The 70,008-nt window shown below is 39.1% G+C and overlaps 8 protein-coding genes across 10 annotated transcripts; 5 read left to right on the top strand and 3 right to left on the bottom strand.

Moving 5' to 3' along the window:
• The first annotated feature begins 11,143 nt into the window (after positions 1–11,143).
• Positions 11,144–20,458, top strand: g (adaptor-related protein complex 3, delta 1 subunit-like garnet). Of its 3 annotated transcripts, none has more exons than XM_090179875.1 (30): positions 11,144–11,361; positions 11,542–11,637; positions 11,961–12,041; positions 12,109–12,189; positions 12,273–12,380; positions 12,440–12,569; positions 12,838–12,977; positions 14,142–14,215; positions 14,626–14,675; positions 15,010–15,038; positions 15,326–15,374; positions 15,446–15,591; positions 15,722–15,870; positions 15,945–16,071; positions 16,137–16,240; positions 16,312–16,537; positions 16,604–16,749; positions 16,819–17,041; positions 17,104–17,179; positions 17,238–17,514; positions 17,583–17,697; positions 17,754–18,119; positions 18,181–18,366; positions 18,439–18,486; positions 18,549–18,686; positions 18,768–18,911; positions 18,988–19,073; positions 19,141–19,265; positions 19,328–19,410; positions 19,483–20,458. In XM_090179875.1, the coding sequence occupies exons 1-30, from the start codon at positions 11,266–11,268 to the stop codon at positions 19,609–19,611; spliced, it is 3,828 nt and encodes a 1,275-aa protein (XP_090036001.1). In that variant the 5' UTR covers positions 11,144–11,265; the 3' UTR covers positions 19,612–20,458. The 3 variants fall into 3 exon arrangements, with proteins under 3 accessions (XP_090036001.1, XP_090036002.1, XP_090036000.1); XM_090179876.1 differs by having other exon boundaries at positions 14,989–15,038; positions 17,262–17,514; XM_090179874.1 differs by having other exon boundaries at positions 14,989–15,038.
• On the bottom strand, positions 20,447–21,604 carry LOC149941261 (uncharacterized; the record flags this gene model as incomplete). The annotated part of the gene is made up of 6 exons (XM_090179445.1): positions 20,447–20,625; positions 20,684–20,712; positions 20,777–21,044; positions 21,122–21,317; positions 21,381–21,455; positions 21,553–21,604. Coding segments are annotated over 6 exons (696 nt in total), but the record flags the coding sequence as incomplete, so codon positions are not given.
• Positions 21,605–24,957: 3,353 nt separating this feature from the next.
• On the bottom strand, positions 24,958–25,665 carry LOC149941260 (uncharacterized). Its single transcript, XM_090179443.1, has one exon. It carries the CDS (start codon positions 25,663–25,665, stop codon positions 24,958–24,960), a length of 708 nt encoding a protein of 235 aa, XP_090035569.1.
• Positions 25,666–39,431: 13,766 nt separating this feature from the next.
• LOC149941259 (protein maelstrom homolog) lies at positions 39,432–41,131 on the top strand. Its single transcript, XM_090177660.1, has 2 exons — positions 39,432–39,629; positions 39,923–41,131. The coding sequence occupies exons 1-2, from the start codon at positions 39,536–39,538 to the stop codon at positions 40,987–40,989; spliced, it is 1,161 nt and encodes a 386-aa protein (XP_090033786.1). The 5' UTR covers positions 39,432–39,535; the 3' UTR covers positions 40,990–41,131.
• Positions 41,132–51,278: 10,147 nt separating this feature from the next.
• LOC149941258 (WD repeat-containing protein 70) lies at positions 51,279–55,664 on the top strand. The gene is made up of 17 exons (XM_090177346.1): positions 51,279–51,327; positions 51,784–51,841; positions 51,987–52,118; positions 52,182–52,271; positions 52,336–52,496; positions 52,561–52,620; positions 52,683–52,816; positions 52,882–53,035; positions 53,104–53,180; positions 53,239–53,416; positions 53,484–53,583; positions 53,644–53,728; positions 53,806–53,944; positions 54,005–54,105; positions 54,164–54,243; positions 54,302–54,587; positions 54,648–55,664. Exons 2-17 carry the CDS (start codon positions 51,793–51,795, stop codon positions 54,727–54,729), a joined length of 1,908 nt encoding a protein of 635 aa, XP_090033472.1. The 5' UTR covers positions 51,279–51,327; positions 51,784–51,792; the 3' UTR covers positions 54,730–55,664.
• On the bottom strand, positions 54,744–56,419 carry Alg2 (alpha-1,3/1,6-mannosyltransferase Alg2). Its single transcript, XM_090177347.1, has 3 exons — positions 55,821–56,419; positions 55,556–55,756; positions 54,744–55,493 (listed from the first exon to the last, which is right to left on the bottom strand). The coding sequence occupies exons 1-3, from the start codon at positions 56,311–56,313 to the stop codon at positions 54,943–54,945; spliced, it is 1,245 nt and encodes a 414-aa protein (XP_090033473.1). The 5' UTR covers positions 56,314–56,419; the 3' UTR covers positions 54,744–54,942.
• A 6,307-nt stretch (positions 56,420–62,726) lies between these two features.
• Positions 62,727–63,624, top strand: LOC149941256 (uncharacterized). The gene is made up of 2 exons (XM_090179442.1): positions 62,727–63,094; positions 63,158–63,624. The coding sequence occupies exons 1-2, from the start codon at positions 63,073–63,075 to the stop codon at positions 63,622–63,624; spliced, it is 489 nt and encodes a 162-aa protein (XP_090035568.1). The 5' UTR covers positions 62,727–63,072.
• A 417-nt stretch (positions 63,625–64,041) lies between these two features.
• LOC149941255 (ATPase ASNA1 homolog) lies at positions 64,042–65,507 on the top strand. The gene has a single exon (XM_090178860.1). The coding sequence runs from the start codon at positions 64,157–64,159 to the stop codon at positions 65,162–65,164; it is 1,008 nt and encodes a 335-aa protein (XP_090034986.1). The 5' UTR covers positions 64,042–64,156; the 3' UTR covers positions 65,165–65,507.
• Positions 65,508–70,008: the final 4,501 nt, after the last annotated feature.

Genomic DNA, 70,008 nt, shown 5'->3' with positions numbered 1-70,008 from the left:
GTGTTGTGTTTGGTATTCTTGTCCCTATTACTCAGGGCACAGTTTCTGCAAGTTTTAAGATCACTCTTACAATCCTTGTAGCTGTGATCCTCTGAGCATAGGGAACAATACCTTCTATTTTCAATGCACCCACCTTCTATGTGTCCAATCTTCATGCACTTAAAGCATCTTGGAAGATACACATAACTTTTGACTCCAACCACAGAGTAGCCCAAATTGAGCTTCTTTTTCGCCTTCCACGAATTAAGCAGGGCTGGAGGCCCCTACAGCACCCAGTTAACACCACCCTTTCTGTTCCTCAGCGAGAACTTAGGGACAATATCCGTCTCCTTGCAGGAGAGCTTATTGTTGCTTATAAGCTTAGCAACAATTTCTTCCTTTACGATGTCCTCATCAACACCGAAAAGGATAACCCTAGGGTTATTGAGCTTTGGAGCTCTAACACTAACTTTGTCTGCCAAGGCAGCACAATCGCTGATTCCCCTCTTCAGCTTCTCCATATCCTCAGCGGTTTTAACCTGTACCACCAGACCCTCGTTCCTACAGGACCGGACACTCTGAACACTTATTTGCAGTTTGGAGGGATCAACCTCCTTCTCTAGTCTCTTCTTGAGAGAATTAGAAGTCTCACGTTGCTCTGTGGGATAAAGCAGTACCACATTTTTTCCCCTTGGCGGAACCTTCGGTCCCCCTTTCTTAACGGTGGACTTTTTCCTGCCCTTGGTAATTTCAGGAACCTTTGAACTTACATTACTGGCTGCAACAGTAGCGAAGCTCATTTTCTGCTTTCTGAGATCTTTCACAGTCTCATTAAGTTGTTCAAAAGCACCCTGCACCCTAGCAAGTTCCAGGTGACTGGTGTATACCATGGTCTCCACCGCTTTGAAGACCGTCCTGATCTTCTGTGCAACTGCCATATTGTCCTTGTTGCAAAGGACTCTATCTAGGGCGAGGAATTCCCTAGCGAGTGTAGCTTCGACACTCTCTTTAACCGCCTCTTCTACCTCTGGAAAGTCATTTCGAGGTCGCTTGGACCTCTGGAAGACAGTGTCTTCCGAATCGGAAATTTCTTGAAACTCGAGGAATCCAGTTTCAAGGTAGTTGTTTTCGGTAGCCATAAAGAAAAACAAAACATTTCATCAACCCCACTCACCGCCCACCACGGAGCCCAACATGGGTATCTTGCAAGCAAGATAAGTGATATGAGAGAGATATACCCAGGCACGGATAACTAGCAGTATCTCGATGCCCAGTTAGTCCTCCCTACCGGGGACTACAATCCCCGTATAGGAGCCGATTGATCTACGTCGGACTAGCGTAGACCTCCTGTCTAACTACACTCAAGGACCGAAGAGGCGTGTTGTCTGAAAACTAACCGCAGTATGTCAACAAACTCAACCTCCAGGACTCCCATCGCATGGCTTACAGGTCGCCGTCCACGGCAAACAGATGGGACTAGTTTTAAACAGGCCATAGTCAGGACCTGAAACCTCGACCGAGGGTGGTTACTATCGGTTAGGAATCTAAGCACGACCAATCTGGTATAGGAGACCTTAACCCAGCATAGCCCGCACGTCAAACAATTCCCTTAAGCCCCCCCACCATCAAGGTGTAACCGTTAGGGGATCAGTCACTTCGGTCGGGGTCTCTCCGCCGGGACGAGCTGGTCACAGGATAAATCAACTGCGCCAACGGCCCTTTGTATCAACAACCACCTTAAGCTCCCCACCATGCAAGGCGTGACCATTTGGGAAAACTGGGTCGCGTTTAGTCTGGAGTTGGGGAAACACATCCGGTTTCTGGCGTTCGAAGACCCACCAGTCCCCGTCAGCTTAGCCCCAACCCGCGCTAGCCCCCTTACCACGGCAAGGAACGACCCTCAAGGGGGAGTAGACACAGGTAGGCAAACTAATACCAAATCTGTTGAGGCTACGTGATTTCTTATCGTTTGGTATACAAATTGCCACCCTAAGTTAAAGAGTGGATGCCGCCCACCATCAGGAGACCGGGGTGGCGGCCAAACTAATATAAACCGGGGGGGGGGCTAAATATCTTCCTACAAATTACACAAGAAGTTCGCTAGACGACGTAAGTGCGAGGTTTAAACACGAAGTCAGAGAGGGACCGCTAGACGACGTCAGTGCGAGGGTCAAACGCGAAGTCAGAGAGAGGGTGTATAACGAAGTCAGAGCGAGGGTGAAACACGAAGTCAGAGAGAGACCGTTGGACGACGTCAATGCGAGGGTGTATAACGACGTCAGAGAGAGACCGCTAGACGAAGTCAGAGCGAGGGTGAAACACGAAGTCAGACTGTCAGAGAGAGACCGCTAGACGACGTCAGAGCGAGGGTGAAACACGAAGTCAGAGAGAGACCGCTGGACGACGTCAGTGCGAGGGTGTATAACGACGTCAGAGAGAAGGTAAACGATGTGATCGCAATCTAAGACGGAGAGAGGGTGAACCATGAATGTAATTTGGCGGAAAATAGGAAATCAGTTGAAGACACATCGGTGCGATGATTTCATCGCAATTTTTAGGGCGTATTACAATTTTCGTGGCGTACGATATCGTACCATTCGGTGACTCTCCCTTTAAGGGGGTTGGTCGGAAGGGGCGGAAATTAATGGCACTGCGTGCGCGTCAAAGAGTTCTATCGAATGAGACCAACTTGTTTTTTTCGATCACTCTCCCTTTAAGGGGGTTGGTCGGAGGGGGCGGAAATTAACGGCACGCGTGAGAGGGCGGAAAATCTCTGGACCAACTATACAAACTATAAAAGTGCTCAAGGCTAAAAGTTCCAGCATGAAATTCGAAGAGTACGGCGGTGATGCCAATAATATAAACATAAATTATTTTTCGCAGCTCCATCTACCATGTCGTCGCTTTCCACGCCAAACAACAACAAACACTTACCGACATTCTGTCCATAGCAATAGTCCCACTTCGATATATATATATCGATGTGGAACTATATGGCACGCCAAACAGGACAAAATTCGACTTTGCTCTCTCTCAGTCTCAGAATGCAAAAACATCGAAAAACAGCCCTCACTCGGACATCGTTCACCCTCTCTCCGTCTTAGATTGCGATCACATCGTTTACCTTCTCTCTGACGTCGTTATACACCCTCGCACTGACGTCGTCCAGCGGTCGCTCTCTGACGTCGTTATACACCCTCGCACTGACGTCGTCCAGCGGTCTCTCTCTGACTTCGTGTTTCACCCTCGCTCTGACGTCGTCTAGAGTTCTCTCTCTGACAGTCTGACTTCGTGTTTCACCCTCACTCTGACTTCGTCTAGTGGTCTCTCTCTGACGTCGTTATACACCCTCGCATTGACGTCGTCCAACGGTCTCTCTCTGACTTCGTGTTTCACCCTCGCTCTGACTTCGTTATACACCCTCTCTCTGACTTCACGTTTGACCTTCGCACTGACGTCGTCTAGCGGTCTCTCTCTGACTTCGTGTTTAAACCTCGCACTGACGTCGTCTAGCGAACTTCTTGTGTAATTTGTAGGAAGATATTTACCCCCCCCCCCCCCCTGTTTGCAGGGAGACGAGGGTCTTAGTACTATAGTAGCCCTTATCACAGATTTTGGTAGTATTCTACGGAAGTGTAGTATTATTCAACGAATTTATCACTAGGTTAGTGATGAAAAATCACTATGTTTAATTAAACTCTTCGGCATTTTATAACCCTAACTAAAATTTTAGATCTATTTTTTAATTAAACTGCTACACCTAAATATTGGTTTATTTTATTTCGGTATGTTGATGTAAAATATTTATAAGGTGGCTTAATTTATAGTTAATTTTGAGTAAGATTGTTTTAAAAACCAACAACATTTATTTATTCGAAGGGAAAAGTAGTGTAAATGTTAAGGATTTTTCTGAGGAAAACCGCGGAAAAATGGTCAACTTGTATTACAAACTGCGTAATTCTGATTTTCTAGTTCTGACATTATATTATGTCGGTGAAAAGTTGGAAGCTATTGAAATAATTAATAAATAATTATATATTAAACGTATCTAATATTTTTAAATATGGTTAATTTTTATTTACGCAAAGAAAACGAGAAAATTGCAGTAAGCAGTCGGCAAAACGAGCAGTCAGCCAAACGAGCAATCGGCCGAATCATAGCCGTCTGTAATTCAGGCCATATTATATACATTAATTTTTTTTAATCTGGCTCTTAGCTTCCGCATTTGATATCCGTCAGATGTCGGTAATATGGAGAAAAAACCACCCGTGTGACGTCAGCTTGCTGCATTTAAACGGGGGCGGGTGTGATTTTTCAAATGTTTTAATACATCAAGCTAAGGCTCATTTGTTTACTTTCTATGATAACGTTTCACATGTAATGCAATTGACATGAAAGAATTGTCTGCTTTTATTTAGTTCCACCACAGTTCATTATTGTTTGATCAAAAATTGCTTGTCGACTAAACAACAAACTAAAGTTAGTTTTCACAAATTTCCTCAAAATGAAAAAGTTAGACGGAAATGGGAACAGACAATTTTAGACTCAACCCATATATGCTTCATCTTTGTTGAAAGCTTTTTTCCCCCAAAGCTCATAGCTGAAAACTGGTAATACATGATTTAAAGGGAATAAAACCTCAGGTTTTTTGGTGTGGAACACCAACACTTCGACCATTTCCCGCTTCAGATATTTTTGGCACTGGTTAGTGATTTCCCGCCAAAATTGTTAACATAAAAAACAAAAACCTTAAAAAAGACTTGAGGTTATATTCCCTTTAAATTATTTATTTTACATTTTGTATTTAAACTACCTGGGCCAAATATTTCACAGAAATGCATAAATTAGTTTAGTATCATTCAAATGGTTGAACAGTAATAACTAAGAATTATGATTACTTCCGATTTTTTAAAGTAATGAATTGTTTTTAGGGAGGGGCAGATCATTTCCTTGATTGTCAGTATACCGGTGTATGATTAAATTAACTTGGCTGTATGAAGATTGAAAATAATTAAATCAGGATTGCAATTTGAACTATGATTATTAGGATTCCCTGTAACTGAATCATCTGCCCTTCTGATTTTGGCATGATGTAAGGCAAATAACAACTGAAGGGATTTGGTTCCTTTGGTAAGTTACACCTAAAATATATTTATGGAACAAAAAAAGACTTGGATGATTTTATCTAAAAGGGAGGTTTGGGTTGAAGTATGGCAGTTGACCAAAAATTAGTTGGTGGTTAAGAGACAATTCAGTATAACTAAATTTTGTGTTAAGAAAGGTGTAACTCAATATTTGGTTAAATTATTAACAACTCAATATTTAATTGGGTGTATATAGACCCAGAATTAGAATGCCAAATCTACTTAAATTTTCTTTAAGAGTGTAAATAGATAGATAGTGCGTAAACGATTTTACCAAACCTTGGATAGAAACATAATTCTAATTGCATTGATAATTTTTTTAAGGTCTTTAATGCCAGTGTTGATACTCAAAGTTTGCCTAAATTTTAGTGTAAATAGTGACTAGCCACTTTGAAAATAGTGACCAAAATGAGACGGAATAGTAATCAAAACGTCACTAAAGATAGTTCAGTAAAGTAAAAACCACAACAGTAACTTTCTAGCAGAGTAGAGATATAACGAGACTGCGAAGCAAAAATATTTCAAATTATAGGGATCGAACTTGAAAGGAAAATGTTCTAACTAAAAAGTTGTTATATTTTTGAGTTAATCTTACAAATAATGCTAGATTATTAGTAATGTTATCTATGAAAAGTAACTCTGAAAAATATTTTGTAAAGAAAACCTACCAAATTTGAAAAAAAAAGTGCTTTTACTGACCAAATTTGAAAAAAAAAAGGTAAATTTTAGTAAGATTTAAAAAATGGACTTCTAGTTAAAAATGTGACACAGTATCAATCAGCTCTGTAATGACAAAAGGTTTTTTTAACCTTTCCTTTAAAAAACACTAGAACTTCTCAAGACTTTCGTTTAATGTTTGTAAATGTTTTAGCATTTATACATAGAAGAAAGTCTGTTTAAAACGCACTAATTAGAAAAAGAGTCGACGAAACATTCTGTTCCGTCAAATAATTATTCCCCTGCCTTTGAAATCAACACCCTGTACTACAGCGTTAGAAAACGAAAACATTCACGAGATCCTTGAACCCAATTATTCCTTCCCCAAAAATGAGAGAGAAAAGTAGACTGTCACGTGGGAGAGGAGCCTTCACCCGGACAAAAATGTTTTTATTTTAGAGAGCTGTTTTTCGGAATGTAGTGGGCTGAACACAGCCATGTTTAATGATCGTATTTTGTCTAGAATATATTAAATAAAGTTATAAATTATTTCAACAGCTTCCAACTTTTCACCGACATAATATAATGTTAGAAGTTCCGAACTAGAGAATCAGAATTATGCAGTTTTTAATACGAGGTTGACCATTTTTCGGAATGTAGTGGGCTGAACACAGCCATTGTTTAATGATCGTATTTTGTCTAGAATATATTAAATAAAGTTATAAATTATTTCAACAGCTTCCAACTTTTCACCGACATAATATAATGTTAGAAGTTCCGAACTAGAGAATCAGAATTATGCAGTTTTTAATACGAGGTTGACCATTTTTCCGCGGTTTTCCTCAGAAAAATCCTTGACATTTACACTACTTTCACCCTTCGAATAAATAAATGTTGTTGGTTTTTAAAACAATCTTACTCAAAATGCACTACAAATCAAGCCACATACCTAAATAAAATAAACCAATATTTAGGTGTAGCAGTTTAATTAAAAAAGAGATCTAAAATTTTAGTTAGGGTTATAAAATGCCGAAGAGTTTAATTAAACATAGTGATTTTTCATCACGAACCTAGTGATAATTTCGTAAAATGGGTGGTCGTTGAAGAACTAATTTCGAGACGACTTCGGAATTCAGTATAACGACCAGTAGCGGCGCTAAGGTTTTTTCACGGGTGGGCTAAATATTTTGTGGCCCTTACCATTTTAGTTACCCCTTATAATTTGGTGGCAGCTGTGGCTTGCCCTCCAATATGTCTCTTATAGCTTCTACACATTTAAAAATTTGAAAATTTAACTCAAAGTATAAATTGCACTCTTCTCTTTTTTTTACTAAACTCGTCAACAACCAACAAAGGATTGTCTCTTAACCTATTAGATAAATCTCTATTTATAGAGAGCAAGGCTAAATTTGTTAATCGATTTTCTTAAAAATGATTCGAGTCTATTAAGTGTACTAAAACTACGCTCTGAAATAGTATTAGCAACAGGTATGCATAATACAATTTGGAAATATTTTACGAGATCTGGGAATGCCTGCTCGTATGTCAATAAATATTTATAGCAATCGGAAACATTTTGCAAATTTTGAGGTTTAAGATATTTATTGGTTTCAAGCTGCGTTTGCAAACTTTCTGTGTTTTTGTTTTCACCGCTTTTGGTACTAAATAACATTTTAGCAACGTTGACCTGATTTTTCAGAGACTCCTTTTCAAAATTAAATCTTTTGTAGTTTTGACAAAACGCAGTAATTTTTTCAACGTTCAAAAACTCGCTCGAATTTGGGTCTGATGCGCAAAGTTCTTCATAAATAGAACAATTTTCTAACAATCTTTTTTTCATTTCTAATGCGAATCTATCTAAAATTTCAAAATAAGTTGCTTTAAGTTGGTCGCCAATAGTTTTGAACTCCGTTTCCCGACTTCCTATAGTACCCGTTATTATGGTACCTTTTAACCTTTTGTTTTGAATAATTTTTCTTTTCATGGGTACTTTGACGGAACTATTCTTTTCTGGTACTGGAATTGAGGCTGAGAGAGCTAATTGTTTCGCAACATCCCAAATTTGATCGAATCTTTCAGAATTTCGGTCTGTTTCTAACTTTTTTATTGTGGCACCGCAAATTGCTACGGCTTGAGTTATAACTACTTTTGGATTTTGCAAATATTCAGACAACACATTTGTTACGCCTAAAATCTCATCTAATGCTACGACCATTAATAAAATGCTGAAATTTTGAAGCTGGGAATGGTACCCTCTACATTCGGCTGCTTCCTCAGATTTGCCACTTTCAATTAAGTTTTCTAAAGCTAAAACTACAGCATTATATCTAGTTATAGCTCCTCGTTTCTTAGACTGTAAAAAATGTATGTACTTCGTTTCCGCTAATTGGTGGGTCGATTTCTTGGAAGTAAAATGTTCGTGAAATTTCTCATTCATATTTTTCCAATTTTTAAAACCAGTTGTGAAATATGTTTTTTTACCACTGCTTGGAAAATGACGGCAGCACAAACAGTATACCATGTCATTTTCTACAGAATATTCCAAAAAGGGATATTTTACATAATAAATACTATTGAAACTTCGTTTTTGACCCCTAATAATCGTTTGGGGAAATGATAAGAGCCTTGGTTGAGCGAGTGGAGAATCCATGTCGATACTAATGTCAGGAATAATTTGAGTTGCATTTAAATCAGATAGAGCAGGAGTTAAATGGTGCACGATACTGCTATTCTCATGGAGTTCTAGGGAATTCCTGGAAGCGACAAATGAAAGTGCAATGTCATTTGAATTGTTTGATTCACTTTCACTAGGAGCTCCTATTAAGATATTATCAATAACTGATTCTTCAATGCCTTCTACAACTTTATCGAAAACATTTTGACTCGTTTGCAACATAGAATGTTTATTTATAACATCGTTCGATTTATTAGTTGAAATATTACTTTCAACATGAACCCCTATAGCGTCCTTCAATAAGCTTATTTTATTGTCAGTACTATTTTGTTTTGGTTCGGATTCTAGCGATTTGTTTTCGTTGTGGGAAAGTTGATTTTTTAAAGATTCAGTAGTGGTTGGTAAGTCAAGTTTGTTCGCAATTGCATTTAATTGAGTTTGTTCTAAGACTGGAATTGATGTTTTGAAGTACTTATTTAGAGCCCCTTTTTGAGAATTTAAAAATTCTTGACTGGCTTTTCGCTTTTTGCGACTTTGGCTTCCGGACGGAAATTTTCTCCCACATTTCTACAATTTTTTTTAATTTGTCGATACTTAAATAGTTAAATTTACCGGATATAATTATCTAAAATGTATCTCTAAAATCCTTCTAATTCTCGAGGAATATTTATCTTAGTAAATAATAAGACTAAGTTTCTAAGATATTAGAAAAATAACTTATAATAGTAATTTGCCTTGACAAAGGCGGTAAACAGTTACGACTGTGCTCCCATTGGACGAAAGTATTTGGTGGTTTTTTAAAGGTTGAAGTTCACTAGGTTTTTTTTAATTTTACATCATTTTTGTGTGAAAATATAGATTATAATGGCGGTACGTGGTGTCTTTAGGATGGAGTTTTTAAGGCAATTATTTGAAAATGAAAATAACAATGCATGGGACAAGGAATTCATACCACGAACTTGGAATGGTTATCCGGCCGTATCCCCTATGGTAAGATCTCGGGGACCGTTTTCAGTGACGTGTATGAGAAAAAAAATCGCCCCCTCGCAAGCGTCTCCCCTCTTTAGAAGTTTTTACCCCGCGCAACCTCCCGTTTTTACAACTGTAGTTTTTTGTTGTTCGACTCCCCGGCCATTTCGAAATTTAGGGTTTGAAACCCCACCATTGATAGCGACGGGTCAGCTCACTCTCCCGACCTCTCCATGTGGAAGGATTAAGTCCGGCATTGTTAGCGCTGTCAAATTGGCAGCAGTTACAATGCCCTTGAGAACCGCGAAGTCCGAATGACGAGGTGACCGTCGCTATCAATAGAGCGATAGCGAAGGGAAAAGCAAAAAGATGTTTGAACCCTTTTTCGACACAGGGGGATGAAATTATTTGAAACTAGGATTTAATCAAGGATTCTTTATAAAGAATCCTTGATTTAATACCATTGAAAATCGTATGAGAAAACACGTATGCTCTGACGTCAAAATGATGAAAAAAAAAGGTCCCCTAGATAGAGCATGGGCGGATTAACCCTTTCGGCGCCTTTAGGCACAAAAAAATTTGGCGCCCCTTGGCATTGGTCAGCTAAGGAAGGGCGTATCGGTTTTTAAGAAATAAATAAATATATTTTAGTTTCCCCAAACCTTTTCGGCGTTATTTTGAGTAGGGGCAAGCAAAGTACATGGACCGTGGGGCTTTATCAGAGTTTTGGCGCCGCTAGAAAAATGGCGCCCTAGGCACGTGCCTACTTTGCCTAATGGTTAATACGCCCCTGAGATAGAGACGGAAATCGGGCGAGATAACCATTCCAAGTTCGATATATGAATTCCTGATGGGACTTAAGTGAATATACGCTCAAAAAGCTGTTCAGACTTCCAAGAATTTTGGTTTTAGAACTTTGTCAAACTTTGGAAAATCGCCTTTCTGGCTCTCTGAGTACTGCTGTTCCAGTTGATAGCAAAGTATACGAAAACATGTTTAATATTTTAAAGAATTTATTAATATATTATTATTACCTAGATATTGATTGCATTACGCTTTTACGCTGTGGGTTGCTATCAGGTTCATATTATTGGCAGGAGAACTTAAAAAGAATGGGTTATGAAACAAATGATAAATTTGATAAATTTTAAATAATGTGAAAAAAGGCACCTTTGTAACACCATATTTCATTGGCTTATCAATCGGAACTACGTCATCACTCGTTACCAAAACGAATTCGGAAATAACGAGAAAAATTTAACGAGAGCTTAACGAAACTCGAGATAGAATACGTTTTTAACGAAAATTCGTTAAGCGCTCGTTAAAAGAAACTCGTTATATTTTACGAGTCTCGATTTTACGAAAAAGATAGAATAAGCCCCCAGAGCTGACGCAATAGCAAAATTAGCGCTGTTTAAATCTGTTAGTCCGTTCATTATGTTGTCTTTACGACGTTGCCCATTTGCCGGGAGTTGTGGCGTACTCCTGTAATCACAAGCGTCTGGGAGGCAGAGTTTGTGGATGGCCATTTGAGGAAGACCACCAATCCCCCAACGGGTGGTCGGAATACTTCCGCCACGGGTGTCCCCACCCCTGTCCAAACGTATCCCCCCGTTGGCGTGGCCGTTACACATATCTCGCCCTGATTAATCAAACGAACGAGAGGACTGAATTGTCCCACACGTCACAATCGACTAAAAAAAATAAAAAAAAAACGTTGGCCATTTATTGCACGTCACGTGATGAACGCCGCCATGTCCGCGATGAAGAGGCTCAGAAAAAGTCATTAAACCCTTACAATAATAAAATTTTGTCATTATTTTACTAAATATACTTTAAATTATGGCTCTGAGAAAGGTTAAAGGGAATATCGAACGTATGTTCGACAAAAATCTAACTGATCTAGTCCGTGGAATAAGGAATAATAAAGAAAATGAGGTGAGGTGGATCAAGATTCTTCTCAATGATGATTTTGATGTTTCGGAAAGGCCTATTTACTAGTATAAGCTGTAGGGTAATCTAATACTAAATGGACCCCTTACCATCTCCAAGACATGACGAATTTAAATTTTGTGGTGGATAAACTTTAATTTTTCTTATTTTTATTTCAAAATGCAGGCCAAATATGTGGCTCAATGTATTGAAGAAATTAAAGAAGAGTTACGACAAGAGAACATTGCTGTCAAATCTAATGCAGTAGCCAAGTTAACATATGTAATTAGTTTATTTGTTCATTTAATGTCAAATTGCATAAAGAACGGCTTAGAACTCCTATACCTATATTTTCTGATGAGAGGACCCATAGATTGGTTGTGGTGGTTTAAAATGGTTAGCTTAGGCTAGTTTTAACTTTGAGATCCTTTTAACTACCCTCATCTAATATTGTGTCATTAAAAGAGGCAATTTTTAGGTGTTATTAAAAAAAATAATAATATGGAGATATATGTATATAAGATTTTCTGACTTGGTCACTTGAACTAGGTATTGCGCCCTCATTCTAAAATTTTTGTTATATAATGTTGATTTTCCACACAAAGCTCCAAATGTTGGGGTACGATATTAGCTGGGCTGCATTCAATATCATTGAAGTCATGAGCTCTACCAAATATACTTACAAAGTATGAAATTTTGTAGAAATATTATCTTAGGGCTGATTAAAAGTCCAAAAAAAATTTCTTGTTTTAGAGGATAGGCTATTTGGCAGCTTCTCAAAGTTTTCATGAAAACACAGAAGTACTGATGTTAACCACTAATATGATTAGGAAAGTAAGTAAAAAACTATATTATTTAAATTCAAATATGAATGTTAATAAATTTGTTCCTTTAACTTAAATCTGTTTGTGGTTTAGGATTTGAATAGCCAAAACTTGTATGATGCTGGAACTGCAATGAGTGGCTTAGCTTGCTTTGTTACTCCAGATCTGTCTAGGGATTTGGCTAACGACGTTATGACCCTTGTATAAAGAACATTATATGTGTAGATTAATATATTCTTACGTAAACTTGTTTAATTTAGCTAACCTCAACTAAACCATATCTACGCAAAAAAGCTGTTCTTTTAATGTATAAAATATTCCTCAAATTTCCTGATGCACTTAGGCCAGCATTTCCCAGGCTAAAAGAAAAACTTGAAGATCCAGATCCTGGTAAATTTTTTTTTATTGAGTTACTTTTTAAATTATAGAGTTGAAAGTGGGAAAATTACCAAGGCCTTTTTTTTCGGGAAATATTCAGTATTTTTTAAAAAAAAAGGTTTTCATTCCATGATTAACCTAATATTATTTGGCGCCGTTTTTGCCATAGGCTAGAATAAAAACCCGTCAAAAAAAAATCTATTTCAATTATTAATTTTCCACAACTTGGAGAATTTCCCGCAAATTTTTCCGGAAAATTAACAACTCTATTAAATAATAGGTGTCCAGTCTGCTGCTGTCAATGTCATCTGCGAATTAGCTAGGAAGAATCCTAAAAATTATTTGTCATTGGCCCCGATATTCTTTAAGTTAATGACCAGTTCCACTAATAACTGGATGCTCATCAAGATTATCAAATTGGTAAGCTTCACACTTTTTTAATTTAAGTAACCTTTATTTTTTATTTTACTAATATGTTTTAAGCAATTTTTCTTAGTGTTATTTTACAAAATTGGCCTACAGAATATTTAAAAAAGCATAGCTTTTGACTGCATTTGGTTGAATGATCATGAGAAAATCACGAAACATAACATGCTTTACTTTTTAAAATTCTATGGTGTGGCGTTTCTAAGTATGGAAACACTCATCATTCAGCGGTATTATAAATACTACTCACGCTATGTCAGTCTTATTTTATTTAGCAATTGTTCTTTGTTTCTTGCATGAAATTTGTTATAATACATGGTGAATGATGTACCGTGATCAAACTCAAATTATGGAAAATATTTCATGCTCGGAAGATAAAGAACTATATTTATGATTGTTGACTCACACCTTTCTCCAAGTTTCCATGAATGTAACAATTATGTTACGTAAATTTTAAAGTGTGTCACTGAGTAGTCGGGAAAAACTTTCTTTGGGTGTGAATTGAAGTTGAAAAAAGTGCTGTTTGTAAATGTCTTTCTCTATCCCACATATTTTCTTCCCTTTCTGTCTCGTTCTCCTCTGCAGTTTGCCGTTATGACCATTATCGAACCCAGGCTGGGTCGAAAGCTGAGTCAACCACTAATTAACATAATTCGAAGGTAATCTGTGCCACTCGAGTTTTCTTAACTGAAATCCAAACAAGACGAGGAAAAATATAGATGCAAAAATTATCTAATTGAAATTTGGTTTATTTAGATATTTACTGGGTACCCATAATGATATATGTATATATATCGGCTTTCTGGACTGTTAGAATGAATGTTTGTGCGTGTGGCATTTGTCTCTTTTCAATAACAGCTGCATTGCAATGCTCAAAAATCTTCTTTCTGCTTTTTTCTTTCGCATTTTTGAAGAGATACACTTTGTTTTTCTCATTATTTCACTTTAAAAAAATAATGTTAAATATATTAAAACTGTCATTCAAATAAGATACCCAAAAAAGTATTTACTCCTAAAACTGTGATAGCTACGTCACGCTTTACCATGCTTCACACCCTTATTATTTTTTAAGTTTTTAGATTTAGTCTTATTTCTGGATTTATGTTCACTGACCTTAATTTTATTCTTTCTTTAATTTTTACGATCACCTCTTTGCAGTTTGGTGCCTTGACCCCGCTAGAGCCTAGGCTGGGTAAAAAACTGATTGAGCCTCTAACTAATTTAATTCACAGGTAAAACTTTTTATTATCATATAGGCAAGTACCCACTGCATTAAGGATTTCTTTGAGGGAAAAATTTATTTAAATGGATTATAAGACCAAAAATAACCCAATTTGTAACTATGTACTCTAGAACTATCCAAAAATTGTACCTATATTTTTGCTTATATTTTATTTTTGCATATTTTTATAATTTTTGAGTGTATGTGCTGAGTACATGATTACATTTATTTGGCCCAGATTATTTTTTTAATGTTGAATCTATGTTTACAATGATTCAAAGCCTTTAATTTAAATATTATTTTAAATTAATCTAAAAAGGTATTAGGTGATTATTTCTGGGTGCCATCTATCCTTTTACAATATTTTTGGCTCTTAATTATTTTGGATAAATTTTCTTCTAATTTTTTCAATTTATTTAGCACTTCTGCTATGTCTCTTCTCTACGAATGCATAAACACAGTCATTGCAGGTATATATCGTCATTTATAGAGCATGTATTATCAGGGCTGCCGAGAAAGGGCCGCTGAGAACAGGCCTCTAGTAAAACCATAATTCTGGTCCCCATTAAAAACGTTAATAACTGGAGATAACTATACATTTTCAGGGGGAAGGGTACCTTTCTTTTTTAAGCCTGAGCCTCTCAGTCTGTCCCCAGTGGTTTGTACAAGCTTCCTCCTTTCTCGTAGGGCCTTCCATTGTTGTTAGATAATTTAATATTTATAAAATATTGCTGAATAATTTAATAATTAAGCATCATTTTAAAATTTTTTCTGTGATTACAGTCTTAATTTCTATATCTTCAGGGATGCCCAACCACTCCGCCTCAATTCAGGTACCTGGTTTTATTTAGGAGAGAATAAAAAAGTGACAAACCCATTTTTCATCTAATCTCTGCATGCTGGGAAAGGATGTTCGACAAATTAACATTTTTTGGTTCATTTGTTGTATTATTTTTTTATACTAAAACCCTTTTTACATGCAATTCTAAAGAGGATTCTGACGTTTATTAATGATAAGCCACTCTTTGACATATACTTCAATTAATATTCAACAGTATCCCGCTTTAGAGGCCAATTTATTGAGAGTATTTTGCTTTAAAATGTTTTTCATTATTCACAGCTTTGCGTTCAGAAACTCCGAATTCTTATTGAAGATTCAGATCAGAACTGTAATTATTACTCTTGTTATTTATTTTTAAGGTGTCGTTAAGAATTGTTATACTTTTGTTATTGTTTTTAGTAAAGTATCTTGGTTTGTTGGCTATGTCTAAAATTCTAAAGACCCATCCAAAAAGCGTTCAAGCCCACAAAGATCTAGTTTTACAGTGTTTAGATGATAAAGATGAATCTATTCGTTTAAGAGCTTTGGATCTGCTTTACGGAATGGTACATACCTCTATAATTATCTCTTTCCTTAACTCCTTTAATTATTGGCTTTAAAAGTCTCTTGATGACTTAGGCCTAAGGTGGTGCCTAGGGATTATTAAAGTGAATTTTCTTTTTCTCCATATTATAGGTCTCAAAGAAAAATTTGATGGAGATAGTCAAAAAGCTGATGGTTCACATGGACAAAGCTGAAGGGACTGTCTATAGGGACGAACTTCTGTCAAAGATAATTGACATATGTTCTCAAAATAATTACCAATTCATAACAAATTTTGAATGGTATTTAAAATTACTTTTTTTTATGAAAGACTTGAATATTCGTTATTAATATTTAATGTCAAAACTCACTATAGGTATGTCAGCATATTAGTAGAATTAACTCGTATAGAAGGAACGAAACATGGAACTATTGTGGCTTCTCAAATGTTAGATGTTGCCATACGAGTACAAGCCATTAGAGCTTTTGCTGTTTCGCAAATGGTAACTATTACTGTTGCTATGTTGCTACCATTAATATTTTCCTCAAATTAACGGTTTTGTCACAGGCTATTCTTTTGGAAAATGCTTACATGTTAGTAGGCAATGCAGAGAAGAATAGCATTTGTGAAGTTCTTTACGCAGCAGCTTGGATTTGCGGGGAGTTTTCAGAGTAAGGATAGATTAATTTAAATAGTTAAATCTTCTTTGTATTGAATCATTATATTGAATTTGTTATCCCAGTTTACTTAATGATCCAAGATCAACTTTGGATGCGATGCTTCAAGCCAGAGTTACTGTCTTACCTCCTCATATTCAGAGTGTTTTTGTTCAGAACATTGCCAAACTTTATTGCAAATTGGTGAAAAAATCGGAGGAGTCTGAAGTGGATACTGTGGAATTGGGTCAATTGTTAATAGAAAAACTTCCTGTCTTCGTTCAAAGTGCTGATTTGGAAGTTCAAGAAAGGGTAATTTCTTGATAGATGTATAATTATGTTGATATGTATAATGTACATTTTATCATCACATTGTAGGCATCCTGTATCTTACATTTGGTGAAACAGGTAGTCAAGCTTCAAGGTAAAGGGGCAAAAGTTAGTGAGGGTCTGGAATCTTTGTTTGCTGGCGAACTTAATCCAGTTGCCCCAAAAGCTCAGAAGAAAGTTCCTGTTCCTGAAGGGTAGGTGAAACATTGCTTATAGGATCAGATTTTGTTTATACAGCTACTACACATCCCTTTTTTTTGCAGTCTTGATTTAGATCAATGGATTAATGAACCTTTATCAGAATCTTCTGAGGAAGAGGATGTAGGCTTAGATATATTTATCAAAACTGACCATAGGATAATTCAACAAAGTGAGCAATACAAGAAGTATGAGCCAACTGAGGATGATATGGTTCGAATGAAGGAGGCTCGTAAAAGGGAGCAAGACAATAACCCTCACTATCTAAAATCCAATGTTAATGATAAAGTAATAACCATTTTCCTCCAAACTGAATACATATTTGTCTACAATACTTGCATATATAACAGGTTTTACAAAATCATGCCGATGTGGATAACATTCCAGTTGCGGAAATTGACTTATCAGTGCCATTACACATTCCTGGTAATAAAGCAATTATAAGCGTTTATAGAGGATGGTCTTTAATTATATTTTCATTAAGCCATTAATGATGGTATATACTCAGGCTTGATATCATCAGACAAGTATTTGAGAATAAGTCGTGAAGAAGCCAAGAGAAACACTAAAAAGAAAATTAAAAAGAAGAAACGGAAAGGCAAAGAAAAGGTGGTGACGGAGAGTGAAGAAGAGGAAATTGAACCTGCTCCTGTTACTATTTTGGTACCAGAGATGCCAGAAGGAGCTAAAATGTCGGACGAAGACAATGATGAAAGAAATCCTGATGATCCGCATAAAGCCTTAGATATTAATCTTGAAGAGTAAGAATAGTTCTCAATGACTTATTTCTGATATGAAGTTTCACACTATGCTTATTTTTCGTTTGTAGGCCATTAAGAGATGAAGAAATATTGCCCGTCAGGTTACATAGAGTTCCAGAACCAGCTGCTCCTTCAAATCAAAAGAAGAAATCTAATAAGGAAAATAAGGAGAGCAAAGAAAAGGTAATATTTGGTTTTTGGTTAGCCATTTCATTTGAAATACAATCCTTATTGTGTAGAAGGATAAAAGGCACAAGAAAAAAGAGTCTAGCAAACGTTCCAAGCACAGGGGTGTGAAAGATCTTTTAGGAAATAACACTTCAGAGCCAGTAGATGATGAGAATATCCAATCTGATATATTGTCATCGGAAACACCCAATGGTCCCAAAGCTAAAGAAGAGGATAATAAACTTGATGACATCGATTTCTGGCTGTCAAAAGATGTTAACAACAAAAAAGCTTCGGAAAATTTGTCGTTTCCTGTTGAGAATGATGCCAAAATCAAAAGTTCCGCTTCTAATCATAAACCACCGAGTCAATTAGAATTCGATGGTAAAATCAAGAGGCCCTCTTCAAGAAGTAGCAATGACGCAGCAAAATCTGATGTAAGGAATATGATTTTTAAATTTAAATGTGTATTTTAATATTAAAACGGTTTTCATACAGAAAAGCAAAAGTAAAAAGAAGGATAAAGATAAAAGGGAAAGGAGAAAGAAAGATCGTCAAAATTCTTTGCTTCTTGAAGAACCAGCCCGAGACAAGAATGATTATGAAGAGGCAGCCGGAATAACTACTCCTTCCAAAGAGCCCGGAACTAGCGTGACCCAAACACCCATGACTCCATCACTGCCCGTAAGTATTTAAATTTTATTGATTATATGGCCTCTGTTTTACAATTGAATCCTTAATGTTTTATTTTTAAAGCCTGCATCAAAATATCAACTATTAGCTGATGATGAATCAATCAGATTGGTAAATAATGATTTTTTTAACTTATAGGTGCTTTTAATCTGGCAATATTTTTCATTTTATAGACATATGAAACTCGGGTTCTACCAGGGCAGAGGCATCAAATTGTAGTTTCCATAGTTTTTAGCAACAAAAGCCCATCTCAGTTGAAAGAATTAGAATTAAATGTTCTAGATACACTCAATACCAAGTTAGTTAGAGGGGTATGACCAATTATAACTATTGTCTTGTTTGTGCAATATTCCTTTAAAAAATTGTTAATCTTGAAAACCATTTGCTTTTAGCAATCTAATTCTAATTCAATGGATGCTGTCAGGGTGCCATTCCAGTTACCTCCAGGGACGATAAACGAAGGCCAATTTGCATTCTCAACTCAAAGTATCATTATGCCTCAAAAACTAAGGGGTACTCTCACTTATATGAAAGAGGTAATATTTTATTAAAACCATACATATCTCCTTTTTATTTTATATTGTATTATGTATTTTTTTATACATTTGTCAGACTGAGAGTGGTTTAACTCATGAAAAGTTAGACTTTAAACTGAACCTTCCAGTGTCTTCCTATATGTTAGGAACTATGTACAAAAGGTAAACCTCAGATTTTTTTATACATTTGATTTAGGGAAATTGACAAGTTGATTCTCTTATTATGTAGGGATACATTTACAGAACTATTGAGTAGTGGTGAATTGTCCGCTAAAGATTTCTTCATATTAAATAATGTAGATCTTGAATTTTCACAAATCTTATCGAAAATATGTTTTCACTGCCACTTTACCGGTATGGTTTTTTTACTTTCTTTATCCCCTTAAAATATATATATATATATTTTTTTTTTTTAGTGGTAGAACAAGTAGGTCAGAGTGCCTCAATGTATAGTAGATCAATTCAAGAGGATCAAGTTTGTATATTAGTGAAACATGTTGTGAGTAGTATTTTAATTATGGTTGATGGTGGGCTTTTTATACCCAAGTACCAAGAATTATTGTGCTCTTAGGATGGTAATCGGTTAAGTGTGGATGGCAAGAGCACCAATTCTCAACTTCTCCCCAATTTATTGGATGAAATTAAAACATTATTCAACTCAACAACACCTACTACCCAGGAACAGAATTGGAACCCTTAGTCCACAATTTATATCATATTTAATTATAGTAAAATATAAAATGAACATAAACTTTTTTTATAATGAAAAATAGGCCAAGCAATTGCTTTAAATTATAGCTTTTTTGTTTCATGGAGATGGGAATAGAAAAAACAAGGTTATGGTTTAAGAGTTACAACTTTGAACAAAAACCAAGCTAAGAAAAATTTTTCTGTATAATTTAAATTTTTTAATATTAAAAAGTTAGTTAATATCTTTTTCAGATAGGGCAGTACAAAGTTACTGACCACCCAAACATCTGTAATTAAAATGGACTACCTGCTTTATTTTCCCTACATTCATACAAGCTTAATATATTAGAAACGTTTTTCTCAATTTTACTTTTTTTTGTTACTTCCAACTACAATTGGGGGAGGGGATAAAAATTGGGTCAAAGCTCATTATCAGGTGTGCAGATAATTTAAAATTCAGTGCTGAATTAGGTTTCTCTTGTTCAGTTATATACATACATGTTTATTAATTTTAGTTGTATAATTTTTTTTAACTTGATTGTTCCTTTGATATATAACGTTGCAAATGATATATTTTTAGTTTTAAATGACACATTTGATTGTGTGACTTAAAATTCTAAATTTACTGCCCGCCTAAATATAAGGACGGGTGTAGGGATTTTTTTTTCAGTTATACTGGTTACTTTGTTAATGTCTTTAAATGCATCCCAATTCTTGCCTAAGAATTAGTGAAAAGATAACAAAAACCTCCAATTTAAATGAATTAATGTGTCCAAGAAATTTATTCTTGTTAAATATGGGGGTATTAAAACTGTAAATATGTGAGAATAATTATTACAATTAAATGTAAAATGAAATTGTTTCCTTTTAATTTCAAATCCTACATTTCGATGCGTAAGGAATGTAAGTGGGTTATTTACAGTTTTGGTTATCAAATTAACTTTGATTTCATTTAACAAGAGGCCTGGTTTTTTCATCTTCACTACAAGATTGCTTTTGGTACGCTCTCACCTCTGACATGTACCTAAAATATGAAGGATTACAATAGGTTACCATAATAAACATAAGGCCAATGGTTATACCTCGACCAAGCGTCTTTGGGATCTTCTTCCTAAAGTTTTAAAATAAATTATCTTTCATATGGTGGAAAATGCTTAACATCTTTTAACACTTACAGGTTCCTGAGTTTTCTGTTTTTTAACCATGCCAGTCTTAAGAATTTTTCCTCCCCTTCTCTTACCCACCTGAGAAGAAAAGAAGTACCTAGACTGTTTAATATCGGGTCTCTGAGATAGTTTTGAACCACTGATCACTGAGATGGAGCCCGTAACGTTAAGGGCACTGGGTTTAGCTATAAAAAAATGGGAAAGTATAAGGGGGTGGTATCGTAATGATACCATGTGATTCTCATTTTCTGAGGAAGATCCCAATTGGGGTTTACACCTAAATTGAAATCAAAGCTAATACAATATTAATACATAAAAGTGTTAGAACTCATAAATCTGGGAAATATGACACACCAACTTACGAGGGAGTAAAAAGGTTTCTTTTGCTCTTCGTCGGTCTTTTCTACTTTAATACTGCTTGATGGTAACTCATTATGGTTAGTCTCATCAGTGTTACTTGGAGAATAGGTTTGACCTTGTTTGTTAGCTTCCTCCATACGCCTCTTAAATTGTTCCATAAAACTTCCATCATTCGCATACACATTTACACCTATTAAGTATTTAGATTAGTTAATTAATTAGATGATTAGAATTTTGTATAGACTATTGTGACCTAGACTAGCGTTGCTATTACTATCTTGATCGTTGTAAGACTCGTTTGGGGAATTTTGGGCTGAGGACTCACTACCTGACATATTAATAATAATAAGATAATAAGAGTTACTCCTCTTATATATGTGAATTTTTTCGTTATATTACTATTTTAATTATTTACAAATAACTACGTAAATATTGCAGGATCTTCACGTTAGCAGTCGAACTCAGTGTTGCCAATGTTCAAGATTCTAAAATACCACAGTTTCCGGCAAAAAAAGCACCCAATAGCCACACCCCCTCCCAAGGTTCCTAGAAATTAATTTACGCTAATATGCCCCCCTCCATTCCTGAATACTTTTCCATTTGATTGCTCAAGATTCGCTCCGAATCTGTCTCTGACGTCATAGATCTCGCCCCAATCGACTAGAGTAAAACAGCAAATAGAACATTCCATTATCATATTCCCGCGCTTTGTGGTTTTTCGTCTGCTGGTAATTTGAATTTTTTCGTCTTGTCGGTCATTTTGCCAAAAAATCTAAAAGGAACACGCAAAAATTTGCTCCGATCTCGATCTCGATCCGCTGATCTGTCGAAATCGGCAGATCGGTTTTGGGCATAGAAATCTCATAGGTAACTAGAATGCTGCCGTGTAACTGGCAAATGGACCAAACGCCGTGGCAGTCGATGGCCTATTATACGCAGTATTTTACGAACATTGGTCGATAGCCAGATCTCAGCCAATCAGAGCTCAAAGAGTGGTTCTGCCAAGAATTTAATGTCACCAGAGAGAATGACGTCACCTATCTCCCGCTATAGTAGCGGATCTAAGGAGGATTAATATCCTCCTTGGCGGAACCACTCTACGGCCTCTCATTGGCTGAAGGTTGAAGGCGAACTGGCGTCAAGCTCGGCCGTAGGCGGCAGCATTCTAGTTACCTATGAGATTTCTATGGTTTTGGGCGATCTCGGAGCACCCGAGAGCTGGAAATGGAACACGTGAAACTTGATCGGAGCTAATCCAAGCACGCAAATGGAACATAATATGCATTGAGTTGGGAATAATACTATCTAGAGCCCCAGTTCAAATTTTCCCCATAGGCTTTAACACAGCATTAGTGAAGATAGGAACGAAAATCATGGGAGGGTTATCAACTACGACAAAAGCCACCTATGAGCGAAAAATGCAACTATTTAAATGAAAATTTTTCGATGGCCCCTGCCGCCACCTATTAGCGACTTTGTGAATTATTATAATTTTAACTTTTGAATTGAAGAGGGAAAGCGATGCGTTTTTAAGAAAAATTTTGAAAACGCATTTTTTTAAATTAAAGTCATGTATATCTGAAAATTCTTTATTAACACAATAAAGGTTTCTTTTGTGAGTTCTTTACTATTTTGTAATAGATTTTGAGTGAAATTTTAAGCATAATGGGTAGGAAATGCGCAGTTTCGTCTTGCGAAAATAATGGAAGAAACAAAAACGTTTCTTGGCATAAGTAGGAGCAGCACTAATATTCGAAAAAAAAGAAGACATTTTTATTCTAAATTATTCAAAATTACAATAAGGTTTCCAGGTAAAGTGAATCCTTTGTTGCAAAAATGGCTCAAAGCCATTGGAAGATCAGACTGCGTTCCAAACGCAACAGATGCAGTTTGCGGTGATCATTTTACAGAGGAAGACTTCAGGAAAAGCACCACTTTTAAAATGCTTACAAACACCGCAACATCTTCACTTTTCTTAAATAGAAATTTTAGAGCTGGCATGGTACTATTTAAGAAGAAAATAAATTATTAGACCATTACTTAGATAACTTTTTACAGAAAACGTACAGTAGAAAGTTGGGCAGCGGAGTGGTTAGCTCTTTCACCTCGCAACAAGAGGAGCCGGGTCCGATCCCAGCTAGTGACACTGGGTGATAATCCGGAACCACTCCTTGTGCGTAAAGTTTGTAAGTTTTCTCCCCATTGGTTGAAGGGGTTTTCCCTCGAGATCTTCGGTTTCCCCTTCCCATATAAACTTGCTGAGGTTAACAGTAATAGTTAGTGTATATTCTTTATTATTTATATTCATTATTTATTTATTTATATTCATTATTATTTATTTATATTCATTATTTATTTATTTATATTCATTATTATTTATTTATATTCATTATTTATTTATTTAACCTCCTTATAAATGAGAACAAAAGTATATCCATCACTTTTACGAGAAAGGCCAACCCTGTAATGCACAATTACGTGATAAATGGGGCGAACGTTCCACGTACCACCAAGTTGAAAGATCTGGGAACAATTCTGGACTCGGGTCTCTACTTTAAGGAACAGGTGGCCAATGTAGTTGGAATTCTACGACTGGCGAAAGCTCTGCATTCTGTAAATTCGTTTAAAACTCTTTATATAAGCCTAGTCTAGTCTAAGCTTACCTACGACATTATTTCTTGGGGAGGCTGTGCTGTCTATCTTTTTACCAAAATCGAAAATGTACAAAAAAAGTTCATAGAACTGGCGCACACCCACTTCCTCAAGAAAGAACCTTACATTTATGATTATTTACTGAGGGGCTTGGGCATTGATACCATCCGTTTATACTGCGCTAAGAGAGAGATTGCCTTTTTATGGAACCTCCTTCGTACCTCTTGTCACTCTGACTTGTTGTCTTGCCTAAATTTTTATGTACCAAATTATAAAACCCGCCATATGTACACGTTCAGCGGTAAATCTAATAATTCACCACTTCGACGTATGCAAATCACATTTAATACCTATTGTTACCAAATTGATTTATTTTCCTGTAAATATACCGCTATTATGAAAATTACTTAAACATGTTCGACTGTCAATTTGTCTAAATGTTCCTTATTTGTTGTAAGTTGTAGTGTTCTACCTTGTTGGTCCTTTTGTACTGTTGTAGTTCACTGTAAATAAATTAATTTCATTTCATTCATTTCATATTCATTATTTATTTATTTATATTCATTATTTATTTATTTATATTCATTATTTATTTATTTATATTCATTATTTATTTATTTATATTCATTATTTATTTATTTATAATCATTATTTATTTATATTCATTGTTTATTTATAATCATTATTTATTTATTTATATTTATTATTTATTTATAATCATTATTTATTTATTTATAATCATTATTTATTTATTTATATTCATTATTTATTTATAATCATTATTTATATATTTATATTCGTTATTTAGTTATTTATATTCATTATTATTTATTTGTATTCATTTTTTACATACTTTATTTTGTTTTAGTGCAATTTAATCTTTTAAAATACTCTAAATTATTTCAAAATGAAATATGATTTACCAAGAAACTTCGTTGTTTTGTTTTTTAGCTTTAAATTATAATAGTTCACAAAGTCGCTAATATGTGGCGGCAGGGGCCAGGGGGGGGGGGGGGGCAGAATAACAATAGTAGCGGGGATTGGTGTATATAGCAACGAGGCCTTCACACCAGGCGCACAGGGAGAAAAGTCCGCGAACAAACGTTATTTAGAAAGAACAAACGCGCTGAAAGTTATACACATCAGAAAAATAAATACAAAAAGAACAATAATCATAATCATCGCGGAAAAGCTTTCCGAAGAAGTTTACAAGTGTCCAAAATCACATCTTGCCAACCGGCGTGAACGGCGGTGAGAACACCCACCACGGAGTCCGGGAGACCCCGCGCCTGGAGCGAAAGGTAGAGATTCCGCCGAGGGGTCGCGAAGGAGGCACACGCGAACAGGACGTGTTCGGCGTCCTCTCGTACCGCACACCGAGGGCAGGAGTCCGAGTTCCGAAGCCCGAAACGATGAAGAACCGCCTTTGTGGGAAGTCTACCACAACCAAGCCGCGCGAGAAGAGTGTCCTCCAGTCTAGGAAGTTGAACGGCCAGAATGGCTCGAGAGTCAGGGTTAGGCTTCGCAGCCAGGAGAGGCCACTGGGCTGCGAGAGACCGCCAGGTGCGAGTACACGAAGAGGTGATCGCTTTCCCACAGACACTCTTTAGCTCCGAGAGTGTCGAGGGAAGGAAGAAGTGCACCCCCTGAGGACGTTGAAGCTGGGTGACCCCGGCCAGTTTGTCCGCCGTTTCGTTGCCTGGCACTCCCACGTGAGCTGGGCACCAAAGGAAAGTGACGGAGCGGGGATAATTGTCACATAGATCATGGATTATTGAAACAACCGGATCAGAAGAGCGCGTCAGCAGTTGGGTGAGGGCACTCTGAGAGTCGGAGCAAATAACCAGCTCACCAGGCACATTTGTCACCGCGTATGAAAGAGCCATCTAGATAGCGAGGAGCTCAACCCGGTTGATAGGATGCCCGGAGTCCACGAAGGACCTCTCGCCGACGCCGAGGGCCGGAATCGCGAAAGCCTCGGACACAGCTCGGGAATGTCGTCGAGCATGACGCAGAATAAGATTGGGCTGATTGCACTGCCCTGCGGCACGCCGCGGGTAACTGAGTACGGCTTTGAGAGTTTGCCATTAACTCGGACTCGGAAAGTACGGCCGTCCAAAAAGCTCTCCACCCAGCGGAGGAGGTTTCCCTCAAGGCCCCGGCGTTGTAGCTTATAGAGTAGCGCCTGATGGTGGACACTTACAAAGGCGTCTTTTAAGTCGAGGAAAACTGCCAAACAGTGTTGATTAGTCGCCAGGGCCCCTTGAGCAGCGGTAACAAGCCGGAGGGCGTTATCGGTTGCCTGGCGCCCTTTGCGGAAGCCGGATTGCTCCGGCGGAAGCACGCGATTCACCTGCAGAAACCAAGTAAGACGGCCAAGAACAAGCCGCTCGTAAATTTTGCCAAGGTTCGGAAGGAGCGAGATGTCCCTGTAGGAAGTGGGGTCTCTGCATGGTTTGCCCAGCTTGAGTATGGGATGAAGAATCGCATGTTTCCACCGCGAGGGCATGATGCCATCGGCCCAGAGATGGTTGTAGAGCCTGAGAAGAGCTGCGCGAAACGCTGGGGTGGTGTTTTTAATGATTAGGTTCGAGATGTTATCGGCGCCAGGGGCCGTGTTGTGAAGGCCGGAGATGACGCCGTTGAGTTCCGGCGCCGAGAAGGGCGCGTTGTACCTGGCCGGTGGACGTGCAAGAGAAGTCTCTGGGACGTACGCTTGAGCCGGCGAGAGTTCTGGGGGAGGGTGAATATTCTCCGCTAGGCACTTTGCAACTTCCCTATGGTCTGTGAAAAGAACCGCCCCCTTCTGCAGCGTGAGAAGCTTCGGTGCGAGTACGCCAGTCTTGAACCATCTGACCTGGGACCAGATTTTCGGCAGTGGCGTATGAGCATGGAGCCGATCGCAGAATGCCCGCCAGCTGGTCTTCTTCGTCTCCCTGACCAGTTTCTTGAAGATCGCCCTTTCCCGCTTATAAAGAACCATGTCCGCAGAGAGGCCCGAGCGTTGGGCTCTGCGCCGCGCCGCAGTGACGACAGTAGCCTTCGCCGAGCAGTGGGTATCCCACCAAGGCGGCTAGCGAGGCGTATACCTCCTGTGGCCACTGGTGAGAGGAATCGACGCCTTCGCCGAGTTGAAGAGAAGGTATTCCGCGGAGGAGACTGTAAGGTGTTCTTCGCCTAGAGCATTATCAAGGACAATGCGAAAATGCTTCCAGTCCGCTTCCGCGTAACGCCAGTGAGGGGTACTCTCTTCCTTGTGGGCATCGTGAGACGCTTCCCCTATGAGAATAGGTAGGTGATCGCTTGTTCCTCTCTGCAAGACACGCCACGGGAGACCTGCGGCCAGGTCAACGCTAGCGAAGGCGAGGTCAAGCACGGTCTCCGAGCCGTGGGTAGGGGGACGGGTTGCTTCCCCCGTATTGAGGAGTACCATGTTGTCGTGGTCCTCCAGCCAAGTCTGAATGAGGCGTCCTTGTGCGTCGGTGTGGCGGCCACCCCAGAGGAAATTGTGTGCGTTGAAGTCACCAAGGATGATGAACGGCGGAACAAGTCCGGTAATGAGTTGGTCGAAAAATTCTTTGGGGGCGGTGCCCCGAGGGTCGTAGATGTTGAAAAGCGTGAGCCAGCCCAGCGGGAGATGAATCTTCACCACCAACGTCTCGACGCCCGCACAAACTGGGGAAGGGAAACGGATCGCTGGGATAGTTTTGGCTATCAAAGTGGCCAGACCTCCTCGCGCCCCGGAGTTCGAGTTGGGGGGGGGGGCAATTGCGATCGGCGCGAAATATTTCATAAAGAGCAAAGTGAAAGTTACATACGTCCGTTGGAGAGAGAAAAGTTTCCTGAAGAGCTAAAATAGATGGGCTGAAGTCGCCGAGAATGTCGATAATATCTGCGAGCCGAGTACGAATACCGTGAACGTTCCATTGAATGATGCTAGCGAGAGGTCCGGTCATCACTGGGGGGATAGATACTGGGAGCCGAAGCTGTAAAATCGACGGTCTTCTGGAGGGTGGCTTGGGCCGCTACAAGATTTTCCATGAAAGAATCCGTGAGTCTCTTTAGGGCGTCCTGTTTGGCAGGCTTACCGTGAAAGGCTTCACATATCTCCACCACTTTCGGAATCAGGGCGGCAATCAAGGCCGAGAGATCACCGGCAGTGAGGTAAACTGGCGCCCCGGCTCCGGTTGGAGGGGGGGGGGAAACTGGCGCACCAGGGGCGAGCTCAGAAGGCGGCGGGGGGCGCCTTGGGGGAGGACTCCGTTTTCTAGTCACCGCTTGAGCGTAGGAATTATGGCGTACGATTGCCCGAGCTTCCCGAAAGGAAACGTCTTCCTGGCGACGAACCCGGAGGACTGTCTTCTCCCTGCGCATGGCCGGACAGTCGGTCGACTTCGAGCTGTGGGAGCCCTTGCAGTTGACGCAGAAAGCCGGAGCGGCGCATTTCTGGGTCGGATCAAAGGTGTGGTCCTTCCCACAGTTGGCGCAAATTTCGTTCGCTACGGTCGAGCGACAGGCGGATGCGATATGCCCGTAGTGTGTACACTTGTAGCACTGGAGGGGACGCTCGGTGTAGTCCAAAACCGCGAAGCTCATGCTGTACAAGAAAACCTTCTTCGAAATTTTATCCTTGACGAAACCGATGAGGTAGGTGTTCGTACGGCCTCCTAGGCGCCTTACAGACCTATAAGGCACGTCCCGCTCCTTTAGTGCGTGTTCGATATCTTGTTTACTCAGGTCCGTCGGAACATGAATAATGCGCCGAAGGGCAACATCCTGTGCTGCCGAAGTGTCTTCGACCGTGAATTGAAAATCGCCAAAAGCGGTGGCAGCTTTTATGCGCCCGACTTGTTCCTACGAATCAGGGTGAATCAAAAGGCCGCCTTGGGGAAGCGTTTTAAAATTGGCGCCAACGCCAAATACACTAGTGACGTACACGTGTATTCGTTTTGTTCCCAGATCCGAGAATTTCGTTCCTCCGTGAACCGGTTTTAGGCGAAGGGGCTGGAGCCGCGGGACGGTCCCACCCCCAACAGCTTCTACTCCGCGGTCGCCCGGGGGGGAGGACGAACGTAGGAATGTTCCCGTTCATGGGTCGACTTCTGCCTCTTACTCTTTCGCCCCCTTCCTTCCACTATTGTGAAAGAGGAGTCTTTTTCTTCGCTTTGAGCGTCCATCGGGGGAAACATTTCGCCGTACGAATCGCCGGCCGTTCCCGAAGAAGCGGCCATTGAAAGTGAAGGGAAGCCGTCCACGATGGCCAGAAAAACCAAAGGACGAAACGGGGCAGAAAAAAAAAACAGGATGGGAACTAGGGAGAGACAAAGCAGCAGCGACTGACTTAAGGTCAGTTAAAAAATAAAAAGGGCCCAAAGATAGGCAGCACGGAAAGAAAAAGACAAAGACAAAGCCACGAACACGTCCTTACCGTACCGAAACCATCAGGGGCGGCAGGGGCCATCGAAATTTTTTTCAATTAAATAGCTGCATTTTTCGCTCATAGGTGGCTTTTGCCGTAGTTGATAACACTCCCATGATTTTCGTTCCTATCTTCACTAATGCTGTGTTAAAGCCTATGGGGAAAATTTGAACTGGGTCTCTAGATAGTATTATTCCCAACTCAATGATAATATGTTGATCAGAGCGATCTAGAGCACTCTAGAGCATTAGAAAATAGTTACAGTAGGAAAACGAGATGGTCTTCAAGTCTCTTTTTCGGTGTTAAATTTTTGGCTCCCAAATGATGAAATCAAATCGGTTCAAAGTTATTTGAACATAAAATTTGATGATGAGCAGCTAATTGAAACCAAGTTTGTATCTCCAGCCGGGTGGTTGGACAAATGATACTTCACCCTCCAGCCGTTCTGGAGATTATTTTTGAATGACCTTGAAGACATGGTTCAAGGTCAATCGAATTTTTCTTATTTAAATTGCCAAAGAAAAATACCCTTTAGTTTAAAATTACGTGAACATAACATAAGTTTTGTCCGATTCATAATAACTTTCGTGTAGCCAGTTTAACATGATGAAAAACCTGTATTTAGCATGAAATTTTTAGTCTTCCAGGGTATAAAATTAAGTCAGTTCAAAGTTATTTACACATAAAATTTGATGAGGAACAACCTTCTAATTGGAACCAAGTTTCTAAATCTAACGGTTCTCGCGATGATTTTTGAATGACCTTGAAGACATGGTTCCAGGTCATCGAGGTTATCATTCTTCCTTGGCCCCCTGTACGAGCTGCGTCACATACAAAAAAAAATTTAATTCCTAGAGAAAACAGTTTCTGAGATATTCGCCCTGAATCATTTTTTAGTGGACACCCTGTATAGGGAATATACTCTAGATACAAGATTTTCGAGGGCTTAACGGGGACGTGACAGCTAGCAGACAGGGTTTTTTTTCGACTAACGAAGTTATGGAAATTATTCCCCACACGGGCCACACATGTTTAAGTTAGAAGAGGTTTTTCCCTGGTAGGCCCAAGCATGCCCAAGTTTTCCAAATTGTTCATTGGTCATTGTCAATTTCTATAGGCCTCAGTGAGGCCGCCTCACAGATAAGTAGATAGGGGAGCTCTAGCTCCGTGGGGAGTCCGACTAATATTCGGAGAGCTGAAATAGTGGCGGTCAGTATACACAGGGAGTGTATATTCTATGGTATACACTATACAGATGCCTTAAAGAGAAAAATAATTCAACTTTTTATTTAATTCTCGAAATTTTCCTTCTTTTTACTTAGCTAACGATATAATTTGAGGGAGTCGCGTGGACTCTTTACTAGGGCTGTGCGAGTACTCGAAAACTGCGAGTATTCGGTCTCGAGTCCGAGTCCAGTACTCGGACTCGGACTCGAATATTTTAATTTTTATTACTCGAATGGACTTGCGAGCCGTTCACCGAGTCCTAAAAATTACTCGCAAGTCCAATTTTTTTAAGACGAGTCCGTTATTTTCCACCGAGTCCGTCATTTTTATTTGTTTATTTTTTTTTGTAAAAGTCCCGTATTGGCGCTGCGGCAGCGTTAACGCAGTTTGTTTAGTCAGAGGTCACATGACTCACATGGTGAAGAGTTCTTGTAGTAAGTTTTAGTAACCAAAAAAATCCAGATTCCAGATATTAAAACATTTTTTAAGAAAATTTTAATTACTTAAATTAGTAAATTAGTAAAATTACTTCTTATTATAAAAATTGTAGATAAGTAAATTAAGTATTTTAAATATTAATTACTGATTTAATTTTTAGGATGATTCTGACTTTTTAGCAATATAAGGCTTAGATAGGGCTCAACTGCAAATTGGGGACTCTGAATTAATTTATGACTCGAATTGGACTCGCGAATAAATTTAAGACTCGAATTGGATTCGGAATAAATTTAATGCTCATACTGGACTCGTTCGGAAATTTAAGACTCGAATATTGCTCGAGGCTAATTCTTAGGGACTCGAAGACTCGAATGAGTACTCGAAAGTGGGACTCGCAAATTGGTGAGTCCAATTTTTTGGGACTCGGACTCGACTCGAAATCCAAAAAAGAGGACTCGCACAGCCCTACTCTTTACCCCCTTCTAAAGACATTTTTTTAGGAGTCCCGTGATTTTTTTCAGGGGTTTTTGACGCGTGGACTGCCGCTATTTACAAGTCTGCCCTGCGCAACAGCTGAAAGTTCAACCGAAACACAATGAAATTAAAAAATCTTCTGCTATTTCTTCACATATTTAGTTGACTGATATTAAGGCAGATGGCCGCGTATGGCAAAAAGTAATAAATAAGTGTGGCACTTACTTATCGAAGCCGCGTATGGCCAGAAGTAATAAATAAGTGTGACACTTACTTATCGAAGCCGCGTATGGCCAGAAGTAATATATAAGTGTGACACTTACTTATCGAGGCTGCGTATGGCCAGAAGAAATATATAAGTGTGACACTTACTTATCGAGGCTGCGTATGGCCAGAAGAAATAAATAAGTGTGACACTTACTTATCGAAGCCGCGTATGGCCAGAAGTAATATATAAGTGTGACACTTACTTATCGAAGCTGCGTATGGCCAGAAGAAATAAATAAGTGTGACACTTACTTATAGAAGCCGCGTATGGCCAGAAGTAATAAATAAGTGTGAAACTTACTTATAGAAGCCGCGTATGGCCAGAAGTAATATATAAGTGTGACACTTACTTATCGAAGCTGCGTATGGCCAGAAGAAATAAATAAGTGTGACACTTACTTATCGAAGCCGCGTATGGCCAGAAGTAATAAATAAGTGTGAAACTTACTTATGGAAGCCGCGTATGGCCAGAAGTAATAAATAAGTGTGACACTTACTTATCGAAGCCGCGTATGGCCAGAAGTAATATATAAGTGTGACACTTACTTATCGAAGCTGCGTATGGCCAGAAGAAATAAATAAGTGTGACACTTACTTATCGAAGCCGCGTATGGCCAGAAGTAATAAATAAGTGTGAAACTTACTTATAGAAGCCGCGTATGGCCAGAAGTAATATATAAGTGTGACACTTACTTATCGAAGCTGCGTATGGCCAGAAGAAATAAATAAGTGTGACACTTACTTATCGAAGCCGCGTATGGCCAGAAGTAATAAATAAGTGTGAAACTTACTTATAGAAGCCGCGTATGGCCAGAAGTAATAAATAAGTGTGACACTTACTTATCGAAGCCGCGTATGGCCAGAAGTAATAAATAAGTGTGACACTGACTTAAAATACAAGAGAAGCCTTTGCTCTCATTTCAAATTCATCCGTCAAATAAAAATTACACTGTGTAGATTCAACTTTCGGGGCGTTTAAAACTGCAATCGGCGGCAAAGGTTGCTTACGTGGAATTTTTTTCACTGTATTAAACTAATCACTTAATTAAAATCTTTAAACGAGGTCCAAACAAAACCGAGCGCGAAGTAAAATACTAGGCTAGCGTTTCTGTAACAGAAGCGGACGATTCGAGACGTCGAAAGCGAGGACCGAAACAATGTATCCCAAAATTCCGCGTAATGCACTACTTTTCGCGGGAAAATATGTCGAATAAAGTGCTTTTCTATTGGTGGAAAAAAACATGTGATCGATAGCTCTTTAATGGCGTTTTCCATTGGGACTGCTCTGAGCGTGATCCGGATTTGCCTTGTACGTCATCGCTCTACCACGGAGAACTCCGCTAGGTGCTCGGAGGACTAGACTTCCAGCCCTCCCAATGGAATACGAATTTTTCTCGGAGTCACTTTGCTTAAAAATTGCTCATTTTTGGTTGCCCCGTTCCTCGAGTTGGGGCAGCTCGGATCAATCCGCGAGGGAGCAACAGTGCCTATGGAAGACGTGCCTCATTTTTGGAGTTGCCCTTTTTGTCCCAATGGAACACGTTTTATATTTAGGAGCGCCCCAGGAGCGCTCAGAGGACTCCAATGGAAAACGCCATAAAAAGGATGTCAAGCATGGTGGAAGGTAAAATCTGAAGGCACTATTTTAGACTTTATCTCAATATTTACTTTTGGTGGTACCCCAGCGACGTAATAAGTATGGTTAAGATTTTTGGACCCAAGATGGAGCACCGAACACTTAGAACTGTTAAAGAATAGCCCGTGTTTAGTGGCCCAGACTGTAACCGAATCAAGGTCCGCCTGCAAACGCAAACAATCAGAGAGCGACTTTTATTTGGCCGATAGTTTGGAGTTGTCCGCAAATAACAATAAGAGCCCGAAGACGACTGCCTCTGGCATTGAGTTTATTAGGACGTTGAAAAGGAGGGGCGCCAGGATCGCTCCTTGGGGGACACCCTGGCCAATAGGACACCAGGAGGATGCTTTGTCCTGAAGGACAACCCGTTGACGGCGGTCATGCAAGTAGTTCTCAATCCACGCTAATGCGATAGGGTAGGAAGAGTGGAGCAAGTCCTGGACTGAATGGGGGGTGCAGGAGTTAGTGTAGATCCCTGATTGTTTACGGTGGAGGCAAAAAAAAAGTTTAAAATATTTGCGGCTTCGGATGCCGATGAGGTAAAGGTTCCATCAGGTTTTTTTGAGCTCGGTAAGATTTAATCTCGAGGAGCGAAAGCGATTGATGTGTGCCCAAAAGGACTCTTTATTAGGGCGGTAAGGTTATTTTCGTATTTCCTACGGATATTTCTACAATGTGAGCGTGGTGAGCCCGACGGTACTTTTCAGTCAAAGCTGTTAGAACAATAGCGGAAACATCACGTTTTTTCGCACGTACGAGATTAGACCAAGAAGCGGATTTGTAATTTCTGCTACGGATTGTCCTTTGGGGGGGAATAGGGGCCGCAGGGGGTTCCCGTATTGGGACAAAATGATCTATACTGGCATTTAATAGAAATGGAAAGGCAGACCAAAGAGAAGTGACCAATCAACAGTGGAGAGAAAAGCGCTGAAAGAATCGTAGTCTCCCTTAAAGAAATTAGGCTTGGGTAGAAACACTTGGAGGGAACCTTGCAATTGGACATTAAAAGAAAGCACATCGTGCTCACTTTTGCTCAAGGCAGCTAATATACAATCAAAGAATAACTTAGTATATTGACAAGCAGTGGGAGCCAGGGAAAAAATTTGCCAATCAATGTGGGGATAATTAAAGTCGCCTAAAATCAGTAAGTGATACTTGTGGTGTATACAATAAACATTAATAGATTTTAAAAAATACAAAGAAGAGAGTGATTAGTGTACGTACGGTTGTTGGATCCATAAATTACTGCAACAATGGTGGAAATGGATGGGTTTACATTATGAGAAATTGAGATTATTAAGATGTCTAGGCCTTGAGAACTAGGAGAAAAGTCGCGTAAACTGATGTCTTTAAAGTGTAAGAGTCTTTTCGATAGAGAGTTCGCGACATATATGGCAACATCGCTGTAGTTACTAGCCCGGTGCGCCCTAAGGGTAAAAAAGGGCTCGGCGCCCCTAAAGTGCCAAACATAGTTCCCCCGATCGCGGATCGCCCTATGGTCAAAAAGGTTCGGGCAGTGAAAATATTTCACTAAAACTCGAAAATAATAAAACATAAATATCAATACATCCGTATTAGTTTCCCTCAAACGTGACATATTTTAAATGATGTAGTAGGGTGCACGACCACACAAGACGAAATAATAATTTGTTTAGGTAATACTAATATACCGTGTTACCGTTATACAAGGTGTTTTGAATTGCTCTGACTGGGCATTTTTTGAAAAAACAAGCCATCCATAGGGACAAAGATTAAATTCCTTAAATAAAGTACATGTAATTTACCAAAACGCCAATTTAGGCCATAGATATAGGAAACGTATATAAAGGTCTAGATAAAATATTTCAAAGGAAGTGAATACGGAGGTGACAGAGAGCAGAAACGCGTAATTTCTGCAGGCTATCCTTATAAGGCGCTGTCTATCGGTAAGAAAGCTCGTGCTATCGTCGCGAGAGACATTGTCTCCTGCTTAAAAATTATACTAAAAGTCACCAACAGATGGTGTCTAAAGACTACAGCCTGCGGAAAGGTCAAGCACTTAGTACTAAAATGCTCTAGCTCTTGGTCACGTGCCTTCCTCGGTGTCTGCTAGATGTCAATTCCGTATTTTATGTTAGGCTTAGACACCCCGAAATTTATCTAGACCTTTATATACATTTCTTATATCTATGATTTAGGCTTACAGTAGGTCTAAAACGTATCAGTAGGCCAACTACGCACAAAGGTCAAGTTTTCAATTACTATTTAATGCGAAATCTTTTTGTTTTCAACCATTCTCTAACTTTATTGAGTCTAATCAATATGCCACTTAATTATTATCGTAATCCGCGTGCCAATCGTAACGCGCATAGGGTTAGTGAATTGTTCACTGTTCGATATCCTGATAGAAGACCAAGCCACAACACCGTTCTTGTAGCTGTTCGTGACTTTCAGACTTACGGAAACGTCAATCCCAGATTTCGTGGACCAGGTCATAAAACATCAACATGGAAGACACCGTTCTAGCCTACTTTGTTGCGTATCCTCGAGCAAGCGTCAGAGGTGCAAGCGATTATCGACGAACTACGTGTGGACCACTCTTCACAATCACAACTTCCATCCGTATCGAGCGACAATCCACCAAACTCTGCACGCAGGAGATATGGAACGTAGATTTGATTTCTGTAACTGGCTATTAACCATGTCTGATGATAACCCAAATTTCATCAATCAAATGCTGGTGACCGACGAGTGTTCCTTTGGGAAAGATGGGCCTTTCAACCATCAAAACACCCACATGTGGTGTGACAAAAATCCTCACTGGGGTTTTCTTCACCATCATCATCAACAACAACTACGACTGAATGTTTGGGCAGGTTTGCTCGGCGATCGAGTTATTGGCCCATTTTTCCTCACATCTCACCTTAATGGACATTGGAAAACGCTACTTGGCGCTTTTGCAGAACGAAATAGCAGACGATGGATTTTATCTTGTGGGGGTTGAGAACATCGAAGATTTGCGTCACCGAATCATTGCAGCCTTCGAGCTTGTCACTCCTGATATGATCAGACGCTCGTTTCAAAACATGCTTCATCGTGCCCAAACATGTATCGCGGCAAACGGAGGTATCATAGAACCTAACTTGTAAAATTCTTATGTTTATTCGAATAAAATGATCAATTAAATCTTTCAGACATTTCTTTCATTTATGTACTAAATGCGAAGGCTATTGGCCCCTATGGACAGCTTGTTTTTTCATCAGCTCATATCTTCGTGAAAAAGTGTTCTTTTCCAATGAAACTAATTTCCTTGAACATTTTCGACAGCACTCTACAACTTTATCATTGAAACGTTTTTTCTAGCACCTACCGGTGAAAAATAGTTTTTACAAAAACCCGAAATTATTTCCGTTTTTCTGAAATTTAGGATTTAAAGCGATCCCCATAGAAATCGGATAACAAACTAGCACGATTTTTGAAATTTTGTCGCGGGTTCCGATTAGAACTTTTAAAAAACCCTGCCTTTGGCCCATGCTTTTCATTTGGCTGGCAACGAAAGTTACGCCATCGGTGCCAAACTGGTGAACTAACACTCTATTTCGCCTAAAATTAAATGGCCGACTTTAGCTCGACGCTAACGCGGTTTTTTTACATCTTTAAAGTAACTTATGTTTAATTAAAGTAATCAAATCGTGTAAGAGTACATACTCAAAAGAAAACATATCTTTTCACAGGTTAGTGTTAGAAATAGTTTTCTTTTTACCATAATTTCCAATCGCTAATAACGCACTAGAAAACGCGTTTCTTTCAAATTATAGAAAGATAGTTTTTTTAAATAAAAAATGAAGAATGGTTCAAAATTCCGTAATTAAATATTTTAGGAGTAATTACTCAAACAAAAACATATCTTCTCACAGGTTACTGTTAGAAATAGTTGTTTTACGAGCAATGGTTATGGGGAAAACCGGTGCACAGTAATGGTTTATAGCGAATATCTACGTTAGTATTGTATGTACGGCTATAAACCCAAGTATGAACATTAGGGTCCGGCTATTTCCTACAAAAAATGTTCTATGAACATTTTACATACCTAGGCCTTGGCTTTAATGTTTGGAATTTAAAAATCATTGCGCAATACCGAGGCCTAGCACAAATACAGGTCCCAAAGGCTGGGAATTCATTTCCTCGCCTTAAAATTTTCGTCGATTTTAAAAGTAGATTACGAGCGAAATAATTAAGGGAAAATTATGAAAGTAGTTTTAAATAAAACCTGGAAACTTACAAAAAATCATATGAAAAATTCAAAGTTGAGTACAAACACTAATATTATTAAAAAGTCTCCGGATTGCAACACAGTTAGGAAAACAAATTCCCGTAGGAATAGCATTAGCAAGAAAAAACAATTTTCACGAAATTCGTCCGCTTAGACTCAGTTCGTGTCTCCGCCGTTCGGCAGAGCCACTTGATTTTTGAACCCCTCCTCTTCTATGGAGATGTCCGCTCCTATTGACTGAACGCAGTATGAGTCACGTGCTTCCTCCATGGTATTTCGTTATTTGTTTCTTATTACAAGGAGCGTTCGCCATCATTTAACCAAGATCTAACGATAGTAATCGGGTTTTTCCGTTTCAAAATACGCAGTAGATTAAACCGAGGCTTAAGACTGGGCAAGATTCCGCGCCTTAAAATTTTCGTCTACTTTAAAGATACATTCTGAACGAACCAATGGATGAAAGTTATGAAACTAGCTTTTAAATAAACCTTGGAACTTATTTCAAGTCATATTTATAATTCACCGATGACAAAATTCGTGAAAAGTATTAATATCGTTCCGAATTACAACCTACTTTCTAAAATCTCATTTTTCTTTCTAATACGCGCGTTGACAACACAAACTTTACCTAGACGAGCAGATGCTCGGTTATCTACATGGTGCGGGAAAAATATTATTTTTGAATGTTATAAAGCGATAAACGATTTTTCAAGACGATTTTATATTACATTTAAGTTGATATAAACGGGAAACATTGTCAGTGGAATATTTCTTATATCATTTGGTAGGTTAATTAACGTTTAATTATCGCCAACTTTACATTAATTTCAATGGGGTGGGGGAAAACTTTTAACCAAGTTACGCGCGAGCGCGCCTCTTTAGGCAGCGCAGATGGCGTTACTGTCGTTTTAGCCAAGAATCTAATTGGTACCTTGTCAGCCATTCGATTAAGCGTTCTAGTTTGTTATCCGATTTCTATGGCGATCCCACACTAGAAATAATACCCTGAAAATTGCGCAACTCTATCTTTTGCAGTTTCTGACAGAAATTCCCAGTCAGAGCTTTCAAAACACCCTGTATTTATAACCAGTTTAATAAGAATTAAAAAATATATATATTCAAAAAGACTGAAAATCATTTAGACCCGTAACAGCATAAGTCTATAATAATTTAATAATAAACACCTTTGGGGGGGGGGGGGGTATAATAGAGTTCTGATCAAAGATATTGGCGCCCGGTGCGCCTTTTGACACCCAGTCCGGGCCTGGTTTTAAGTGTTTATTTTTTTCACGGTCGGGTTTAACCCCCAAATCCCACCGAAAACTATGCCTAAGACCTCTTTCGAACGTAGACTAAATCAGTAAGACGTAGCGCATTAGCAGACAGTCACGTAGATAGCCCAAATAATATGGTAAATCCCGGCTAAAACCCAGAAAAGACTTTCTCGGGGGGTTAGCAGACGTTACTGACAAATTAAGATTTAAAACCGACGCATACATTTATGAAAATGTATTGTTTTCCTTTGGATTACACGCATTATCATTTCAATGTACAACAAAACGCAAACGACTCCAAAATTAACCCATTTTTCGCACTGGTTGATGCTACATATTATACAATGAGTGGCTAAAAAGATCAGCACCACAACGCCACCTATAACCATTTCGGTCGCGAATATAAATATATTTTTTTAATGATTATTAGTCAATTTGAGCCCACTCTTTTTTTATAAAACACAGTGACCTGTATAAAACAAAATTTTCACGCTTAATTTACGTTTCTGCTTTCAAATTTCGCGCTTGGCATTTTTTCGAGCTCGATCTTGGCATTTTGTAAATCATAGAGTGGCAACACTGGATAATCCCCTTATTGTACAGTTCTAGCGTAGTGTATTTTTCTCTACGAGCCTTGTTCCAGATTATCTTTGGCTCTAGTTTTTCAAGTCCTAGCGATCTTTTTGTCCTTCTCCAATCTCTTTGCAGATTTAATATCATTTGAGAAATTTTAACTTACCGAATTAAATCAATTCAAATAAGTTTAACAATGCCTAAGAAGCCACCCCAAAACGCGTTTTACTTCTTTATGAAAGATCTTCAAGAAGAATACAGGGAAGGAGGAAGAATTCCTTCCATGAAAGGTAGATAACACAAATAGCGAAGTTAGCGCCCTTCTGTGTTTGTAACACTGCCTTCTATAATAGTCGAGGGGCTGATCACTCCCCGTAATCGGTGTACAAGCCTGTAGCTTTGACTGCACTAAAATGATTACGTAAGTGAGTACAGATTTAGCACTACCAAAGGCTGTACTCATTTTTGTACTCCCGTAATCGGTGTACAGGTTTTCAGAGAGTGGTTAGCCCCTCAATAATAGTATTATAGAAGGCAGTGTTTGTAATATATTTGTAAATTGTATTTTACATTTCTTTGATAGAAATGGCCTTAATAGCCCATCCTCTTTTTAAAAAACTGGATCACCAAAAAAAGCTTACTTATGAATTAAAAGCCAAACAAGCCAAAACTCAGAGGAGTGAGACAAATGATGGGAAAATTAGTTCAGATGGTATTCCTATTAAACAATTGGAAGCTGAAGAAGCAGAATTGGAATTTCATAGAAAGAAAATAGTCACTGGTGTTGTCAACTTCGTGAATGATAACATTCATCAAATTGCTGATACACCGATTTACATTATTACATTTAACAGTCTGGTTGCCACTACTGACCTAGTTTATTTACCCAATGAAGTCGGGATTGTAAAATATACCATGAATGACGGAATTTTGGATAGCTATCATAAATTCATCAATCCTGGAACCATTCCTAGTGGTTATACGGCCGATGCCAAAGAACACTGTGAAAAGACTCATCAGATTCCTTTCCTTATGTCAGACTTTGAATACGCTTCCACTGACTACACTACAATTTTCAAGAACATACTGAAATTTGTCAATGCGCACGAAGGAAAACAAATTATTTTCTGTAGAGAAGACCACATGGAACAAACAATAGCTTGTTTTGATTGGTTCAAGTGTGTAGTTGAGGACAATCGCTTTGTGAACAATGTTTCATTTGCTGATTTGGGTCTACTTGTGACTGAGTTACTTAGAGTAGTTGGATATGTATTCCCAACCCAAACACTTGTTGATGATATGTTAGCTACGAATACCTTTGATTACGAACCAAGAACCCGTTGCGATTACCATGAAGACCTTGATAATCCGTACTGCGCAGTTGGATTTAGTCGTAAAATGTGCTTTATAATTTCTGATAATGTCATTAAACATTATCGAATTCAGTTAACACATCGGCATTTACCAGAAAGAATAACTGAAGAAGTTATTGAAAAAGATGAAAAAAAAATGAAGAATAGTCCACCTCTGCGTAATAAGTTACCAAATTCACAACCTCATAAACTATGCCTCTACAGCCGCGAAGAAGACGAGGAAGTATTATGGGGTCAAGGTAGTGGAATTGGTCGTGGTAGAGGATGCTTTAATTAATAGACAATTTTAAAAGAACCAAGGACAAAATTTTATTTTACTTTATTTGCTTCATCAAATTCTATCTTTACTCTCTATTTTTATGGAATTTTATCATGATTTTATCATACAAATTTATTGTGGCTTTAGTAATAAATGAATGAAATTATTTAAGTTTTATTCTTCATTCAATATTCTCAGACAAGAACGCGGGGGGGGGGGGGGGTAAAATGTAACTTTTCAGATTATATGATTAATTTATCATTGAGGAGTCAGTGTCAAATGGGAAAACCTTTTGCTTTACATGATTTAAGAAAAGGGCTAATTTAAAAGAGCCCACAAACTCAAGAAGAAACACCTTAATTTGAGGAATTTCCCATGATGAGAGTGGCTTGCAGCCCAAGTTTTTTCAAGGTCAGTCGCCACTATGGCCCTTAGTTTCCGCCCAATAGAGTAATGGCAGTGCTACGTCATACGACGTCACCCATGCTTTTTCCTATTCATAAAAAATTCGCGCCCACAATGGCGGCCATGGCCAAAGCTACGGAGTGCTACTACTCTATAGATGATCGATTTGACATTCTGGGCGAATAAGGCCGAAGCACCCCTTGCGCCCAACGAGTTCTCTTAAAAGAAAAGATGAGAGGGTCAATATGGGGTGGTTTCCAAGAGAGGCTATAGTCTACATAGAAATCTTATACTCCTACCTAGAATGCTCCAGTCTACGGGATTATATGGTCTTTGCTTAAGCTTCAGCCAATCAGCGGCCATTCATTGACTACGGCAGGCCGCTAGCGCCATAAGATGGCGGTTAAAAATAGTAGAAGCTCAGACGATTTTTACAGGATCCATGCGGATTATTCATGTCCCGACGAACATTACCAAAGCGGATATTGAGGAGGTCTTACACTCCAGTCGGTCCGCCGTCTAGGTGGCCGTTCCAATACGTTTCTCATCGGCTTTCCCAAGGAATCCGTTCCGAGGAAAATCTTCGATTATGGCATGGCTTTTGGGGTTCTGGATTACACCCCTTGTCCACTACAGTGTTACAAGTGCCGGCACTACGGGCACATTGCTTCAGCTTGCAGAACTCAGGTGGCTCACGAGATCTGCGCCACATGCGGAAAGGATCACGTCTATGATCCTACTCAGAGGTGTGAAGCGATGGCATATTCTGTCAACTGTAAAGGCGCCCACAGCTCTAAGTCTTCAGAGTGTCCTTCTCTGAAACGGGAGCAGAAAGTACTACACGTCCGCCGCACAGAGGATGTCTCCTTCAGAGAGGCACGAGCAATCGTCCATCAAAAGTCATACGCCCACGTAGTGTCACGCCCCAGGAGTAAAACCCCACGCAGGCCACCACCGTCGGCTGCGTCCGCTCCAGTGCCACAGAAGCCCGCGCCTCTGGGTCTTTTTTCGGCTGCTGATATTTCTCTGATGGTGGCGCACATCGTGGCCGCCGTTGTGGAAACCTACGAAAAGATCCAGGGCACCCAGGACAAACGGTCGGTCTTGAAATCCCTTGCGGCTTCTCTTACCGCCGGATTTGTGGACAAGTTCAACAGCAAATTGCCCCCTCATGGTCAGGGCACTACCACTCAGGATGCCTTCACTTCACATCCTACTGGAGATGATTAGCGTCCTCCAGTGGAATGTCAACGGCGTTCGTTCTCGATTACCGGATCTCATTGACCTTCTCGGTGACTTACACCCCACTATTATCGCGCTTCAAGAAACTTTTCTCTCTCCAACGGATACAGTCAATCTTCATTTCGGCTGTTATGAACCCTTTCGTGCGGACAGGGTTGTCCATCGCCCTTCGCCTTCCGGAGTTCGTGGTGGTGTTGCGACTCTCATCGACAAGTCTCTTCCGGTAGTCCGTCTACCCTCTCCAGCCTGTGTCGGTGTGGAATCTCTAGCCTTGAAGACTCACTCCTCCGTTGGATGGTTCACCCTCTTCAACATCTATGATCCTCATATTAAAGCCACTAAGGCGTTTTTCGACCTTCTCCTTCGGGATGTAACCACTCCCGTATTAATCTTAGGCGATTTCAATGCCCATAACATTCTCTGGTGCAGCTACAAGACAGACGCACAGGGCCGCCTCGTCCAGATTTGGCTGGAAGACCACGACAATCTGGTCCTCCTCAACAGCAGTGAGTCGACTCGTCGCCCAACTAAGGGTCCTGATGGTGCACTAGATCTTGCTTTTGCGAGTACTGACCTGGCTATCCATCTCCCTTGGTCAGTCATACTTGCAGGCACCAGTGACCACCTTCCGATTCACATGGGCGCTCCATCTCAAGCAGATAGTGGTCATACTGGCCCAGCTCACTGGCACTACCCTTCGGCTGACTGGAAACGCTTTCGCATTCTTTTGGATGACTCCCTATCAACTGACCCCTTGACAGTTCTGAAAGACGCTTTTGGCAGTGTTCACCACCAGGCGCTGCTCTACAAACTCCAACACCGGGGCCTTACCGGCAATCTTCTTCGTTGGGTGGAAGACTTCCTCAAGGATAGAACCTATCAGGTCAGGGTCAATGGTACGCTCTCAGCCACTTATCTCGTCACGAGAGGCGTTCCTCGGGGCAGCTCGATCAGCCCCATCCTCTTCACTGTAATGTTGGACGGGATTCCCCAACTATGCCAGAGACATGTTTCCCAAGGGGAACACGCCGACGATATTGCGGCCTGGGTCTGTGGCCAAGCCCTTCGCTCCTTATACGGCTCCATGCAGCAATCGCTTGATCACATCGCGGAGTACGGTGCACTCTGGGGGCTCAACTTTCAGCGACTCAAGTGCCAGTTTATGCTTTTCTCAAAGGAGACTACCATCCCAGGCGATCTCACTCTCAGTCTCGATGGCACTCCCTTAACCAAAGTCCACTCGTATAGGTACCTCGGTGGTATTTTCGACGACCGACTTACATGGAAGCCTCACGTCGAGGCTCTAGCCTCCTCTTCTCTCAAGCGCCTCAATCTTCTGCGTACTGTCTCAGCGACCGGTTGGGGTGCCAGTAGAGGCGTGCTAAGGCTTTTGTACACCCACCTCATTCGCTCCAGGCAGGATTATTCCAGCCCCCTCTATGCGTCCGCAGCCGCTCCTCTGCTCGCCTCTTTGGACAAAGTCCAAAACGCTGCTCTACGGGTCATCCTTGGTGTGCGACGGTCTACACCCATTGTCCTAATGGAAGCCGAGGCCGCAATTCCACCGCTAAGTTTTCGTCGCACTCTTTTGGACCTCCATACACTTGCTCCATGTGGCGCAGCGGATACCCCGACGTTTTATCCCGCTCTTCTTCGGGACAACCTGGCTCAACTGGAGGTCATTGAGCATCGCTTCGCCCCGGATCGGCTTCCTTTTCTGCTCCGGGCGTGGAACTTGGCTAGGGAACACAATCTCTCCTGGCTCTTTCATTCCTCCAGGGGTCATCTTCCTCCCACGTCCACTCCTCCCTGGGAACCTCCCAAGGTGACGGTCATCTCCCGTTGGCTAACTACTCGCAAAGGTGACCTCTGCTCGGACGCGCTACGACAGTTGTTCCTCGCGACGCTCGACATCTACGCCAAAGACGCGACGTTATTTACACTGACGGGTCTCTCGCCCCGGACTCGGGAGTCGGGGGTGCCGCCTGCGCCATTCCTTCTCTCGGGGTCGGTGCTCGGTCTTTGGTGGATCCCGGTCATCCCATCAACAGGATAGAGCTGTTGGCCATTCAATTGGCACTTTCATACGCTTCCGCTCATCTTGAAAGTTCAATAGTCCTCTGCTCCGACTCCAAAAGCGCGCTTACGATGTTACATTCGCGTTCAAATGATCCGGTAATCACCGCTATTCATGACTTATGCGACGGGTACTCCTACTCAGTGACTCTTTTGTGGTGTCTGGCTCACGTCGGCGTAGTGGGCAATGAAATGGCGGACGGTCTCGCGGACGTCACCAGTCTTCCGCGTCCCTCCAAGGTGGACTTTTTCCTCCCGGCTACGCTCTCCGAATTGAAATCCACGTGTAGTAAAGTGGTTACCAGTGCTTGGTGGGACTCCTGGCAGACCCGCGCCACCTCGTACGCGCTCAGGGAAGCGAAGCCTAATCCGGGCTCTCGCGAGATTATGCGGCGGCAGCTCCCCAGGCGGGATGACACTCTTTTGGCGCGTCTCGGCTGCGAACGCCTTCCCACGAAAGCAACTCTCTTCCGTTTAATTTGAGTAGCTCGGATTCTTGCTCGAAGTGCGGGGCGGTAGATACCGCGGAGCACATTCTCTTCGCCTGTCCATCCCAAGTTGCAGCACGGCGAGGTCCACGCCGGATTTTTAGACGTTATTTCCGCCACTTGCGCTATACTTCGCAACGCTGTTCGGACTTGATAAATTTCTGCGGACTATTATTATATCGTTTCTTTTTTTGTTTTGTTATTCGATTTGTCGCATATTTTAATTTTTTGCTTTGTGTGTTCATTTTATTGCATTGTTCGCTTTTAGTGTTTGTTAATTTTTCCATTTGTTTTATTTTGAATCTGGTGCGCTTGGTGTGAAGGATCATTGCTATATACACCAATATTCATTCTCGTTATTTTGCCCCCCCCCCCCTCCATCCGATCTAAGCTCGCAGAATTCCCATAGGTTTTTGCTGGAATTTTTCACATGAACCACTTCAACTTTTTTGCGCGAGAGAGTGATTTCGAATCTAGGGTACGAGTTTAAATTATCTTTGCTCTACCTTAGAGAACAAATCTAGATAAAGATTTTTTCTCTATGGCTGTCCCCCTATCGGTACGCGTCTGAACGCTATTACGTCGATAGTGGGGTAAGTTTTAATAATTTATATTTGTTTCTACTATTGCCGCCACACTTTAAATTGATTAAAATTAAATTAAAGTTCAGATTGTTATATTTTTTTACCGTTTTCGCGGGAAAAATTCCAAATTTTCGCTCTTTAGAAACTTATTTCATAAGGCCACTATAGTACCATCTGTTATAGTTGCCATTGCATTTGTTCATTCAGACATAATGCAAAAAAAATGTTTGCTAAAGGTGTTAAATAATGTTATGAGTCAAGAAGATATACCGTGTACGTGGAAAGCTTTAAGGGTAACTATGTCTTTCAAAGGCAACAGTAAAAAGGAGGCAGATTTAGACGCTTATCGCCTTATAGCTGTTACTTCGATTTTATACAAATTATACGTGATTTTATGGAAGGAAAGAATTAGTGGCTACTTTGAGCTCAATGACTTGCTACACGAGTCTCAATATGGGTTTCGCAGAAACCGTCGAATGTTGGACAATCTCTTTATCCTGTCCCAACTCATAGAACTCTACCAAAGCAAAGAAGACATTACTTTATACGGCTTTTCTTGAACTACATAAAGCCATTAGTTAGTTCCATGATAAAGCATATGATAGTGTTCGACAGCCAAAGTTGTGGGAGACGTTGGAAGGATTTGGACTAATGCGAAGTGTTATAACTCAGCTACAAAAACTGATAGCTCGTGCGTCTATAAAGCCGAGGGAATAGAGAGATAGCCTATATCAATGGACTTTCTGAGAGCTTGACTGATTCTGCGGTGGGAGCTGATGTAAATAAGTCCAGAGCAACAAGGAATGAACCAACTATGAAGATACGTATACCTTGTTTGTTATTCGCGGATGATATTCTGCTCTTGGCAAATTCCCCAAGTGATTTACAAATTCTGCGGGATAGGTGCTCTTCATTTTACGATTCTAAGGGGTTAAAGTTCAGTGCAGCCAAGTCGAATGTCATGATCTTTGGTAAGCATTCTGGATCTACAGTGCCAAAATTCACACTACAAGGTGTTGGTCTGGATTTAGGGAAAAATCACACCTACTTAGGAGTTACGTTTTGCGACAAGACAAATTGGATTCGTCACGCGCAGTCGCATGAATTTTTCTCGCGCTATTTTTCAATTTCGTTTTGAATTCTGTTTTTAGATTTAGGCTTAGCGAAAACTTTTATATATAATTATCTTTTTTCTTAGCGGAGTCACTGTAATATAGATCAGGGATTAGCGGAGTAGCCGTTGTATTGATTAGGCAACGGGCTTTGAGGTGGCTTGTTGGTTATCTTACCTCCACAATGCCAAAAAAGCGCCAAACTAAAACTATGACAACACATGATAACGTTAATTCCATTGGTTGGGTTTGGTGCGATGACTGTCACAGATGGGACCTTTTCGAGAACTCTACTCTTTTTGGCTCAATTGAATATGAAGATATAATCGACTCTACTGTTTTTTCTTGCCGACCATCTCTGCTAAGCAAACAGTACTCGAAAATGAACTCTCACTCATCAAGGCGGATGCTGTCTCTCTTCGCAACTCTGAATCCTCTTCCACGGGTCAGCTCATTGCGCTTGACACTGCTCTACAACTCACCAAGACAGAAATATCTAGCTGCGTCTCTGCAGTTTCGGATCTGCAATCCAAGCTTCTAGACATAGAATCTTCACGAGTTACTGAATTCGGCAAACTCTCTATTCAACTTTCTTCTGATACCTCTAGTATCAAATCGGATCTCGACGCCGAGTTCCGTGTATTTACAAGCAAACTCTCGGATGATTCTTCAAAACTTAAATCTGATCTTGATTCTCACATTCTCAACCTTACAAAAAAACTCTCCGCGGACTCAACTAGTATACGTTCCGACCTGGATTCTACGCTTCAAGTTTTCTCGCAAAAATTAGACCTCCAAACTTCCACTATTGCTAATAGTGTTTTTGACAAACTAAACCCTATCTTACAACAGAGGGAATTGTCCTATTTTAACAAGATTGAAGAAACCTTTTGCTCTTCCGCCAAAGTTGAAGAACTTCTCTCTGAAGCAAAGTCTTCATTTTCTTCCAGAATTGAGACTGCCTGTGCGGAATCTGTCTCCACTATCTCTCGACGTAACAATGTGCTATTGTTTGGATTTACGGAATCTTCTCCAGAGGATGATCACAGAGTCATTTCTGACTTTCTATCTGGCTGTGGCCTTCCCAGCTTTGTCCGACTCTTTAGGTTGGGTAGGGTCTTACCTCCCACCGGTGCTCGCCCTCGTCCCATCAAAGTTGTACTGGAGTTTCCCCATCAAAAATCTAAACTCTTCAACTATATACGGCAACAGCGTCTCTTGGATGGTAACTTTCCCTACTCTGCGCGTGATGACTTCACCCCTATTCAGCGTGGTTTTTATGCCAAGGCCAGAGAGGAACTCGACGCTAAAATCAAATCTGGCGATCAAGGATGGGTGATCCGTAACTTCAAAGTTGTGAAAGCTTTCCAACCCCGTTCACCTCGTGATACCCAGAGCTCTCGGCCAATCCTCGGGGATTACTTACCTCTTCCACCCCATCAAATGTGCCTCACTCCCCCACTGCTACTCATTTTACCCACCCCGTCCAGTCCTCTAGATCTTCTACTGTTACCGGTGCTATCCCTAAGATTGCGTTTTTCTAATCAAGTTAACAAAGTGTCTTAAAAAATTCGATCTACCACTGGTGTAATCCGTCGTAACCTACTCTTTCGCTCCCCCAAAACTATCCAGACTCTCTATAACTCACTGGTACTTCCCCACTTGGATTTCTGCTCCCCAGTCTGGAAACCCCACCTTCAATCAGACATACTTGCCCTCCAGAAAGCTCAAAATTCTTTTACTAAACTCTCCCACAAAATTTATCGTCTCCCTGCCACCATTCGCCTGCGTTTGCTTCGTATCGACCCTGTTCACCTGCGTCATCGTATTAACAATCTCTGCTTGCTCCACGACTTTTTCTACAACAACTTATTGCTAAACTTTTCTGATTTCTTTTCCGTTAACCTCACTCTTACCCGCGGTCACACCCTAAAGCTAGCAAAGCCTAGAGTCTCTTCCTCTCAACGACAAAATCATTTTTCTTGTGGGGTCATAAATGATTGGAACTCTTTACCCAATGATATCGTATCAATACTAAATAGACACACATTTCGCCGCCAAGTCTCTGACCATTGACGTAAAATATTCACCCCTAAATTTGTTATATGAATTTTAATTTAGTCTATACAATTTGCTCCTCTAGTCTCTAATATTAAATGTGTTTTCCTATGTTTTTCATTACATTTTGTCCTTAGTCAATGCTTCACAATTGAAATGTTTATAACTTTTTTTTAAACTATTTCCATAAAAGTTCTCCCCTAAATTTGTTATATGGTTTTAATTTAGTCTATTTGCTCTTTATACTAGCTTATTCTTAATCGCACAATTTATCATTACTATTTAATTGTTATATCAAGGACGGATTTAGTTAACCTAAATCCGTCCTTGGTTATATTCATTGCTTCTCATTTGAATTAATTATAACTTTTTTTCTGTTCCACCTTTACTCTGTAATCTGTTTTTGATGCTCAAAAAGAAGCCCTACTGGTGGCTTATTGAGCAGATTTAAATAAATAAATAAATAAGTATCCCGTATGCAGTGGGCAGTGAAAAATGTGTCCAGCCAATCGTACAATAAATACACAGTTTCCCGTACCCTTTGGAAGGCTGTTGCTGTACCTACCATTACCTTTGCGAACGATGTTTTGACTGTTTCTCCGTCCGCTTTAAAAGCGTTTGACTATGCCCAAAGGGAGGTTGGGCGTTCGGCACTGTCTGTGGGCCCGTTTGCAGCTAACGCAGCTATCAGGGGCGAAATGGGCTGGAGCATTATGGAAGATAGAGAAGCGGCTAGTAAGCTAAAATACCTTGGTTGGCTCATGATGATGCCCCCGACTATGTTACCTGGGGTGGTATTCCGCTCGCTGAGACAAGAGGGCGTTGAAACCTGTTTATTCAAGAGGATTGCGCAATTAGATCGTAGCTATGGCAAGGGCACTACACGGGGAAGTGCTTCTACAGAAAGCCAGTGGTTTAGTATAGTCAGTCGCGAAGTTCGGAAGGCAGCTGAGCTACGTTGGCAAAACGAGGTTAAGAATTAGGAAAGCTTGAGCATAGACAGTATATATCCCTAAGGGGACGAGAATACGCTCTGATTTTTAGACCCCATCACAGTCACTTTGCGGCCAGCTGCAAGAGTTCGTGTCGATGCTAGGGCCCCAACTGAATAAAGACGGCCGTACTTTAAAAACGGGAACTTTCAAGGTCATTTGAAGCGCTTAGAAAGTTAGAAGCTCTCGTGTTTCCCCCCCTCTTTCAATAACAGAGCGTCAGTGAGAGAAACAGCGACGTTAATGCAGTGGAAGGTAGGCGATTTCTCGTCCCCTTAGGGATATATACTGTCTATGGCTTGAGCTACTATAGTGCGAAGCCAAAACCCAAAGCTGAAACGTTTTACGATGGATCCCGGAGCAGTGGACTGCTGTTTGATGCGCGGTCAGGGTCATTGTTAACAGGAGAGCGACAAAAGAGATTGGCGGGCATCTCCCCCGAGTGAAAACTTTCTGGACACGAATTGGAATACCTGGCTCATGTACTGTTCAACTGCCCTATAAATGATGTGGATGAAGATGTCAGAGATTGGCGAGCAACTAATGTCCAGTGGCATCGCCAGACCCTTTTTGGGGGGCCATGGCCCCTCCAAATTCAAAATACAGCTGACGACTCGCACGTCCCGAAACAGCTGTAGCGTTTCTAAATAAACGTATTATTGTGCAACGTAACCATTACTAAAATCGCAATTTTTTGTAATTGAATGAACAATGCCGCCCATAGAAAATGCCACCCGGGGCAGACCGCCCCTCTAGGTACGCCACTGCTTATCTTAGGGAATCAGGTTGCTTAAGTGTGTTTTGTAAAACCGAAGGGAAAAATATATATTCGGAATTGCATCCTATCCAAGTTCTACTAGAAATATTTGGACCAGATTGGCCCCCCAAAATGAAATCCCTGGCGACACCACTGCTAATGTCGGTTCGTCTTTGGAGGAAGTCATTGGTCTATCTGAGATAAAGATGGAGTTGGATGGTTTAAAACATATTTTGGCCACGTGGAAAAAATTAAGAAAAGTGGAGACGAATAAATTTACTCAATTAAACATGTCTTTGGGTGTGTTTTCTCCCTAGCCTCTCGTCCCTTTAATAGTTAAATTATAGTTTTGTTATTTTCTTTTTTATTTTGCTAATTATTTAGCCAAATGTTGCGTTAAAGGGGCTCCAAAGTTCGGTGGCCAAATGTGTGTAAAGTCAGTAAAGTGGTTGGGGGGAAGGAAAAGCATGCTCAATTTTCTTTTTTTTTTGCCACCGAACTTTGGAGCCCCTTTAAGTGTTTTTGTTAATGTAAACAAACTACAGAATGTGCTTATGTCCTTTTTTGTTATTTTTCTTTTTCTTTAACTGTGCTCCTTTATGTGATGCCGCCCCGATACAAAGGGGTTGTACTGTTGTACAGGTTGAAATTAAATCTTGAATCTTGAATCTTGATTAGTGTGCCTTTCAGTGTCGTAACTAGGAACTCCGCCCCCCCCCCCCCCCGCGAAAAACAACTCGAGGCCCTTTTAAATAGCACCGATTTTAATCATAAACGTTTGGGGGCCCCTAGTTCTCGCATCCCCGCGCACCGTGGGGTCCGCGGGGGCGCTATTTACGCCACTGGTGCCTTTGTTTGTGTTTAGTGGATTAGAAAATTATTTCCGTTATTTTATGACTGTCGAAAACCATTTTAAAATGTTTGGTTGTTTACATACGTCCATATATAAAGTTTGTTTTTTCGCGATACCTACTTTATCCTACAATTTATATTTCGCATTTTGGAATTCTGGTTTTTGTTAGCAGTTCCCCGATTTTTTTAAAGTGTTTTTGGACCGCCGTCAATTATTGGATTCAATTTATTTATTATGTCTCAAAGTTGAATAAAATGGAAGAAGATTTGGAAGAAATGCGTCTGATGCGTGCAAAATTACATGGTAAAATTATCTTTCTCTATAATTTAAAAAAATGTAATTAAAGAACCAAAACCCTAATCTTGCACTAAAGGTTTAAAAGTCTTATAAATCATGGACTAATTAATAAATCAACCCCTTTACATATTTGCTTTATTTACCATTAAAGCAAAAAACCAAAAATTTCAAAAATTATATAAAAATTTGAAACCAACTGAACCTGTTATGGTTCTGGAGAAAAGAGAAGATAATGATCCTGAAATCAGTGAAATGTCGAAGATGATGGGATTCTCTGGATTTGGTAAATAAAATCGACATTGATTCACTGATTTGATTCCTTTTCATCTAAATACCATTTTTAAAGGAAAAAAAGCTAGAACCTTTGATTTAGATGCTCTTATTGAACAGACAAGAAGAACGGCTAAAGAACTTAGTGCGGCAGCTGTGATTGAAGGTCATAGTGTAAAATCTTTTAAGTTATTAAGGCAGCAAATTGAAATTTTACTTTCTAACCACAGAACAATCTAGCTCAAGCAAGGATTTCCAGAAAAAAGATGACGAAAATAGTGATGATTCTGATGATCAAATAGGTCCACCATTACCACCAAGTACCGTCAGTAATACTACAGTTGAAGATGAGGATGATGACGTTGATCAAGAATCGGACGAAGTTATTGTTGTAATGCTTATAACTATTTTCTTTTGAATATTTCGTAATATTGATATGCAGTTCCATTTCATAGGATAGATATAAAAAAGTTCCAGCTAGCCACGAAGTTCTTCTTCACCATGGAGATAAAAATGTAAATAATTATTCATAAAAATCTTTGAAACAAATTTTTTAATTAACATTTTGATTTTACAGGTTTCCGCTCTGGCACTAGATCCAAATGGTGCTAGGCTGGTGACTGGTGGCTACGACTTTGATGTTAGATTTTGGGATTTTACTGGAATGGATAATTCTATGCAATCTTTCCGATGTTTAAAACCTTGTGATTGGTAAATTAATGGCTAATGTCCATTTACCTTTGATAATTTACTATGTTATTGTTCTACTCTTTTAGCCACCCAATATTAAATTTAGAATATGGAATAACAGGTGACAATATATTGGTGATTGCTGGAAACTCACAAGCAAAAATTTTAGATCGCGATGGCTTTGAAGTATTAGAATGTAGTAAAGGTGATCAGTATATTACTGATATGGCAAGAACTAAGGTATTGAATATCATCTTAATTAAAATTCATGGAATTCACCAAATAATAATTGTTGGAAATTAATTTAGGGCCACGTTGCAATGTTGAATGACGGATGTTGGCATCCGAAGGATAAAACTGAATTCTTAACTTGCTCCAATGATGGGTAATAAATTTCACTAATACCACAAGTGATAGATTTATTTTACATTATTATTATTTAGAACACTGAGAATATGGAAAGTAGCTGACCCCAAGGCTCAGAAATACACTATTAAACCTCGTCAAGATAGAGGTTTAAGAGCTATTCCTTCCACCTGTCGTTATAGCAGGGATGGGAATTTAGTCGCTGGTGCTTGCAGAGATGGATCTGTTCAGATGTGGGATCACAGGAAGAATTTTGTAAACTCCAAATACTGAAGAGTTGCCCTTCTTTTCCTTTAATACTTTGAAAATTGTAAAATTGTAGGTCAGTACTGCTATCTTGATGAGAAATGCTCATCAGAATGGAAGTGACATCTCATCCCTATCTTTTTCATATGATGGGAAAGAAATAGCAACCAGAGGATGTAAGAATTTTTAAGGCCCTTGATTATTCACATGAGGTAAATCTTTTTGTATTTGAACAGGTGACGACACATTGAAACTGTGGGATTTGAGACAAAATAAAAAACCTCTTAATGTTGCCGATGGCTTATTCAACTTATTTCCCATGTAATTATTCTAATAGAAGTTCCAATTATCACAATATTTGAGTATAATTTTTAATGACTTATTTTGCACAATTTTAGAACTGATTGTATGTTCAGCCCTGATGATAAAATTGTTTTTACTGGGGTTTCATTAAAGAAAGGAGAAACAAATGGAAAGCTAGTTTTCTTTGACAAAAACACTTTTAAGTTAACGGATGAAATTGAAATTCCAGGATCTGTAAGTTTAAAAGTCGCCTATTATTGTATTTAATTGAAAAATCTGAATACACCTATCTAGGGAGCGATAAGGTCCACTTGGCATCCTAAACTGAATCAAATTTTAGTCGGAACATCAAATGGAAATGTAAAGGTTTATTATAACCCACAACTCAGTGAAAGGTAACATTTTATCCTTTGAAAATTCAAAACAGACTTAAAATGTTTGGTCTCTTTTAAGAGGTGCAAAATTATGCGTTATAAAAACCAAAAAGAGGGTCAAGGATGTAGAGATGATAGCCACGCAACAAATTATTACACGTATGATAATAGCATTACTTATTGAGTTAAGTACCAGCTATATTTTTATCTATTACAGCTCATGCACTTCCAATGTTCAGAGAAGATAGACCACGAAGCATTAGGAAACAACAGGAGAAGGATCGTAAAGACCCAGTAAAATCAAGGCGCCCTGATTTACCAGTTACTGGTCCGGGTCAAGGTGGGAGACTGGCTTCAGCTGGGAATACTCTTTCGTCTTACATTGTTAGAAATTTGGGTCTAAAAAAGAAGGTAGATGATAACGTGGACCCAAGAGAAGCCATTTTAAAATATGCTAAAGAGGCTGCTGAAAATCCCTACTGGGTTACACCAGCATACAAACAGTAAGTTCCCCTTAAAAATGACAAATCCTTCAAATGGGTTTACTTTCTCTACTATTGTAGGACTCAACCCCAAGCCATTTTCCAACCTCAGGAAGAGGTTGAAGATGAACCCGTTGCAAAGAAAAAGAAAACACCAGTTTAAGAACAAAAGTTATTTTTATATTTATCAGATTAAATAGTAAAAATAAATTAAGCTCCATGGTAAACGCGTAACTTATAACAGTATGGAAGATTAATATTAGACAGGTTAATATAGGTTGAAGATGTAGAGTAAACAGTCTGTGCCCAATTATGCTACAACTACATTCCTACACCTTATAATGCAAGCTTACCCTGTCTATTGCACAAAAAAAATTCAGTTTGATTTTCTTGCCTGCTCATTATCATTTGTAGTTTGTGGATTTTTAGTAACATCCAAAACAATTTTAGATAATGATTTCTCAAATGTGTCAAAAGAGAAATTAGTTTTAACCCTAATATGACCCTCACTTCCCATTTCCTTAGCTACACTCCTGTCAAGGACAAATTTTTTCATTGCGCTCGCAAATGATTCTGGGTTTGGTTGACAAAGAAAACCAGTTTCATTGTCCACTACCGTTTCTAGGGGTCCTCCGCTATTGGCAGCTATTACAGGTCTATTCATGTACATAGCTTCAAGGGGTACTATCCCAAAGTGCTCATTTTCTGGTGTATATATCACTGCGGTACAACTGTGAAGTAATAGTTGCTTATCCTTGTCTGATGGTGACTTCAAAAATGTGACATATTCTTTTATTCCAAGAACTTCAGTCAAGGATTGAAGCTCTTGCTCGTAACTAATATTTTCCTGTAGTCTTAAATCATATCCTCCTGCTATTACTAAGTGAATATCTCGATTTATAGGATCAAGATGTTCTAATAGCTTCTCTATAAAAAAAAACAAAAAAATATTAACACATTGGTGTTTTAATAGTATATGGTATACATACTCATAGCGTGAATGGCTAAAGCCAAGTTCTTTTTTCGTTCATATCGATTTATTGACAGAAAGACTGTTTTAACTGATTTTAAATTAAACTTGCTAAAGTCTCCTTGTAATGGTTTGTCAAATTCAACAAAATTTAAACTTGGGTATAAGACTTTAATTTCAATATTTTGCAAACTTTTGAAAGTTTTCCGGAAAATGTTGGCTGAAAAAAAAACTGTAAATAAGTTTAAATGTGAATATATAAATAATTTTGAAATATTTTATACCAGTGAAATGACTGTTAACTAGAACAACATCAGCCATGCCCGTAGTTTTTTCTTCTAACCAATCCAAAGGAGCGCGATATAATTTTTTCAAAATACTTTCTCTTTTTGTTAGCAGTTGGTCAGGAAAGTGACAATAGAATATTATTTTAGCCTTTTGACGCTGGAGAATTGGAATGCATGCTGACACAATATCGCATACAATTACATCTGGTTTGAGATCGCTCTTATATACTAAAAACCATGCAGCATAGATCATTCTGAAATATGCAAATAGCGCTGTGCATCTCCCAAAAATGCTCCGAGGAATTTTATCTCCTATAACAGTTACTTTAATTGTGCCATCTCTTGTTTCGTTGAAACAGTGATTAACATCATGGTGGTTAGTGAGAATAAGCACGTCGTTATCTTGAGATTTAAGCGCTACAGCTGCGTCAACGATTAATCTTTCAGCGCCTCCGATTCCCAGATCGGGGTGTATAAAAACCACTTTCATTATGTTATTAGATATTTACCATTTATACTTAAAAGAAACTTGAAATACAATACTAAGCACACATTCGTTTAAATGACAGAACATGAATAAATCGGGTCATTTAAAGCAGACGACGGAAAGTCCCAGAGCTCAGCGACCATAGAGATAGAAAATAAGTAGAGGCCCAGCCAGAAGGAAAAAAAACAAAAAAAGAGCTTTTTTATTTTTTTTTTTTTAGATACACAAACATCAGTGTCGACCAGAGGCCTTAAACACCAGCACACACACAATAACTTATTAATCAGGGTGAGATATGTGTAACGGCCACGCCAACGGGGGGATACGTGGGGACAGGGATACCCATGGCGGAAGTATCCCGACCACCCGTTGGGGGATTGGTAGTCGTCCTCACTCGGCCTTCCACAAACTCTGCCTCCCGGACGCCTGGGATTACAGGAGTGAGCCACTACCATAGAAATCTCATAGGTAACTAGAATGCTGCCGCCTACGGCCGAGCTTGACGCCAGTTCGCCTTGAACCTTCAGCCAATGAGAGGCCGTAGAGTGGTTCCGCCAAGGAGGATAATAATTCTCCTTGGATCCGCTACTATAGCGGGAGATAGGTGACGTCATTCTCTCTGGTGACATTAAATTCTTGGCAGAACCACTCTTTGAGCTCTGATTGGCTGAGATCTGGCTCTATTTCGCCTAAAATTAAATGGCCGACTTTAGCTCGACGCTAACGAGGTTTTTTTACATCTTTAAAGTAACTTATGTTTAATTAAAGTAATCAAATCGTGTAAGAGTACATACTCAGAAAAATGAAGAATGGTTCAAAATTCCGTAATTAAATATTTAAGGAGTTATTACTCAAACAAAAACACATCTTTTCACAGGTTACTGTTAGAAATAGTTGTTTTACGAGCAATGGTTATGGGGAAAACCGGTGCAGAGTAATGGTTTATCGCGAATATCTACGTTAGTATTGTATGTACGGCTATAAAGCCAAGTATGAACATTAGGGTCCGGCTATTTCCTACAAAAAATGTTCTATGAACATTTTACATACGAGCAATCGTTGTGTCGTAATCGCGGTTTTAACGTTGTACCTGAAACGCGTCTTATAATTTTGCGCCTTCGTTGACTTAAAACGCATCCGCCGCTCTTCATGTAACCGCGTTTAAAATTTACCACCCAGCTAACTCTTGTTATTTTTGCAATAAATCGCTTGAAAATGAAGCTATTGTGAAGGTTGTGTGAGACAAAATGATGGGAAAGTCGGAATAATGGGTCACTTCAATTTAAGTTCATATTGACTGCCGTAAGGAATAAATCCAAAAGACCAGTATCAATGCTTTGAAAAGTAAACACGACACCGATGAGACTGTTCGACATGTAGAACGCGAGCGAATCAACCTACCAAATGATATAAGAAATATTCAACATACAAATTTTCCCGTTTATATGAACCATAGAAATCTCATAGGTAACTAGAATGCTGCCGCCTACGGCCGAGCTTGACGCCAGTTCGCCTTGAACCTTCAGCCAATGAGAGGCCGTAGAGTGGTTCCGCCAAGGAGGATAATAATCCTCCTTGGTTCCGTTACTATAGCGGGAGATATGTGACATCATTCTCTCCGGTGACATTAAATTCTTGGCAGAACCGCTCTTTGAGCTCTGATTGGCTGAGATCTGGCGTCGTCTGCCACGGCGTTTGGGCCATTTGCCAGTTACACGGCAGCATTCTAGTTACCTATGAGATTTCTATGATATGAACTTAATAGCGATTTCCACTGGGAAGCTCCGAGAGCGCCCCGAAATCGATTTCGACGTCACAGCTCGTGTCGAGATTTACAAGGATCGCGGTCGAGCGAGTTTCCCAGTGAAATACAACCTCGTTTTAAGAGCAACTCTCGGGGCGAGCATTTTAAAGTGAAATACGCGGAAAGTCATGGCGGACAATAATATTGTATTCGATAAACTTTAATCATCCATGGTTAAGCCTAGGCGTAAAGGAGAACTTACTTCATTTTCGGAGTAGGAATATACCACATCCTCTATATATCTTATTATTTTAGGCCTTTATACTATTTCCGGTGTTTGCCTTAAAAGAATTGCCTCTATTTCTTCGTCGGAACTATCCAAAGACGATTCTATAAACAAATAAGCAGCCCGAATATTTATTGTCCTATCTAGTTCCGCCATTTTTAAAAATCACGAAAACCGCTTGAAATCTGTCGATCCGTCGAATTTCTCGGATCAAAATTTTCGCTCTCAGAGCGCTCGCTGTAAGAGCGAGATTGCCAATGGAAGCACGGACTGTAAATTTTAGAGGACCGGTATTCCCGAGGTATTTTACGCCCCGTTCACCGATCAGGCTGACGGGAGTCGCTCAAGGTCATAAAAAAAACTAAAGCGCGTGTCATTCAGTCGGCCCGATTTCCAGATAACATGCGGGGGGGGGGGGGGGGGTTATCTCTATGCGTGGTACAAATGACCTTGACGGACTCTCTCTCTCTAGTTCGAAGTGATTGATGCTCGGGGAAACCAAAATTCTACAGGGGAAGGCTACGCTTTACTCGTCCTCTAAAATTTACAGTCCATGGTGGAAGACACGGATCTCGTCTCGAGCTGCTCTCGATTTCCCACTGGCTACGCGGTAACGGACCGAGGACTCGGGAGCTACGGGGCCTAGAGTAGAGAGAGAGAATACTTTAAATTACAAGGGTCTTCTAGGCTATGGCAGTAGGCTTATATGATATACATGTAGTGCTATATAGTACTATTCTTGTGATACTCATAAAATAAAGTTAACTATTTTGAATACGTTTAAAATTAATGTTACCAACATTATCTTACTTCTAAAAATGTATAGGTTTTTTAGGCTTATAAAATAACATTAGAGCATTTTACATGAGACCAGTTTAATAATTCATAAGCTAGGGGGACACTGGTCATAATTGACCAGTTTAATAATTCATAATCTAAAGGGTCACTGGTCATAAGGATATGGACTAATTAGTCCATGATAAGGACCAGTTAAATATAATACCTTATTTCCAAGGCTGGTTGCAGGTTGCTGTGAATAGCTCAAACAAACTTAACACATTAGAAAGATTGTGTGTATTCTGACCGTCGTACGTCTTGTTTCTTAAATAAACGTATCAAAAATATAAGCAACTGATGCCAATATTATATTTAAATGCAAGTATCATTATTTATAAAATCAAATTTACGAATAACGATGAGGAAAACCTAATAGCGTCTGCTTTAGCCGCTAGCTATCTGGGTTTCTATAGCGAAACAAAGGGGGCGTAGCTATAAAATAAAATTGGGCTACTTTATTTTAGGAATTTTGGAAATATTTAAAACACATTTTTAATATAAGTTCAATATATTTTAGCAAACGATGCATTTCTTAGACTAAATAAATAAATAGGTGGGCCATTTTTATTTCTATTATTTTGGGCTATGCTACCCCCTAGTGCTTCCACTTGTAGGGAATTTTCACCTTTCAAAATTAGAAAAGGAATTGTCTTCGAAATAAATAAAATGGGGAATTTTTGACTTTTTTTTAAAAACAATTTGAATTACCACTAATTTCGATCACAGATAAAGGAAATAAACATATTTTTCATTATTGATCGTTGGCAAATAAATATTGTAGTTTTGTTTTGGATAGATACACAAACCCTTGGCCCTATAACCGAAGTGGTAATTGCCCTTGAATATTAAGTTATTAACACCATCACATTGAATTATAGCAGATTTTTTAGGCGTATTTATGTTAAGATTAAGGAAAATGTTGGGTAATTTGTAACAAAGGGGAATTTTTGAGGTTACCTAGTACCATAGAAATCTTATAACATAGAATGATTCCGTATAAATACAAAATGGGCCAATTACATTTTCGGATGTTTCGTCATTATCAGCCAATCACGATTCAAAGAGTGACTACGGCAACGACTCGTTGCCATCTAGTTTGAGTTCCTGAAAATAATAATTCGATTTTAGATTACGTCACCTTAAGAACCCGCATTTGATTGGCCCATGTCAATCGAGTCACGGCCCCCTGCACGTGATTCTCTATCGCGCATGACCCACCGATGGCGCTGCTATTTTTCGTCCCTCGCCTCATATCCTTCTAACATATAGGATCCTTGGTTAACCTATCAGTAAAAGATGTGTATGACGTGAGCGCCCCTAGCGGATTATTATTTTTAGAATAGTTTTTAAATTGAAGTCAATATAAAAACCGAGCGTGGCGCTGAACTCCTACACGTTATAGTACAGTTTATAGGGGGAAAATCCTTGCTCGCGGTATTTCGACGAATGTGTTGGCCGCTGTAGCGCGAACAGTGCGTGATCAAAGTTGGCCGTGGCCGTAGTCAATGAATGGCCGCTGATAGGGCTGTGCGAATAGTGTTTTTTTTAGGTATTTGGCAAATACCAAGTACGTCGGTTTTTGGGAACCATCTGTCGATCAAATTTCGAAAATGACCAAATAATTTGACCAAATAGCGCGAAGTTTAAAGATTTGGACCAAATTCATTTTTTTATCAAATTATTCTATCAAATACCAAATTTTAGTTTGAAAAAAGTTTTTAAAGCCTTGAAACAGCTGTTCCCAAAAGGTGTTCCACGGAACCCTGAGGTTCCATGGTAGGGTCACAGGGGTTCCGAGAATTTGCAGCGCGGCCATCTTCGTTTGTGTCAATAGTCTTTTAAGATAAGTGAAAAATTAGTTGAGGTTCCGCCAGAATTAGGTGGATAATTTAGGGTTCCATAGCCAAACAACTTGGGAACCTCTGCCTTAAAGGATTTAAAGGGAGTAGTTTTACCGTTGCGTATGATTTAGTAGGTTTAACCAAGCTTAGAAAATACGTCGCTTCTGCCTTTCGCTAATATCGCTAATGAGTAAAACGATTACAATACAGCTTCAGAAAATAAGACACTTCTAGATTTTCCCCCACAAACAACCACACGCCAGTAGCAGCTGCCAGCTTACCTAGTACTCCAGTATCTACCCACTACCTAGTAGTAGCTGCCATTTGACCTTTCTTCCCAAAATAGAACATTTACCTCCATATATCCAGTAAAGAAAGGGGATCACTTTCCAGTGGCGTAGCAAGAAATTCGTCAAGGAGGGTCGAAGTTTGTGAATGTTAAGAGGGGGGTCGAGAAGGGGGTGGAAATATAGTACGGTCAAAGGTAGGCCCAAGGGGGTATGGACCAGGAAACCCCCCCTTGTCTACGCTACTGCCACTCGCCTCACTGGTCTAAATTCTGTATAATTATCTTAGAGTTCCAACTAGTCTAGATATTATCGAATCAACCCTCCCAAAATGGTTTCTTCCACTCTATAGTGTAAAGATCTACTTCATAGTTATCTTGTGCCCATACAATTCATTCCTGTTTACAAACGTCAAGATAACTTGCAAGTTTAAATTTTGTTTGCTTCGTCACTCGTGACCTTCGGTTTCGTCGCGCAGAAAAGGACGCTAGGTTTTTTTTACTAACTTAGTGCCCTCTGGCGGTAGAAATTTGATGCAATACCAATAATTTGATAAATTTGGATTAAAATCGACAAAATCAAATTAATTTTTTTTAAATAGAATAGTCGGTTTTTCAAAGTTCACTATTTGGTATTCTAGAATTTTAAAAACAAGAATTCGATTTGTCGGTGGGAATAGTTTAACCATCCTCCTTGGTTTAACCTAAAAATGACCAAATAATTTGGTCAAATCGAATGATGACGAATACTTTGCACAGCCCTAGCCGCTGATTGGCTGAAGCTTAAGCAAAGACTATATAATCAGTAGTGGTTGCTACAAAATGTCTTTGCGTCAGGTACTCCCGTAGACTGGAGCATTCTAGGTTGGAGCGCTGCCTACGTTAATCAAGGCCCGTGCGCGGTGCAGTTTTTTATTTTTTGTTTGGCAATTTAAGTTGCCGACTTCTCTCGACGCGCGCGCTGCTAGCTGGACTAAAGAATTTTAAATTCTCGTTTTCCCGCCGGGAAATGCCCCGCTCGCCCTCGCAGTTGATAGTAGGGGTTCAGCAGAAAAGGCCAAAATTTTCGGTTTGCGAAAGTATGATAGCCAATATTACAATTTGGCTTGATTTTAATTGGTAAGCTATAATTATAAAATATTTTAATTGATTCCATAGAAGTAGTCAATATGTGAGAGTATGATATCTCAATTCTCATAAGCAGGGACAAGGCTTAATGATTTTGTTATGTTATTAATTGCCAAATTAATTTCGGATGTAAAAAATTAATTGGAATTTGTAGGTTTTGAATCAAAATGGTAGTATGCATGGTGCCTAGTTGTACTATAAGTGAGAAGACGAGGAAAAGAAAGAAATTAGGAAATGATGCAAACCCTATTAGCTTTCACATGTTACCAAGAGATGAAACACTTAAAAGGAAATGGATTTTTGCAATATTTAAGACAAGCGACTGTGATAAAATAGCAATCAATGGAGATTACAAAGTGTGTAGCCAGCATTTCAAAGAAGAAGATTTTAGTAAGTCGTGCTCAAGGAAACGGTTACATCCTGACGCGGTACCAACTGTGCCCTTAAGATTGGAATCCTAAAAGCGTCTTCATACTCTAATGCTAGCCGTGGGAAAACTGTTGAAGTTTCAGAAATTCTGGGAAAAAATACCAGGAAACAAATTGAAGAGCGTAAAGAAAACAAAGAGCTGTTAGTTGTGGCACAGGCTGAAGAAATTAAAACTCTTCTTTCACCGTATCTTCAGAAACTTTTGGACTCAATGGAGAAAGTTACAGAAAATGGTACGATGTTAAACATTTATCTAAGATGTTTCAACTACAATTTTAAAACTTTTTCAATTTCAGATTATTTTTCTCCTACCATAAGAAATTGTACAATTGCTTTAATTGGAGGATATCTGGTGAGGGTTGCGGAAGAGCATTCGGAATGTGAAAACTGCGTTGAGAAGCTCACCGAACCAGCCTCGAATTCACCATTATTGAAATTAATTGAAGCCCAGGACAATGGAGTTTTACGATATCCCAGCAGACTTTTAATATCTCTTTTAACTATTGTCACAGATTTTGCTGAAAATTCTATTAATATTTTACCGAATAACCTTCTACTTGCTACGTACTGTCAAATTATTTTGCCACATTTTATGCAACCTCTTAAATGCGCCTGTCCTAACAATGCTCAATTAGTAAAGTTGTTACTTTCAAAATATTTAAAGTCACTACTGTATAACCATGCTCGCGATGCAACAGATGTCCAAGAAATTAAAAAAACCTTTAACTCTAAGCCATTATCCAGAAAAGTATTAAAAGTGTAAAGCCTAACATTGAAAATAGTTTAAAATAAAGTCTTTGAAACGTTTATCATTACAGTTTCTTTCTGTGGATGCTGGAATTACTTTTATCTTTACTTACAAATTTTAACTAGTTTTTATTTTAATATATTTATGGATGCCCCCTTGAAATTACCGCCTTATCATTTTCAAATTAATAGATGCTCCCTTATTTCGGGCCAGCTCGGAGTGCCATCTCACGGTAAAATAGAGATAAAACAAGAAGTCGCGTTTCTTAAAAGTCTCCCCCCACGAAAACACCGCGCACGGGCCTTGATTAACGTAGGCAGCGGTTGGAGTATAAGATTTCTATGCCTAGTACAGAAAAAAAACATTAACATTTTCCAAAGTGGAAGCACTGGCTACCACGACGCCACTCAAAACTGGCAGTTATGTCTGAGTCCCTGACGTCACTTAAAAATGTCGTCTTGGTGAACACGTAGGATTTGTACAGTTTTTAAGTTTAATACTATTTTTGTCATTATCAATTTAAAAGTTAATTTTAAGAGTAATTTAAATGGCCGAGTCCGATATGATGATGCCTTTGGTACCTTCTTTGAGGAACATACTGGATCAGAAATCTTTAAAATGGGTATTCGTCGGAGGCAAAGGTGGTGTTGGTAAAACAACATGCAGCTGCAGTTTAGCCGTCCAACTTTCATACGTTAGGGAATCCGTTTTAATTATTTCAACCGACCCAGCGCATAATATATCGGACGCTTTTGATCAAAAATTCTCGAAAGTACCCACATTAGTCAATGGTTTTAAAAATCTTTATGCCATGGAAGTTGATCCAAATTTGGGTGTTTCGGAACTACCTGATGAATATTTTGAAGAGACTGATCCAATGAGGATGAGTAAAAATATGATGCAAGAGATATTAGGGGCCTTTCCTGGTATAGACGAGGCAATGAGCTACGCTGAAGTTATGAAACTGGTTAAAAGCATGAATTTTTCAGTTGTTATATTTGATACTGCTCCCACTGGGCATACTTTGAGGCTATTATCATTTCCCCAAGTCGTTGAAAAGGGTCTTGGTAAAATTCTCAGACTGAAAAGTCATCTAAGTCCATTTATATCACAAATCGCATCCTTATTGGGCTTGCAAGATATTTCGGTTGATACCATGACTTCTAAAGTGGAGGAAATGCTCCCAGTTATTAGGCAAGTAAACGAGCAATTTCGTGATCCAGATCAGACAACGTTTGTGTGTGTTTGTATAGCGGAATTCTTATCTTTATATGAAACTGAACGTTTGGTACAAGAACTAACAAAATGTGGTATTGACACGCACAATATTGTGGTGAATCAACTTCTGTTTATGAATTCTGGCAACCAAACATGTTCTATGTGTGCTGCTCGATTTAGACTACAAGATAAATATGTGGACCAAATCAATGATCTTTATGAAGATTTTCACGTTGTAAAGTTGCCTCTGTTAGATTGCGAAGTAAGAGGCTCTGAGCAGGTTAAGGAATTTTCTAAGTATTTAGTAACTCCTTATTCAAGTACTGTTAAGGATTAATAGATTAGAGAAGTAGTTAGCACTTAGTTTCAAAAGATGCTATTATTTCCTTTGGTTTTGTAATAATACCAAAAGTTAGTTTTGAGCCCTTAACACTTGTTATTTTATTATTCCAACTGAATATTATATACCTTTTAACCATTTATTTAACTATAAAATGACCATAGTAACAATGTGAATGGCAGTAATAATTGTTATAATTATAAATATTGAGCTTGTAAATTACAGGAACGCCACCTTGGTGCTATATTTGTACTTATAAATAAATTTAATGCCTACATGTATTGTTCAGGCTAAAATCTATAATTTAAAAGTGATTTCCATTATGCCGCTATTAAACATTTATTGAAATCTTGGCAGTCGTTGTTTAATCTTTTGATGTTGTCTTATAAATTGTTATAATTTGATAATTTTTCCGAAAATTTTCGTACTTTTCCCATTGCTATTACGTGATTTTAGCAATGAAAAAGTAGAAAGTTTTAAAACACTTCGATCCAAATGACTTCAGTTATCACGTTATCCCAGTGGAAATTATTTCCATATTAATACAAATACTCGTTTGTACAGCCAAATTCCATTTAAAACTAATAGGTTTTCTATTAATAATTGACATCAGTGTAATACCAACAGAAATTCTCCAGTATTTTATTTTTTTTTAATTGGTTAAAATCATGAATTTTTTTAAATAATATTTTTGGGCATTCCAAGTTTCCAGTGATCACCTAAGAGCAACAAACCGGTGCCTCCGAAATTTATATTAATTTCGGAGGCACCGAACGAACACAAGGAGAACGCAGCTAGCCTTTAAACACGCTAACATAGTGTTGTGTACAAATTTCATTGGACGAGCCTTTACGCTGAACGTTTTACGGCGGGGGGAAGACAATTTCGGAATTTTTCCCGTCCGACGGAAGCAGGCGCTAAAGCGTCTAACCAATGAAAAATGTACACAAGAAAATGCACGTATTTTGACGGGTTGCTTATATATAAGATATAGATAAGGAATAGAAACTAGCTTTAGGGTAGCATTAAAACTATATATTTTAAATAATCTATATAATAAGGAGCACTTGGTACGTTGGTTTTTGGTTAGTCAGTAAGGAAGACGAAGGCGGGGCGGCGAAGTGAAAGCTGCCGGAACAGGGAAACATAGACTGCCTTTCGCTTCGTTATGGACAGGGAAATCGGTGCTCAAGGACGAGCGTATTTTTTTCTGTTCGTCATGAGGGGGGTGCAAATCAGCCTTTGGATACAGGGGTTTAAAGAGGTACAGGGGGGGTTTGGGACGAGAGAAAACCGAGTTTTTGAGTAATTTTTGCGGGGGGGGGGGGAAGGGTACCACGGTAATTCTCGCATTGAAAAGGGGCGGGGGGGTTTACTGGGGTGGTTCGACTATAGGTCTTTAGTACGAGAAAGATACGAGTTTTTGACCACGGGGGGAACAGGGTACCACGGGAATTCTCGCGTGGGAAAAGGGGGAAGGGGCGCTTACTGCGGTGGTTCGACTATTGGTAAAAGGGTGCCGTGGAAATTCTCGCTTGGCAAAAAGGGGTAGGGAGGGGGGTTTACTGGGGTGGAGTGCCTCGAAACACACAACTAGCTGAGGGCTTCTCAGCTAATAATAATCAGCTAGGCTACTACCCAAGGCACCACCTTAGGCCTAGTTCAATATAGATCGATTTAACAGGCAAAGATGACTTTAAAGGTGTAAAATTCATCCGAGGTAACATGGTGATGGCGGTATTTGTTAGTAGATGGCACTCTGATAGCAAGATGACGTCATAATTTTGATTGTCAACGATTGGTTGAAAGTTTCCAGTTTTTAGTGGATAACGGTTTTGTCGAGATTTAAAATACAAAATTATCTTCCCTGATTGGATAGTTTAAAATTGTATTATAGTGCCATCTATGGCGGAGAGTGTTAACTACTGTTAAAATTAATTGTTAAATTCAATTAAATTACAAAAATTATATATTTTTAATAAGAATTTAAAGTAATATAATTTAGTGATTAATTAATAACTTTTGAAAAAAGTTAATTTTTCATAAACTTTATAGTGTCGCCATCTACCTCAAACATTATTAAATAGGAATGTACCTCGGGTGGATTTCGCCCCTTTTTGCATATTTCCCTGTATGCAATATGTGAATGCGTCTATAGGTCCTAACGTGTAATTCTATTTTTTCTACATAGACTTCGAATATATTTAATGCAGGACGTACAGACCTTTCTAATACTGGAAATCATCTTACTTATTACGTTTTTCTTTGGGCTGCTCCGACTGTTCTCCTTTGCGTGCACCGTTGGGCTATCGACAACAGCATGCCAGAGTGAATTGAGTTTGGTATTAAGCTTAACATGGGTGTTAGTACAATCTTTTTAAATTGTATCCCCCACCGAATTCTGACTACACCTCTGGAAAAAATAGAGATGATTAGGTAAAAAAATGCTTTGTTAAGTAATTTTTTATTATATTTGAATGATCATCATCATCATCAACATCATTCCGACAGAAGCAGAATATTTGGATTTAATCATACCAAAATTTGGAAAAGATAAAGATATAAAATTTAGGCTAAAATCTCCTCCGGAATGCGGCTTTGAAAACAGCGTTTTCCATAGACCATAAACTTTTATTAGAATAAGCTCCAAACTGAAGAATTCATTTCACTCCGGTATCCCATTGGTTCTCGAAAACGTATGTCTTCTGATGTAATTGAACCACATGACAGCGACTTTTTCTCCCCTCCCCTCTCCGTCTCGTGCTATTTAGTTTCACATCGAATATATTCGAAGTGACACTATTGCTATGGATGGAATGTCGTTAAGTGTTGTATGTTTGTTTGTCGTAGGCGTTATGGTAGATGGATCTACACATCGAGCAGTTAGTTTGGCGGGAAGTTTGAATTAAACAATGTCGTCGGCGTTGTCATTAAGTGTTGTATGTTTGTTTGTCGTCGTGTCGGGAAGTTTGGAAGTTTGAATTAGACAACATCAAGCAGTTAGTTTGGCGGGATGTTTGAATTAATCAATGTCGTTAAGTGATGTATGTTTGTTTGTCGTGGTGTCGGTAAGTTTGGAAGTTTGAATTAGACAACATCGAGCAGTTAGTTTGGCGGGAAGTTTGAATTAAACAATGTCGTCGGCGTTGTGGAAAGCGACGACATGGTAGATGGAGCTACATATTGAGCAGTTAGTTTAGTGTCGGGAAGTTTCGAAGTTTGGATTAGACAATTTATTTCGATATGTTAGTGGGAAGTTTGAATTAAACAATGTCGTTGGTGTTGTGGAAAGCGACGACATGGTAGATGGAGCTACACATTGAACAGTTAGTTTAGTGTCGGGAAGTTTGGAAGTTTGGATTAGACAATTGCTTTCGATATGTTAGCGGGAAGTTTGAATTAAACAATGTCGTCGGCGTTGTGGAAAGCGACGACATGGTATATGGAGCTACACATAGAGCAGTTAGTTTAGTGTTGGGAAGTTTGAATTAGACAATTTCTTTCGATATGTTATACATGGTAGATGGAGCTACACATCGAGCAGTTAGTTTAAACAATGCCGTATAATTACTTGTTATTTTTTCTATTGTTGATTGACATCAAAATTAGTTGATTAGAATTATATTATTGTTAATTATTTATGTTATGGAAAAATTTTAGTTATATTTTTGTTTAAGTAACCTTTAATTGCAATTTTCGCTTCATTGATTTGTTCTTGAAAATTTACTAATATAATTAATGCCGATATTGTTTGATTTTACCTTTTTCAGGTAGTTAATAACTAATATCTTCCGGTTTTTTAAAATAACTAAATTAATTAATTTTTTTTAAAATTATTTTACTTTTGGTTTGCAAATTATATTGACTAGGTTTGGTTTAAAATAATTTAGGTAATAATTATAAGTTTGATAATTACACGTGTTAATTAATTTTTCGGTTTCCTTCACAAATACTTTTGTTTATATAATTTTTAGAAATAACAATTCCTTATGTTCTTAAATATGTTCTTAAAAGTTCTGAAAACACAGAAAGAACACTGAAATTTTTAAATAACCAGAACATAAGAAAGGTGCTACACCGATTTTCCAAAAAGATTTATAGCATTTTCGCTCTCTAATATAACGATTTATGTTACAATAACAATAAATGAAATTGTAAAAAAAATTACAAGGCTCGAACGGTTGTTTAATAATTTACGGATTAACCTAATGCTACACTAAATTCAGTGGCGTAGCCAGGGGGGGCACAGGGGGCACATGCCCCCCCCCCGAAACGTATGGTCGTACGTATAAATGTTTTTATTTTTTTACTTTTTTTTCCATGGCTTGCCCCCCCCCCCCCGGAACAAAATCCTGGCTACGCCACTGACTAAATTGCCCCATTTTTAGTTGAATTATTGGAGCCCAAAAATTGACAATGGTGGTACATTTCCCATAATCCCTTTGGAGTCTTTCAATGTAAATACTTGTGCCGCGATCAATTGCAGGTTCCCAATATGACAATTTTTTTTATCAAGTGTCATAAAAAGGAAGAAAATGTTTTCGATATATCATTCAAGATTCCACGGGATGATACTTTTAATAACAGACGTCAAGCTATATTTAAAATTCCTCCTTTCATGATGGCATCATCATTCTATCTTCAGTCTTGCCATGACTATTGTTTTTCTGATCATAAGGAAATAATAGCTCGATTTCAATCTTTTCTTCCTTTCTGGAGAAAACTATGGTTATTAAATCTTGGAAATTATTTCACAAGGTTGAAAGATAAACTAGTCTAAAAGTTCAGTGATAAACTCAATCAACAAGAGACGTTAAAAAACTTCATCACCCGTTACACCA

The sequence above is a fragment of the Leiobunum rupestre genome, chromosome 6, assembly GCF_980474605.1.
Source record: "Leiobunum rupestre chromosome 6, qqLeiRupe1.1.hap1, whole genome shotgun sequence".
NCBI lineage: Eukaryota > Metazoa > Arthropoda > Arachnida > Opiliones > Sclerosomatidae > Leiobunum > Leiobunum rupestre.
Note: the sequence above shows the minus strand (reverse complement) of the source record. Positions and strands in the feature narration are given on the sequence as shown.

Bases quoted from the DNA above. Each gene is read 5' to 3' on its own strand.
- g (XM_090179874.1), top strand. From the start codon at position 11,266: ATGGCTCTGAGAAAGGTTAAAGGGAATATCGAACGTATGTTCGACAAA. The intron at 15,375-15,445 runs GTAATTATTACT...TATTGTTTTTAG, and splicing joins TGAAGATTCAGATCAGAACT to TAAAGTATCTTGGTTTGTTG. The intron at 16,241-16,311 runs GTAAGGATAGAT...TTGTTATCCCAG, and splicing joins ATTTGCGGGGAGTTTTCAGA to TTTACTTAATGATCCAAGAT.
- LOC149941260 (XM_090179443.1), bottom strand. From the start codon at position 25,665: ATGGCTCTTTCATACGCGGTGACAAATGTGCCTGGTGAGCTGGTTATT.
- LOC149941259 (XM_090177660.1), top strand. From the start codon at position 39,536: ATGCCTAAGAAGCCACCCCAAAACGCGTTTTACTTCTTTATGAAAGAT. The intron at 39,630-39,922 runs GTAGATAACACA...TTTCTTTGATAG, and splicing joins AAGAATTCCTTCCATGAAAG to AAATGGCCTTAATAGCCCAT.
- LOC149941258 (XM_090177346.1), top strand. From the start codon at position 51,793: ATGGAAGAAGATTTGGAAGAAATGCGTCTGATGCGTGCAAAATTACAT. The intron at 52,119-52,181 runs GTAAATAAAATC...CCATTTTTAAAG, and splicing joins GATGGGATTCTCTGGATTTG to GAAAAAAAGCTAGAACCTTT. The intron at 53,945-54,004 runs GTAAGTTTAAAA...ACACCTATCTAG, and splicing joins AAATTGAAATTCCAGGATCT to GGAGCGATAAGGTCCACTTG.
- Alg2 (XM_090177347.1), bottom strand. From the start codon at position 56,313: ATGAAAGTGGTTTTTATACACCCCGATCTGGGAATCGGAGGCGCTGAA. The intron at 55,757-55,820 runs GTATAAAATATT...TTTTTTTTTCAG, and splicing joins AGTTAACAGTCATTTCACTG to CCAACATTTTCCGGAAAACT. The intron at 55,494-55,555 runs GTATGTATACCA...TTTTTTTTATAG, and splicing joins TTTAGCCATTCACGCTATGA to AGAAGCTATTAGAACATCTT.
- LOC149941256 (XM_090179442.1), top strand. From the start codon at position 63,073: ATGGAGAAAGTTACAGAAAATG. The intron at 63,095-63,157 runs GTACGATGTTAA...TTTCAATTTCAG, and splicing joins GGAGAAAGTTACAGAAAATG to ATTATTTTTCTCCTACCATA.
- LOC149941255 (XM_090178860.1), top strand. From the start codon at position 64,157: ATGGCCGAGTCCGATATGATGATGCCTTTGGTACCTTCTTTGAGGAAC.